The sequence below is a fragment of the Taurulus bubalis genome, assembly GCF_910589615.1.
Source record: "Taurulus bubalis genome assembly, chromosome: 6".
NCBI lineage: Eukaryota > Metazoa > Chordata > Actinopteri > Perciformes > Cottidae > Taurulus > Taurulus bubalis.
Window position 1 is genome coordinate 21741874 of NC_136594.1, and position 72089 is coordinate 21813962.

At 42.7% G+C, this 72089-nt stretch overlaps 5 protein-coding genes across 5 annotated transcripts in view; 1 reads left to right on the plus strand and 4 right to left on the minus strand.

The window, feature by feature from the left end:
* Positions 1-13862: 13862 nt before the first annotated feature.
* Positions 13863-14222, plus strand: LOC306737497 (snaclec agkisacutacin subunit B-like; the record flags this gene model as incomplete). Its single annotated transcript, XM_079219230.1, has 1 exon — positions 13863-14222. One exon carries the CDS (start codon positions 13863-13865, stop codon positions 14220-14222), a length of 360 nt encoding a protein of 119 aa, XP_079075356.1.
* A 1339-nt stretch (positions 14223-15561) lies between these two features.
* Positions 15562-22426, minus strand: LOC306737397 (mitochondrial glycine transporter B-like; the record flags this gene model as incomplete). The annotated part of the gene is made up of 8 exons (XM_079219128.1): positions 15562-16036; positions 16147-16310; positions 17051-17219; positions 19297-19476; positions 19578-19662; positions 20165-20289; positions 21130-21210; positions 22412-22426. The coding sequence occupies 8 exons, from the start codon at positions 22424-22426 to the stop codon at positions 15914-15916; spliced, it is 942 nt and encodes a 313-aa protein (XP_079075254.1). The 3' UTR covers positions 15562-15913.
* Positions 22427-24920: 2494 nt separating this feature from the next.
* Positions 24921-48481, minus strand: LOC306738451 (myosin-9-like). The gene is made up of 43 exons (XM_079220301.1): positions 48387-48481; positions 44613-44770; positions 44334-44474; positions 44046-44202; positions 43700-43727; positions 43218-43311; positions 42777-42797; positions 41623-41715; positions 41282-41345; positions 40817-40915; positions 40397-40540; positions 40121-40216; positions 39928-40004; positions 39471-39665; positions 38827-39000; positions 38438-38611; positions 37850-37964; positions 37282-37472; positions 36833-36954; positions 36528-36597; positions 36272-36432; positions 36034-36142; positions 35367-35498; positions 35006-35212; positions 34776-34913; positions 34525-34648; positions 33704-33875; positions 33366-33578; positions 33034-33178; positions 32307-32513; positions 32064-32168; positions 31733-31885; positions 31255-31503; positions 30625-30837; positions 30214-30426; positions 29920-30081; positions 29344-29472; positions 28676-28764; positions 28409-28532; positions 27933-28141; positions 27567-27675; positions 27232-27404; positions 24921-25959 (listed from the first exon to the last, which is right to left on the minus strand). The coding sequence occupies exons 2-43, from the start codon at positions 44763-44765 to the stop codon at positions 25851-25853; spliced, it is 5853 nt and encodes a 1950-aa protein (XP_079076427.1). The 5' UTR covers positions 44766-44770; positions 48387-48481; the 3' UTR covers positions 24921-25850.
* Positions 48482-58012: 9531 nt separating this feature from the next.
* Positions 58013-67612, minus strand: map2k7 (mitogen-activated protein kinase kinase 7; the record flags this gene model as incomplete). The annotated part of the gene is made up of 12 exons (XM_079219684.1): positions 58013-58156; positions 58264-58309; positions 58675-58817; positions 59371-59451; positions 59875-60054; positions 60144-60251; positions 60435-60554; positions 61289-61402; positions 62612-62678; positions 63222-63366; positions 65814-65861; positions 67489-67612. The coding sequence occupies 12 exons, from the start codon at positions 67610-67612 to the stop codon at positions 58013-58015; spliced, it is 1320 nt and encodes a 439-aa protein (XP_079075810.1).
* Positions 67613-69329: 1717 nt separating this feature from the next.
* The window catches only part of pkn1a (protein kinase N1a), a gene marked incomplete at its 5' end in the record, with an annotated part of 17541 nt that continues 14781 nt past the window's right edge, over positions 69330-72089 (minus strand). The window contains 3 exons of the mRNA XM_079219097.1: positions 69330-71006; positions 71134-71214; positions 71352-71459. Of these exons, the coding sequence (XP_079075223.1) occupies positions 70803-71006; positions 71134-71214; positions 71352-71459 (393 nt within the window). The 3' untranslated portion in view covers positions 69330-70802. The remainder of the gene's footprint in view (positions 71007-71133; positions 71215-71351; positions 71460-72089) is intronic.

Here is a 72089-nt window from a genome sequence, read left to right on the forward strand (position 1 = left end):
AAGAGTGCGCCCAGATCATCACCCTGTGGCAGGCGTTGGGAGAGTTTGACAAGAGGAAGACAAGTTACTCACCACGTCACAAAAACAGTCTAAGGCAGGGACGATTCAGGGCAACTAAAAAGATTGTTGCACCAGGTGTGGAGAGCACGAAAAGGTCCGTCTAAAATTATCATAATAACCAAAATAAAACATTATCATAAAAACATCATAATAACCAAAACTACTTTAGTCAAGTTTATTAAAGAATCTCCATTAGCTGACGCCTTGACACATACAATAGTAATCTAAACGATAAATAAATATTCATTTCAAAACATATTTTATTACTTTCACACATCACCCCTCTACGTTGATCAAAGGTTTTAAATTGCAACGAGGGACACTTGACTGTTCATTGAGGAGTTTTCAGGAAGGTTTTCCTGTGCTTGTACAGCACCTTGCTCCCTTCCCTCACAGCTCCTCCCACCGCTTTGGCGGCTGCAGTGATGGAGAGCGGCGACGCTGCCAGAGCCCCGCTCTCTCCACCACCTTCACCTTCTTCACAATCCTCCCTTTCCTGTCGTCGTCGTCGTCTTTCCCCATGATCCCGGCTCCTTCTGCGGCGCCTTTCCCCAAAGCGGTGACGCGTCACAGACTGGGGGGCAAAATGGCACGTCATATTACATGTATATTATCATTTTGTAATAATATAAATTATATTTAAAAGCAGATATTTAAAGAAAACATTTTAGTTAGATTTCAGATCATATTTGTGCTCTTAATTATTCGTTTATTTCATTGATATGACACAATATGATTATTATTGTTGTTTTTAGTAACAGCCTGTAAGACTTGTGTAACAATAACAGTAATCGACATACCTGCATGTGACGCAGCATTTTCAGATGACGACATTCCAACAGAGAAACTACAATAACGCCTTTTGGCTTGGTGGCTGTTTTTGTTGTTTTTTTGGTGAGCGAAAATACAGGAGACGTATTCCGTTTGTCTCCGCTGCGATTGAGACGTTTTCTTGCTTTTAACTCATTTAAGTCATTCAATTAGCACCGGACCGCAGAGAGCATCGGTGCAGCTGCAGTCCATGGAAGAGCAGAGAGGCGCTGTGCAGCCCAGATGTGATGACGACACCACAAAGGAAAAGTTAAAACTGTTATTAAAACGTCTCTCTACTAATGCAGCGACCAGCAGTACTAGTGTCACTGGTGTCATTGTAGAAATCACTCAACCAATGAGTTGCACTTAGAGATATTGACAATGATTTAGTATTGCAGTTCTCCACTGTGACCACTAGAGGGCAGTGAACACTCGCTGTCGTCTCAGGGCAGCGTTGACTCCACGTCGCGTCAGACGTAAGCTAATATTTTCAGTAAAAACAATTAAAAGAGACAGCTGTGCTTCTAATATCGACCTGCATTGAATCACACAGAGAAATATATCCCTTTAAATTCATCCTTCAAGCGAGCTCATCCGTGACACCAGTCATGTTGTTCTTCAGCCCTCCCCAAATAATTTGGCTTTAAAAAAAAAAATAAAGCGTATTTTTTATTTCTCACTCTGCCAAGTAACGTCTCTCTCAACGACTGCAGGATCATACCAAGGAGTTTAGCTCAAAGTAAATGATACAATGTAAGTGCAGGTAGTTACAGAATGTGGCTATCTGTAGTTGTTAACCTGCTTACCTGGATCTAGTCCTATAGTGTTTTTCTCTGTACATTGCAATCCTATAGTTTTCACTTCAAGTACATCTTGATTATCAAACACAAAAAGAAAATTGATTACAATTGTATTGACCCTTTCTGATTGACCTTTTGATTCTGTGTATTCCTGGTAGGACATGTTGAGGGAATTAAAAGCTAAAATAAGCTTGAGGGGAAAAGCCTGAAAAACATTGCCACCATTATATTGCTTTATAAATGCAGAGGTGCAAATTCAGTCTATTTGCGCATGCACAAAAAAAATCTAAATTAAATTATATTTCATTTAGATTATATATATATATTGAATATATATATTCATATTTATAAATGAACAAAAAAATGTCTAACGCGATGCCTGGATTAGTGGTCTTCACACGAACCCAAGGTCTCATACAGTCATTCGGATTTGCGCATGCACAAAAAAATATATATATATATTTTATAAATATATATATTTTATAAATATATATATATATATATTCATATTTATAAATGAACAAAAAAAATCCTAACGCCATGCCTGGATTAGTCGTCTATCACACGACCCACACAGGCCCCATACAGCCATTAGGAAGACTTCTCTTCCTAATGGAAAGTACTTTGGGCAGCCGTTGGCCGGGAGACTCCCGTTCGAGTCCATGTGGACTCTATTCTAAGGGATCTTACGTCTCAACACGACTAAAGCTGCCGGATTTGAACCCGGGACTCCAGTGTGAAAGACCCATGCACTAACCGTCAGACCACCGCGTTAGGCATTTAATGTACATGTCAATGTACATTAAAAACCGCCAACTGCGTTGACATGTAAAATTTATGTCTAACGCGGTGGTCTGGCGGTTAGTGCATCGGTCTCTCGCACCGGAGTCCCGGGTTCAAATCGACCCGCGAGTCGAGGTAATTCTTGGTTGCGAGAGCCAATCACCTTTCAGTCTGCAACCACAATTCAACCACAAATTGGCCAATCCACGTCGTCGACCTCACGGAGGCTCACGAAAATGGCCGAGTACTATTGTTTACGCCCAGTCGACGTTTTGCGAGGTCACGAGCGTCATGGAAATTTACGGACAATGACCAGAGGCCGACCGATTGCTTGTCATCTGTCCAAACAACATTTCGAAAGTAAGTGCATCCTTTATAGCTCTCGTCAATAGAAATTAATTGAGATACATTGCTATTTGAATGAATGACCCGCTAGCTAACGTGTCATAATGTGGTTTTAACGTCACCTGTCCTATCACTGTAACGTTATATTTCAGCTTGCTCGCCGGTAGCAACCCTTAGTTGGGCTTATGGTTACTGACATTTCATTCATGTCAAGTCAATGTAACGTTAACTAACAACGTTAACCAACTAACTACCCCCGTCTGTTGCTGACCGCAGCGAGCTAAACGGGTAGCTAACGTCACTTGGTGGATGGGGGTGCGGACTGGAGTGGTCCGCAGTTACACGGTTATTATAGTGTTTATTTCTATGTATTCATTCGTTTACAATAAAGTAATGTTACAGCATGACGAGACCTAAAATAACATGAAATAGTGTACTCGTCTGTGAGTCGTAAGTCTTACAATACTGTAACGTTACTGGACACCTGTTTGTAACTTACAGTTAGTTAACGAACGGAAAGTTACAAACACTTAACATTACTCACTTGAAAACTCCTTTGTCCCATGCAGTGAGGCAAAATAGCTAGGGAAATTTCATATAGTAGAGTAACGTTACTGTACTGAAGTATAATCTTCAGGTACTTGCATTATCCTTGAGTATTTATATTGTATTCTACTTTATACTTCTACCATCCAATTATTTTAATCTTGTATTTTATATTTTCCACAGTGATCTTCATTCTTGCACTGATTTGTTATTTCATTAAATTGTAATCACCTTCAGTTTGCAATGCCTACACTGCACACAGTAATGCATATGTAATAATAATCTAATGATCATTCTGCGTCCAAATGATTAATGAGTACTTTTACTTGTCATACTTTGAATATTACAAGGTGATCTTGACTGAATTTAAATTATAGTAATATACCCAGTTTCCTTAAGTAATGTTACCAAATATTGTGTCCATTTAATCAGTCACTGCTGTGTTATTTATCTCCGTTTCCTTTATATATTCTTTTTTTAATCTAGATGGAACCTCGCTTCAGGAGATGGCAGTATTTCCCTTACAGACACAAGTGAGGCCACAAAGGTGAAGGTGGCGAACAGTAAAAAGCCATGGATGCGACCCATGTCCCCAGATGCAGTGCTGGACAAGGCCAAAACAGCTTTAGTTCAGCAACATGGAGATTTAACAAACAGGAAACACCTGCTGGGGTTCTTCCAAATCCAGTTTGGTTCGTTTCGTGGGCAGACTTTCAAGTGGGTGGCTGAAAATGCCCTGGGATACGCTGTTTTCCTGGTGGCAGCAATGAAGAGGGACCCCAAAGGCGGCAACACGGACTCCCCGGCCACTCAGCTTCTGCTTTCCAGAGAAATCTTGGACTTTCAAGCTATCTCTTTTGAACCAAGTGTTCAATTTTCAGTCCCCTTGAGGCATCGTCTGCTGGGTTCTGCGCGGTAGGAATGTACCTTCACTGTGAGACGTGCGATGCTTCTCTAATGGTTGATATTTGTTTGCAACGAATGTCTGGAACCTTTTGTCCTCATTTTTTATGTACTTTAACACTGATGTACTGTCAGTCCAGAACTGTGACGTCTCTAGAGGCAGCTGTAGTTCTGCTTTTTAGCAGCTTGTCCATTTTAACAGCAAGAGCAGCAGCTGTCAGTTCCAAGCGAGGGATGGTCACCGGCTTGAGTGGAGACACCCTGGCTTTGCCAAGTACAAAAGCAATATGGACTCTGTTCTTGTTGTTTTGTAACCTAATGTGACAGTTCCATATGCACTTTCGCTGGCATCCGAGAAGTGATGCAACTGAGCAGAGGTTGTGTGTCCAAAACATTTAGGTTTGAAGCATCTGCTGATCCTAAAACTTTCCACTCTTTCCAGATCTTCCAACCATTTGTTCCATCTATGTTGAAAGGGTTGAGGTATTGAATCATCCCAACCACACTTCAACTGACACAGGTCCTGCAGAATCATCTTTGCTGGGATTGTGAATGGGGCTAAGAAACCCAAGGGATCGTAGACGGAACTGATCATAGATAACATCCCACGTCTTGTGTGTGGTTTTTCTTGGATGTTAAATTTGAACGTGAAGGTGTTCGTCTCGATGCACCATTGTAGCCCAAGAGCCCGTTCAACTGGCAACTTGTCTCTGTCTAGATCCAACTCCTTGAAGTTCTTGGATCTATGTTCTTCTGGGATTTTCAATAACACCTCACGACTGTTGCTGATCCATTTTGTGAGATTGAAACCCCCTAACCTGCAGATAGCTGTGATGTTCTTGACCATTAGACTAGCATCTTCTTTAGAAGGCAAGCTTTTCAACAGATCATCCACATAAAAACTTCTTGTGACTGCGTCAATTACCTCTGCTGGAAATCTGTGTTGATTGTCATCAGCAACTTTTCTAAGGGCATAACATGCACAACTAGGAGAAGATACTGCTCCAAATAGATGGACAGTCATACGATACTGTACAAGCTCTTGTTCCAAGTTTCCTTCTGGCCACAATAGAAACCTCAAGAAGTCGGAATGTTCCTCTGCTACCTTTACTTGATGGTACATTGCTTGAACGTCAGCCATGATCGCCACGGGCTCCTGTCTAAATCGTGTCAGAACTCCTAACAACGAGCTCGTCAGGTTGGGTCCTTGTAGAAGCTGGCTGTTCAGCGAGACTCCTTTAAATTCTGCTCCACAATCAAACACGACACGTAAGCTTCTTTTTTGTGGATGGTAAACACCATGGTGAGGGAGATACCACACCTTCCCATCAGTGCGTTCCAACTGATGCTCTGGCACCTTTTCAGCATACCCCTTGTCAATGACGTTCGTGAGGAAGTTAGAGTATTCTTTGTGGAAACTTTCATCCTTCAGCAGTCTTTTTTTGTAGTGAATTGACTCGCTGCTTAGCGACAGAAAAGTTGTTTGGCATGTGCACCTGGGGTGTCCTGAACGGCAACTTAATGTTGTATTGGCCATCTTTAAGTTGCACTGAACCTGCCACCATTTCCATAAACTTTCCTTCTTCTATTGACATCTCCTCTTTGTCATTAAAGGAATTCTCACAGAAGTCTTGATTGTACTGTTTCGTCAACAGTTCTTCCAATTTGTCAACAACAATTCGATTAACAGTAACAGCAGGGTAGCCACTTCCACACTGCTTTGCACCGTTTCCATGAAGAGGTCCATTAATCACCCAGCCCAATAGGGTTCTTACTGCATATGGTCCCTCTCCTCGACTGTTGATCACTTCCCATGGTTCAATTAACTTTGAGGCGTTTGTGCCAATCAACAACTCAACATCAGCATTAATACGAGGAATGTCTACACCTTTCAGGTAAGTCCACTTTGACAACTCTTCTTCAGAAATTATATTGTTTGTTGACACTGGCATTTTCTTCTGCGTGAACAGTTTAGGAAGCTCGAAGAACTGATTGTTGACAAGTCCAGAGACTTCCAAGCCTTCGACAATACAACTTGGAACAGTAGTACTGTGACCCATTGTGCGAAGACGAATCTTTGTTTTTCTTCCTTCGATGTTCAGCTTTTCTATTAGACGTTCCGAACAGAAAGTGTCAGTACTTCCTGGGTCCAGAAATGCATACGTTTGTATGATTCTGTTTCCCTTGGTACACTTAACATTGACAGGTAAGATTGAAAAGATGCCGTTACTGCCTCCGGCCCCTGTATGGCCACACGTTGAGACAGTCGTGCCACTCACCGACAGTTCCTTTGGCTTGTCTTCACTTTTGCTTCTTTCCTATTTGTCGATGTGCAGAGTGCTGGGATGGTTTTGGTTGCAAGTCACACAAGATAATCGGTTATTGCAACTATTGCTCATGTGTCCGGTGCGCATGCAACCGAAGCAAATCCTTTTCTTTTTCAGAAAGTCCAATTTCTCCCGATGTGTCCTTTTTCTTAATTGTAAACAGTGCTCCAATGCATGTCCACGCTTACAATACAAACAGCAAATGTTTGAAGCTATGGGTGACATACTTCCTGTTTGTGTTTGAATGCTTTTCCTTCCTTCACTCTTGGCTGGTTCAGTACCTATAAGAACAGTAGTTGCAAAGCTACTTCTTTTGAACTGTGCCTTTTGCTGCAACTTTGCCTTGTCTCTTTAGCGACACCACCTTGAGTGTCATGGATGTCGCCAAAGATCGGATCAGAAACAATTTTGACGTGATGCTCGATGAACTTAATAATGTCTTTAAAACCAGACCTGCGACCTTGGCTTTCGGAGATGTCACAAGCAGCCACTCTCCATGTCTCTCTGAGCTTGTAGGGAAGCTTCTGCATGATAGTCCTCAGGTTCGCTGGCATGTTAAGTTCATCTAGATAGTGCAAGTCCTCCATAGCGTTGCAACACTCTCGTAGAAACAATGCGTATGCCTGCAACCCCTTTACGTCCTCTGCTTTAACAGCAGGCCATCTAATGATCTTGTCCACATAGTCAGCTGTGATCTTTGATTCATTGCCAAAATGTGCCTGAAGGAGGTCTTTGGCCGCAGAGTAACCCCTTTCTGGAGCCATGTGCTGGCAGCTACGCACCAGGTCTTGAGGTTACCCCCCTAGTAAATTGTAATACAGACAGTTCCCTCTGTTAGTTTTAGCTTCCACACAGTGCTCAAATGCTCGCATGAACGATCGGAACTGAAGAGGATCTCCAACGAACGTAGGGATTTCTCTGCGTGGAAGCAACTGGGAGTTCTGTGTCTGCACAAGGAGTGTTGCTACATCATTCTGTCTTTGTAGCAGACTGTAGAGCTCTCCAGGTACTTGAGGATTGCCGTGAGGTGGTTTTGATAACCACCAGGGTCTGCGTCTGATTGACGTGATTTTATTTGATCGGATGTTTGCCACTTGTACTTTGTCTGAGTACCTGCTTTTTCATTTACAAATTCGTCCACTTCCACTGGTTTTACCATTGTTGGTTGAGTGTTACCCAATAATGAATATTGGTGCTGAAACGATTCAATTGGCTGCGGCTTGTATTGTTCAGCATGAGGATGGAGTGCTGTTCCCTTTTTGAAGTACGATTCCATTCCATCCGAGTGTGCACTTGAAGCATTGTCATGGTGGTTTGAGGCGTTCAACACTGCTAGCTTTGCTCCAACTGCTGCTACTTCAGTGTCAATTGCGAGCTGCTCCTTTTCCTTCCTCAGTTGCTCCTCTTGTTCCTCCAAAGCGTTTTTCTTATGTAGCGCTGCAGCGCTACCATCAGCGCAGCTTGTTCTGCCTCTGCTGCAAGCCGTGTAGCCGATGTCGTAGACTTGCTGCTTTTTGACATGTTACTTGATCGACCTGAGCGTTTGCTTGACGCATTGGATTGCACATTTGAAACACTGTCGTGAGGCTCCACATTAGCCCCATCATTGTGGACCTCTCCACTTTCGGAGTTGGGGCAACTTTCGTTGTCTAGCAACCATTTTGTTACATCTCCACTGAAGAGCTTGATACTGAGCATTTTTAGGTTATACCATGTTTGCTGCTTTGTCACCTCCTCTTTAGGGACTAACTGCAGCAAAGTTTCATGTTTCACCCTTGCTTCTCCACAGAAAGCATTGATTTGGTCAAATGTACATTTTACCTCTTTGACATAGCTTTTATCAACCATCAAACCCAAAAGTATTTCTCTACACCCATATGCTCTTTGAAACATTGTCTTTCTTTCTTTTTTTCAGATTTATAATCTTTTCCAAGAGTGCTTTTTCTGTTAATCTAACAGTCCGTTTTTTCACAGAAAGGTCCATTTGACTTGCATCAATCTGAGGCTCAGTCTCTGCTATGTCTCCTTCCATTGTTCGTGCTGCACAAGTCAGTTCTGAGTGTTCGCTCTGGCTCATACAGTCACCACCTGCTCACCTCTGCCGCTTCGCACTGTACCGCCGGCGCAGCTCCAACACAGCTCCGGCGCACCTCTGCCGCACCCAAAGAAGCGCCGCTCCCGATGTACCGCCGCGCCTCCTTTCCAAGCCGTAACTTCAGCGCCGCTCTAAAGCCACCGCTTGGCTCCGCTCCGATGCCGCTGCTGCACCACCGTAGCTTCAGCGCCGCTCTGATGCCGCTCGCGATGTCCAATCGCCCTGCGGTTGCCTCCAGCAAAGCCGACCCTGGCCCTGAGCACGTGACGTCGATCAGCTGTTGACCCCCGGGCGTAACCGATCAGCTGTCAAATTCAGCGATCAGTTGTTCCAATCAGCGATGTCAATCAGCTGTTCCGAAGCTCCATGTGCTTGCCATCGAAGCTTACTTGCTTGCTTAAGTCTCCACTGCCTCCCAATTAAGCTTAGTTTTTTTACTTAAATGTAGAACCCATGTGACCTATTCACCCTAGAGGCACTACTTGGCTGCTCATTGATTAATATTCCTGACGCGGTTTATTAATGAGGATGTCCAGTTGTGTCGTCCAACATGTTTATTCTTTGCAGAACATAAATCATAGTCTTTTTTGGAAGATCTTACCTGCATGTATTGAAATCATAAAATAAACCATAACATTTGTCTTACTCTGTACTCTCCAATATTCCAGTATTGTCATACAAAGTGTTCACACAAAACGTTCCAAGCGGTCAAAAAACTGTGTGCTTATCAAACGAGCAACCACCTGACCCTAATGCCACCCCTGATTATATAGGGCCGACTCAGTTAAAGTCGGCCTTACGCCACCCAGTGGTGGGAGGTTCAACATACATCAAGCAAAGCAAAATGGCTCGTACAATATATTTATGAAAAGGTCTTATCATCCTGTTAATACGTCCATGCCTGCATTTTTACATAACCATAACATTCTAGTTTGAGGGGGACAAAAACTTGCTTCAAAGTCAACTAACTAGCCTTTTCTAGTGCTTTGTTTGTCTAGAGTTTGTTTGTTTTGGAGATCTCCAAGATAATAAAAAAACTAAACTATTTTAACATTACATTTCATTTAAAATGATTAACTTTCGCTCCGAACCTGCTTTTCTAATGATGGCTCTAATTCAGTGATTCTCAACTGGTGGGACCCGTTTCCAGTGGGTCACGGGTCTTTGTCTGGGAAAAAATAAAATTATAAATATATACATATATATTTCTTTTTTCATCCTGTGGTTTTATTCTGAAGGGACTTTTTTATGCAGCGGAGTGTCGTTTTTTTTCCCCCGGCTCTGGTTTCAACTTGTTTTGCATGTTTTCAGCAGCGTGTGGTTGGGTCAAACCATCCTGATTGGGGGAGACTCTATGTTGTTTGGATAATTTAATTAAACAGCCTATTGAATATAAAATTCAGAACTGATGGCGCTGCCTGCATGACAGGAAAAAACTCAGGGTCCGTGAGGAGAATTGAGTGCTGCTTAATTTTCTGTAAAGCACAATGTTTTTCAGTATTTACCTACTGATGAGGTAATCACAAGAAAAGTTAATTTTGTATATGTGAATCCTTTTGAACTGCAATTTTTGTTTAATTTATTTTGAATTTGTGGAAAAGCTGCTCCCCAAGACAGTGACTTGTTCCATAGTAAAGTGTTTGTCATAGATCCAGTGAGTGTGTATTCTCAGTTAAAGTTAGGTCATTTGAATCTTTTTGAAACTACTTTTTAGGTGTTGGACTTTTTTGTTTGTGCATGAAAGCTGTTGAGTCTGTTTAAAAATGGCTGAAGATTCTGAATTGTTATGTGTGTTGTAATACCTTGTGTCCTGAAGATGCACTTTTTAGTTTTAATTCAAATGCAGCTAATTGAGTGTAAAAGGGAATAGTTCCCTCTCTAGCATCGCCACCAGCTGCTCCTTTTGGTTTATCTTTAAACTTGTTTTTGTGTTGGCATACATGTCCTGTACTATCTCAGGTTCAAACTGCACCATCTTTTCATTCAATACATTTGATAAGTTGAGAATGTTCCTCGATTTGGGTCGCGGCTTGTCATTCAGGGGTGATGGTGGGTCCCGGAGCCAGACCAGTTGAGAATCACTGCTCTAATTGACACGTTACACTTGGTATAATCATCTTCAGAATGTGAAAAGTTACAAATGTTTGTGAGATATATATTGATTCATTTATTCATTAATGGGTCAGTGCCTTCTGTCTGGAAGTATATTTCCCCTTTCCAAATGAGTTATGCAAATCATTTAAAAAAAAGATTCCTGCAGTACTCAGTAGATGTTACACATAAATAACAACAAGAGGGTAACATGACACTCCAACGCAACACTAACACAGGTTTTATTTATATTTAGTGACATGCTCTCTTAAAGTATAGTTATTTATTCATTATTGTTTACATTTTTTTCCTTTCTTTTTATGTTCTGCTGTTTCAAAGAGCAGCTGCTTGGTGCGTTGTGGGCCTTATGAGAGACGTACAGGTCTGTCTGTGGAAGAGTCTGTCCACTCTTTATTATGAGCTGCGACAGCAAATCTGGTGTTGTTTTGACAATATAAATTGTTATATTCTGTAGATATTCTGCATTTCATTATTCTTCTGTCTATTAGAGTTCAGGTTGTGCGAGGTCAGTTTAACAGATACTCTCTGTGAGAAGTTTCTGTGAGAAACGTTCCTCAAGGTTCCACGCTTTGCACTTCAACACTCACACAGGTTTATCAGTATATTGACATTATGGAAGCAGACTGGTCGTTCCAGTCTTGTGAGAAACGATGAGAACACGGGATTCTCCTCCTCTTGACAGGATAGAGCCAATCAGATGTTAGGACGAGGCGAGACGAACCTGTGACGATAACCTGTGTATGAAAGGCCCCACTTCCGTTTGGGGGGCAGTTGTTCTTGACCCAACCTGCGTGTTGACTGTACCACTCACTGCTTTTGCAATTGCAGCGCCTATTACTTTACCTGTGATCACTTAGTAAATAAATTTAGAGAACAAGAGAAGTTGTTGAATTGAATTCTTCCGGGAGCTACACCAGGCATCCAATAATTGACACACGCTATCATTTTTCATCTTGTGAGTCTTCATATGTCATCACAGCAAAATGTGGTGCTGGAGGACTAGGACTAGGGTTTGAGTACTCTACCAGGTGTTCATATATCTTACCAGGCTCACTGAGCAAGAAATTGAAAAAGTCTTATGCATCAAATTTGGTCAAAGTTGACTGACTTTTGCAGGGAAGAATGTGACATTTTTGTACCTGTGTCTGTCCAATAAAATGTCCTTTTTTTGTTTATTTCTAAACTGCATACAAATTATGACATTCCACTTTTAAAGTATTTATAGGTTGTTGTTGTTGTTTTAGTTCATGATGACAATTGGATTTTCTTTACAGTTCAAATAATTTACAACACAGTTATGATTAATAAGGTGTGTTATGTTATAACTTGTGTTTACATAAAGTGACACAGAGACACTGAAATGTAGAGAAAAACACTGCCGCCTTATGTCAATCAGTGACACTGTCTCGTCAGTCTTCGTGTTCTGCCAAACAGACAATGCCAGACACGGTAAACAATCGGATCTCCTCTCAGGGTTCATCAGAGGACAGGACATGAAGCTCTGCAGCCATCACTCTTGTTCGGAAGATTTTAGAAACTCCAAAACATGTCATTGTCTTTGATCTGTGGACCACAGTTTGGTGCCCACACCTTGGTTCTGACCGTGCTCTATGGATGGGGAAGTTGCTCAATCCGCCACTGAAACATTGCAACAACTATTAAATGTCTTGCCTATTGTGACAATCATGGTCCCCAGAGGATGAAACCAATGACGTTGTTCATCCCCTGACTTTTCCTCTTCATCAGGCCCACACTTTGATTTGTACAACACTTTGGTTTATGACCAAAATCCTGCAAAAACTACTATTTCGCGAACACACTAAAGTGAACATGGTGAACATTATAGCTGCTAACGTTAGCGTTTAGCTGAAAGGACTGCCGAGTACAGCTTCAAGTCTGCCAGCGTGGCTGGAGACTTTTTGTGTTGGTAATTTATAAATATTGTTTATGATGTTACAACATGTGACGCATCAGATTTAGTGACCAGATTAGGATTTTTTTTTTTTACAGTGATCACAATGTTGTGACTACAAACTGTGACGTCGGTCTGTCTGCAGGGTCTTTACGCCTCAGCATCACGCTTCTTTATCTAAATTTGATCCTTACATCAGAGAATCTGATGGCTCACACATGCTGTGCGATGTTGATCCAAGTCAAACAGCGTGACAGGATATCGTGACTTCAAGCAGGACTTGATTCCATCACCTGTTTTTCAAGGTCAAATGGAAATACATTTCCTATTAAGCAAAACGAGGAGGCTTCACAGACTTCAGTTGTTGAATTGCAAACCAGTATCCTGGTTAATTTGACTTCTGGCAGTCAACCATGGCAAAAGAAAGCCATTGTGTGGAGCGGCCCCCTTCAGAAGGAAAACTGCATTTTCCGTACATATTAAGCTTGGCAATTGTGTCACTTTGTAAAGCTTTCCTTTTTTTGTAGGGAAGAGGGTATTTAATTTGGTCGTTATTGATAAATGAACAGTTGAGAGGGACAGGAAACATGTGGTCTGCGACTCCACCCAGAGGCGACGAGGACAAGGCAGATATCAAGATTTAATTTTGCATATTTTACGCATGCAACCAACGAACGTTTAGCCAGAGCCGCATTCAACGACCCAAACCTGACGCACAGGCTTCTCCTTGAGCAGAAAACGCTACGCACTCATCTCTGTCATTACCTGTAAACTTCACCACCATGGAGATGGTGGTTTTGATAATGCTCTTTATTGCGAGTGTGTCTGCTAAGTATGGGAAGCATGTATATGTGACACAGCTCCTCTCGTGGCCTGATGCTCAAAAGTACTGCAGATCTCATCACACCGATCTGTCCCCCATGACTAGACCATGGGTTGAAGAGAGACTGAAAATTGCAATGGGGAACCAGCTTGCGATGTCCTGGTTCGGTCTCTACAAAAATGACACGCAGTGGAAGTGGTCAGGAGGAGGAATCGCATCAAACATACCGTGGGATACAGCCTCAAACGAACCAGACCCCGATGAAGATCAGTGGACTGGTTCTCTTTGTTGGCAAAAATGTAAAGATTGGGATGGATGGCACAATTTTCCATGGTCTTCTCTAATGCCCTTTTTCTGCTTCCACCTGACTGTGGTGGACGAGGAGAAGACCTGGGAGGAGGCTCTGGAGCACTGCAGAGAGAACCACGAGGACCTCACAAGTCTGGTCTCTGAGACCGAGCGCCTTCTGGCCCTGAGCGAGATCGAGCCCCGTCTCATCACTGACCGGGTGTGGATCGGCCTGCGTTACCTGGGGGACCGCTGGCTGTGGGTGAACGGGGACCCTCTGGAGTATGAGGCCTGGCACAAGAGGCCAGATCAGGACCACCAGTGTCCAATGTGGAACCGCTGTGGAGCTTTAAACAAAGAGGGGCTGTGGGAGAACCGGGACTGCCAGGAGAAACTCAACTTCATCTGCTATTAAATGTTATTCATGTCACATATGTTGTTAACGCCTCACTCAAGGTAACGTGTGATTCACATCTTTTTACAGGATAGAGTTTTCTTTCATTTCTGCCTTGTACAAATACTATTATTACCATTTGTACTATTATGACAAGGGCAAGTTGGTGTTTGATTTTAAGTCCATTTAGAAACTAAAGGGCACATGTATGTTAAGAGCCACAAACCTGTCAATGGCAAGCTTTTTTTTGTATATTTAAAATATTGTCAAATGTTGAATATTTGTGAGTGTTTATGTAAATGTTGGTTAATATAACAGTTGCTATCTGTAACATTAAAAAAAAGAAGTCAAAAAACATTTTTGAAAAAGAGGAACATTTATTGACATTAAAAACCAGCCAGGCACGACATCTGTCTGAGTAAACACACACACACAGATCGAATATCTATAAAAACAATGGCCATAAACTAAATAGTCACAACGGAGGATCAACAAAGACTACAGGAGTGGTGATTTCATGAAGATAATCAAAAGGTAAAACTTCCATGTGTGAATGAAGATACACAGAAAACACTAGTGACCTTTCTGTCATCTTATCGAGACTTCAATCTCCTCCACTAATGAGATCTTCCATTTGGCATTATTTCTATAAACACTATGGAAATATAATAATCATTTTCATATCAACAATAATAAATATTTATGGCAAAGGGGGACTGTACAATGAACATAAAAATAGGGCCTTCGTTTGTTACAACCAATAATTCTGTATCTAGTCAAATATTTACAAAGTCAAGGCGACGCCGGAAAATGTGCACATCTCTCCAGCAATGATTCTGTGTAACTTTTATAAACACAGATGCACAACGATTAAGCAATGCTTCACTCACAAAGTTTTGGAAATATGTTCACCGGAGGTGACTGACACTGAAACTAAATCTGAAGTAAAGTTAGCAATTTCCCCCTGTCATTCAATTATTAACTTAATGTGGAGGGAAAAGTGCAAAGTGCATTGCTGTTTTTATCTTAATTTTTTAAAATTCCAATTAAAAAAAACCTCATACGAATCCACAAAATCCTGATCTGACTGAAATCCCAGGTCTGAATGTTTGTCTGCTACTTCCCTTCAGCTCAGATGGACTATCAATACTTCTTTTTAAAAAAAAAAAAAAAAAAAAAAAAAAAATCACATCTGGGTTCACTATGCTGAGCCACAAAATGCATCACAGTTGTCTATGAACTTATTTAGCATAGTTGATGGGCAACATGGTTGTATGGCAACAAACGTCGTTATTGTAATTTTCTTCCCGTAATGCAGCGGTGTGAGCACTTGTGATTGTCTGAGCCTGCGTCAAATCAAATCTAAGTCTGCTTGTTAATTGGCAAGTAAGAAACATTGCGCAATCTAATGCAAGTTTCCAAAATATGGCAGAAGCCAGAGCTCTTCTCTCTGCAGTGCTTTGAGTTTTGGTTACCTCAGCAGATGGTACGCACACCAGCCAGCTTTCTGAGAGTCCCAGTTGTCTTGACAGCATTTTAAAAATACCTCGTCACAGCACAGTCACCGAGCCTTTTTCTTCTTAACATAAATAGCGAGAGGAGGAATGAGTAATTTCACTTCCCTTTTTCTTCGTTCGTTTCGGTAAGAAAATAATGTATGTTATTATCTCTCATATTTCATCCGGTTTCATGTGGCTAGTCAGTGATGATCTTCAGGATTTGAGGCCCATTCGAGCCATCAGCTGTTCGTAGACAGTCCAAGCCATAGCCGCCATCAGGGTGCGACGCAAAGACCTGGGGACAGCCCCGCGAAAAAACCCGGCCATGCCGTGCTCCTAGAGGGAGAGGACAGACCAGGAAAGATCAGTATGAGGCCGATGTAGTCACAAGAATGAGCAGTGTTTCTCCCTGAAAATGAAGTGCACATGCGGCGAGTAAAACCCACCGTGTAGATGTAGCGGATAGCGTCCGTGGTGCTCCAGTGGGACGGGCTGATTTGAATGTGGGTCTTCACCACGTCCGCTGGCTGTGTGGCCAGCGACGCCATGACGCCTGCCACCACCCCACAGCTGAAGTTCACCAGCGGGGCGTAGGGCGCCGATGTCACCTCTGAGAGACGAGAGACCGGGTACCAGGAGAAAAGTAGAAGAGCATGTTTCACGAAAGAGTTGTTGTACTCAAATGAACACAAACGGCGGTCAGGTTTCTGTCCAAATCAAACGCAAATATTTACAGAATGTCCAGAAATAAAGTGGCAAAATAAAGTGTAATAATGCGCGATCAATTAGGCACGTTGAGATAATCAGCTGGTGACGCCGTTTGTCCAGTTGGCTGCCATTAAACGATTATTACATGACGGCAGTCAAACCTCAAACAGTCGGAAAATTGTGTTGAAAATTATGGGAATATTGTATTAATTTCATGTATTTGAGAAAAGATGTGTTTATCCGTTTATTCTTCCATCTTCAGTGGCGAGTGACATTTAAGTTAATGTACATCATGATTGATTCACCTGTTTCTATTGCACTTGGTTGAATTTAGCTTTTAATCAATACACCAACTTTTCCAACTCAGCCAAGACATTTTGCAATTTTTCAGCTTTTTTGTAATTCTGGTATTTCCACTCAGATTTTTTTATTAATCAATTGAAAATGCGTTAAAAAGAACAGGTGCATGAAACCCCACGGTTGTCGTGTATAGAACCGTTTGAAGACATATATTCAAAAGCCCTAAACCAATCACGGACAACACTTAAGACGACCCGCTGCTCATCAGATCTCGATATAGAAAACAGCACTTCGAATTTGAATGACCTGCATTTTGATGAGCTGATGCCGTGCGGCTCTCACCTTGAGGCAGCGTCTTCTTGGCCTGGCTGTAGAACATGACGTAGATGCCAGAGAACGGGGCGTCTCGGAGCAGCGTGGCAGTCAGCCCTGAGAACAGAGCCCTGATTCCCTCCGTCTCATACACACTCCTCAGAGCTCCTGCCACACTCACATAGTTGTAACAGCCACTCTGAAACAACATGAAAAGCTTATTTTGCTAGGTCCTCCTTACACACAGAATTACAATAAACTTAAGGTAAAATAAAAATGTAATTAGAATTAAGAATACAAAAAAGAATTGCTATAAATGCTAATAGTATAAGAAAATATATAAAATAAAAGGCACACAATTATGATAACAGTATTGCACAATCAGTTTCACTGAGGGTATAAAGTTTGCTAGAAATATATCAAATGAATATGAATATGGGACACACTTGCAGACACTGTTGTAACTTGTTTGATTGCATGATTTACTTTTATTGTGAAGACCATGGAAACAGGAAGTGCTTTTACTTTGAAGACAGGAAGTAAAATGATACGTGCTTTTTGACGCTAACAATGATTGATGTTACGTGGATTATATACATGTCGGGTGCAAGAGCGCGTTATGAATTGCTTTAACAGTTGTAATACTGCAGTTCGAAAGTAAAGTGAGTCCGTTCATACCAGACATGTCTTGGTCCTCATTAGAAGCTCCACTTCATTACAGACACTAACTGTCTTGCTAGGTGTAATGATCATTTATCGGGCACAACGTCTCTTACTCAGAGATACAGATACATTCCCTGGAGATATGGCATATTCCTGTGTCAGACAAGAAGACTCCATACTCAAGAGTCACTAGTATAACTAGAAAATAAGACTCCTCTATTGGTGAGCCAATGGCCCCACAAAAAGTAGCTTCCATTCTTGTGGCTTGAGTGGTCATAAAATACCTTAGTTGGATCAATATTTTTAGAGTTACTGTCACCTATGCATTTGGAAAGGCCTATTTTTCTGGGAGGAAATCTCATCAGAAAACAAAGTGGCTCGTAACCAATGTTCCCTCTAATTTTTTACAGCACTGAGCAATTTTTTTTTTTCTGAGCGCACATTTCAGCACTGTGAGCAATTCGCAACCACGCGACCTGCCGAAAATGACCACAAGCCTGCGTTAGCCATAGGGGATTCAAAGAGATGACAGCAAATGCATCAATATGTATACAAGGTTGACATTTATTCAATATCCTTTATAATGGCTGGACTTTGGGAACATTTTAATGATGGTGTTTTACCAGTCAGTTTAGTTGAACTCAAAGGATCTTTGTTGAACTTCAATAAGGGGAGGTTATGACTAGTTCACTGGTTATGACTGATAATGATATATATACAAAAATAAAAGTATCAAAGTTGTTTTTACCTGTTATAACTATCAAGAGGAGAGAAAACAATAGTCATGTGTCAGCTACATTGAGGTCAATTAAACACACATCTATGCCAGCCTTGATCCCTCCTCATATGTATGGCTCATGGGATAGCGTGGTCGTCCTGTAACCACAAGGTAGCAGGTTCGATACCCGTCCTCCTCACAGTGTGCATGTTGAAATGTCCTTTAGCAAGACAGTGAACCCGCACTTGCTCCCCGGGCTCTTCACCACTGCACCTAGAATGCTAAGTATGGTTTTCATGTGATAACTTAATTAATAGGCCATATCCACACTACTGCGTTTCCATTTAAAAAGGCATATATTTTGATACATTTCAGAAAATGCTGTGTGCTTGTTCTAGACTCTTTCAACATAAAATATTTTGTTATTTACTAATTTCTCGCCACATATCAAGCAGACAGGTCAGCCAGCATCGTTGGCAGTGAAAGCAAATTAATACGTCCGCGCAGAATTAAACTCTGTATTTTTAGCCGTGACTTTTCTTTCTTTTGTATCATCCTTTGACAGTTTACTTAGGATGGGGTCTGAAAAATGTGCGCTGTCTGAAAAATCTATTGCGCGGCCACTTCGACTGGCCTGCGCGGCCGCGCACGCGCACAGCTTAGAGGGAACACTGCTCGTAACAAGATATTGGAAACTGGTTCAAAAACAGATGACAAAGACAAATTATTGACTTGAATTGTAAACTGCCTAGTTAACAATTCAGCAACATCAATTCAAATGTGACTTTGAGAAGATGTTCAGAGAAGCGTTAAAGTCCAATCATGCAGCACATCTCAGGTCAGAAGGGCTCAGAGGTCCGTCAGTGTAAAAAAATTGTATAAAGCGGCCGCTCACCTCAAAGCGTGTCTTGATGACAGTGAATGGCAGCATGCAGACACCAGCCACAGTTCTGGCACCCGCTCCGAGCAGAACAGCCTCGCCAGCGTTGGGTGCCCGCTCCAGAAAGTAGTGCTGCTTCAGGGAGTAGAAGGTGCTGAAGTAGATGCCCACGCCGGGGATGCAGCGCACAAATGACTGCCAGAGAGAAATAGCTTGTGTTCAACATTTACAACAGGATTTATAACTGCCGGAAGTCTTGTAAATGTTGAAAATGAAATGTACGGCCAGTTACTCACTGGTGTAACTCCCTTCCACAGACTGAAGAAATTCTCTGTCCTGATAACTTTGATTAAAATGGTAAACATCCCCGGCTTTGGTGCACTGCAGGAAGAAATTTAGGAATAGTTACAGACACATTCAAAAAGTGCAAACATGAAAACAAAAAAAGACATATGGGCACTCAAAAGGCAAAGATAAACAGTTTGGACCGTTAAAGATAAATTAACTAATGCCTCAACCTATTGAACGTAAAAACCCATTTTTAGCCGTTAACATTTCCTGTTCCCAGTGGGGCTAATTGCAATCTAGCGGCCTGACAGTATGATTACACAGTGCTGGTGTGACTAATTCCCCTATATGGGTCAGACCAGCAGATCCTGCCAGGCTGTGTTTGTGTCATTTTGTATCTGGAGAGCATGTTGTGAAAAAAGGTAGCGCAAAAGAAAGACAACACTAGGGACATGCTCAAGTACATGCGTCTGATGGCATGCAGCAGAATGTGTGGTGGACATTGAGTTTGCATGGTCATACACATGACACACACACACACACACACACACACACACACACACACACCCACCCACCCACCCACCCACCCACCCACCCCGTCTTGGCATTGTTCTGCAGGGTCTGCAGCCGTGTCTTGATCAGATCCAAAGGCTGGAAGAGCAGCGTAGAGCAGGTGCCGCTGAGAGAGCCACACATAAAGGCTTTGAGAGCTGGGTGAGCCTGAGGATGATGACAGAGAGAGACAGAAGGATGAAAAGAAAGAGAAGATGGAGGTATGCCAAAGAGACGAGGTCAGAGAAATCAGAGTTATGGAGAGAGAGAGAGAGAGAGAGAGAGAGAGAGAGAGAAAGAGAGAGAGAGAGAGAGAGAGAGAGAGAGGTGTTGGAGGATGACAGACAAGACAAAGAGAAACATAAAGGATTAGTCACAGTGTAAAAAGCATAATGTGAAAATGCGACATTCAACATCTTTCTCGCCCTTGGTCACCTCTCCTGGAATGCCACAGACTCTCTCGAAAGGGCATGGAAATATTATCCAAACAAATATTTGCATTATACAATACGGAGACAACATAAATGTACCCCCAAAATACAGATGATCTCATAAACATATAATGGACTTTAATTTTAATACAAATATGCTTGTATGACATTTCCATTACAAAAAACAAGCCTGTAGCACAGAGCAGAGGCCAGGTTCCACACAGTGGAGATGATGGAGATGTGCAGAGACAATCGCGCGCACACACGCACACGCACACACACACACACACGCACACACACACACAGGTTACATGCCTCATGGACAAACATGAGACACAAACATGGATGGACAGACAGACACTAAATTTAGCTGCATTTTAAGGTCAACACTTTTATGTAAATAGGGCAAAGATAATATTTATAATAAGGCCATAACAATAACTACAATTAAGACAAAATAAAATGTCTCCACCATACATAAGCTGTCTGCTATACACACACAACACACATTACTAGATTTAGCGTCTCCACACATGTGCCACTTTAATGCACACATTATTCACAAACACACTCCTACCTTCCCACCCAGTACTCTGCTTGGAGAATCCTCTTTTTTCTGCATTTTGCCCTCTTTCACCTCCCTCTCTCTGTGGTGCTGCTATTCCAAATAGCATATTATAAAATACGCGTCCATCTCTCTCACAAACCTTCCTTCCTTCCCTCCCTCTCTCCACTGCTGACCCACAATGGCTTTTTTCCTGCTTCTCTTCCTACCCCCACCCTAAGCACAGCCAAAGCAAACGCTTAATCCAGCCGGAGTTTTCCTATGGAATTCTATCTTTATCTTTCTGAGACACAACAACACATCTGTATTGCTCCCCTCCGCAAAGCTCACTGCTAAATTGCATCTTTGTCAAACAGCATGAGTCATGAAATGGCTCTGTGTGTGTGTGTGTGTGTGTGTGTGTGTCTGTGTGTGTGTGTGTGTGTTTAGAGAAAGAAAATAAAAAACAGATAACAGAGTCCATTTCATGTATTGTTTTGTTTGTGTTGTTTTATTTAATGCATCTTTATATATTAATGTCTGCATATTTTTAAGAAATAAGAGCGCATTGCTCTTTGAAAGGCTATTCTTGCATTATTATGCTATTATCCTCATACAAGTGTCATAGTGTGTTTCCTGTCATTCTCAAGCTACACTCAGTTATCTCTTGAGCACCAAAATTAGTAATTGTGAGAGGCATATTTTTTGAAAATATTGAAAAATAACAGGCATGGCTTTCCATGGGCAGGAGATAAGTCTTAAAAGATCAAGAATCATGCATTTATGGCATCCAATGTGGATCTGGAAAGGCAAGTCTCAAATACCAATATGAGCAACCTGCTGATGCGCTCTCCCTCTCTCTCTCTCTCTCTCTCTCTCTCTCTCTCTCTCTCTCTCTCTCTCTCTCTCTCTCTCTCTCCCCCTCTCTCTCTCTCTCTCTCTCTCTCTCTCCCCCTCTCTCTCCCCCTCTCTCTCCCCCTCTCTCTCTCCTCCTCTCCCCCTCTCCCTCTCTCCCTCTCTCCCTCCAATTGCTGTGCCATCAGGTTGGACTGGGTGTTTCTTTTCTATCATTAACCAACCACTGGTAGCTTGGTTGGACTGTCCAAAGGTTAACATGTGTATCTGCTAAATATTATTATAAAAGGTCACACACATCTTTTAAATTGGTTATATTTCAGCTGCTTTATTTGTACAGGAAAATATATACACACATATTTATATATGAAATATGTATTCACCCTCTAACTGACAGGTTGAGACCACTGACTGTATGATGACCTTAAACATGGCAGGAGACCCTGCAGGTGCAACTCACCGCTGCTAACTCCATCTTGGACCTGGATGCGGAGTCCAGCTTCTCCCCCGGTGCTGCCGTTTTGAAGCTGGTTAAGTTCAGCCAACGTTACTAAAAGAGGGGTGAAATCAGATGACAGCCGCCAGTCACATTTCAGAAACAATATGGTGGACTGCAAAGTCTCCACGAAGCCTGTACCGGCAAGCTAGCGTTGCTAACTAGCTGTCAGAGTGCCGGTATGTGCCGTTGGTATGACGTCAGCCTCTCATGACAGGCTAACGGTCACCAGCCGGACACGTCCGAGTCTGATGTAGCTGGTTACAACAGCGTGGGTTACTCTAAAGGCAAACCTGTCAGCTACGACATCCAGTTGTTTCCGTTTAAAGGCTTCCATTAGACAAAGACACTAACGTTACTTGACTAGCTAGCCACAGTAGCTCGCTAACCTAGCATGCTAGTTCCGCTCACCTGTCTCCGGTGCGTGTCAAGGGTTGATGGAGGTGATGGTCACGTCTGCTAACTTCAGGAGCGCCATGTTTAGTATGCACTATGGCAATCTGCGGAAGTTTCTCAGGAGTCTCGCGGCTGTAAATACTGTTTCCAGGCTGAACGCAGAACTTTGTCAACGTGCATCCAACAGCTAGCGTTAGCTAATGTCGGTGTTAGCTCACCCTAGTAGTGACCCTCGTGACGTCCCGTTGTTTCACGTGTCTCGTTGCTGCAATGTGTCGCTTTAACGGTGGTAATGCTCAGCCGCGGGTCCTAAAAGCTGTTGAACCTCATAAACGGCAGACAGTGACTGACGTTAGCGCTCCTTGCTGCTGCGTCTGACTGGCAGAGTTCACCTCCAGCGCAGCGTCGTGTCACCGAGTCACATCAGTTCACGTTGGTTGGTTTGGTCAGAGGGGGGAATGTGGTTAATGTGCGAGATCGGCATTGTAAGGCACTAATGTAAAATGTAAAGTACACGTTCTGCTTTTTGTTTAAATGTATGTTTTTTTTAAACAAGCAGATATGTAAACAGTGTAATTCATTGCATCTCTAAACTTTGCCTCAGGGTGTCGCTGTTGTACCGCGTATGAAAAGTACAGTGTATATCGTACTGTACATTAGCCAACATTTGTGTAGCTATTTACCTGCATTTAATGAAACTAGTAAACAGAATTATACTTTCTAAACTTCTAGACGCATCCTCACAATCTAACCAGCATATATCCTCCCGTAATACTACAAAGTCTTTCCCTCATGGCAGTAGCATCATTTTTAAAAGGGAGGTTATGAATATATTTGCTGTAGGACAGCTTTTTTAATTTATTTTTTCAAGCCATTATGTCTTTATTAAGTGCGCTTTGCTGCAGGGGTCATAGACCCCTGCAGCAAAGCGCACTTCTTGTTCTCCTGCGGGCTTAATAATAATAATAATAATAATAATAATAACTAGAGATCAAGGACAATAGGGGCTGGTATTCATATGTAATCACGTGATATGTTGCAGCAAAGTGCTGTCCTATTCATATTTACACCATCAAGCCCTCATAGCTAATGTTGGTGTGTGTGTGTATATATATATATATATATATAGCGACTCTTACAGCAGTAGTAGCCACACTTTCAAAATTTCTTGTGAAATTACAAATATTTAAGTACACGGAAACGTTCTCAGAAGTCTTGTGCTTCTTATGATTGCGTTATTTTTGCGATGGGATCCACGGTTGTCTGTCAAATACAATAGTTTGAAAGGTTGTTTTCTCATTAAATCCACAATCCAGTCTCCTGCTCTGTGACAGTGTCACAGCTGCTACCAATTAGCCAATCAATCAAGCTGCCAACATGGCAACCGGTGACACGCGGGACAGGGGGCTTTTATGTCTACCTGTCTGTCTCTCTGTCTTCCCTTTCAACATAAAAGCCCCATGATTTAAGTGCATCTTAACATAAAGCTAAAATGAGGATTATTGTATTAAATAGAAAATAAATGGACAATTGTACACAATATGTTGCAGCAAAGTGCTGTCCCATTCATATTTACACCATCAAGCCCTCACAGCTAATGTTGAGATATATATAGATATATATATCTATATATATATATATATATATATGATATATAGATAGATAGATAGATAGATAGATATACACACACACACACACAAATAATGTACCTCAATAACACATCTCACTACCGGTAATGTATATATATTGCGACGTCTTACGGCAGTAGTAGCCACACTTTCAAAATTTCTTGTGAAATTTTCTAGTTATTATTGCAATCATTCACCCTGGTTTACTTTGAGAAGAAATGTACAACACAGAGGGAATTTCTCCCTGATGACTTGCAATTAAGAGGGGCTTCTCTAATCTCATCATTCCTCCTGTGTATATGGCCCTCACAGCCATAAGGCGGAATGATAACCGTGTGTGTGTGCGTGTGCGCTTGCAAGTATTGTTTTTCGACAGACCTGAAAAACTAGAACTATTCGTTCAGCCAAAACCTTTTAGATTGACATAAATCACACAAGAGGCGAGGAAGTCAAAAGCATTTGATAATTTGTCAATTTATTGCATTTAAGGCATTTGTTGAAATATATATTAGCCTTACAATATTGGCATCAATATGACATGTCATTGGTGTCATAATACACTGTTAAGGTATCATACTAAATCTAAAATATGCATGGAAACATTCAGAGGCTAATGTGCTAAGAAACCCCCCTCTGCTGTGCAAAGCATAGCGCCAAACATAGTACAGTGAGAGCTACAACATGACCCACCACCAACTATTAATAAAGTGTAAAATCAGATAAATTATACATCAACCAAGCTATCATAGAGGATGGTACAACAATTATACCGACGTATTCACCAACATTGCTGTGCTTCGACTACACCATCTCTGATGAACTCAACATGTCCGTTTTGTCTGTGTTGGATTTGAGCAAAATTGGTTGAGGTAATAACATGAAATGATGACAGTGAGAGGACAAGCCTACAGTACAAATGCAGATTTATGCTGACAATAGCAAATGTGAACCATAGTTTGTAACTGCGTCAAAAACTCCCAAAAGACCCATATTGGTGTGCAAAACAAGCATAAAATGTCCAGTGTTTTTTTCCCAAAAATGGTACAGCAACTGCACATAAACCTCAAGCACAAATACAACTAAATTGCAATGGATTGTTACAAGTGCAATAATATACCCATTAAGTAGAAAAAGAGATAGTGAAAGCGGTGTTTTTCTAAGGCTTGACACATACGTTTCGGAGTTGAACGTTTTTTTTGGCCAAATATAAATGTTTTTTATGGAAAGGAACAATAAGGCTATCAGACGAATGTCAAGGGGAATACATGGCTAAATCCTCTAAAAAAAAAAAAGTCTTACTTGATAGCTTTCATGTTTTTTTAAACTATCTGCATGTTGACTGTGGTCATTGTATCATTTCCCTCTTGGCCCTCCTCCGTTCACTCAGGTGCAGGCTCAGGTGTTTCAATCTTCACATCCACATCCTCGTCGCTGTCCAGGCCAGAGCGATTTATGATACGTCGCATATTGAAAGGCACGTCCCCACGTCTTTAAAACAAATGAATAATGGATCAAACACAGTCAGGTGCTGCACAAATACTTAATACAAGTACAGAAGATGACAGTATTAATGAATATATTGAAAAATAAGAATGCATCCACAAAAGGCTTTATACAACTTCTTTCACATAAGAAGCAGTACTCTAAGACTTGTCAACGGACCTTACAGCAACTTAATGCAGCTTCGTTTCCGATTGCCCTCTTTTTTCCCCAGCATGCAATGCAGGCTTTCCATTTAACATTTGCAGTCTCAGCTATTCTGAATGCAAACTCACAAAAGGGATTGATATCAAAATTGTACAGCACAAACATAAATAGGAAGAGACGTTACATATGAATATATGCTGAAAGTGGGAAAATCTACAATTTAACATATTTCACCAAATGTATTAAACCCCACGAAGGACGTGCATTGGGGCTGAACTGCTGTAGGCAAAAAGCCCAAGATGTAACTCAGATAATGGGGATCTCATACACAAGCTGTGCATTCCAAATCCCACACCACCGTACTATTTAGTGTGCCAGAAAAAGATTTAGATATCCCAATACACAGTATGTTAAAACGCAGAACATTGAAAATACCAGGATGTTTGACTACATCAGGTTGCATTTTTCAGTATGCAAGCCAGCATGCTTTTCTAGCCGTTCTGACCCACAATCCTCTTCATAGCGGATATATTGAACAAGAGGGTCAGAGTGCAATAATATGAGGAAGTAGTGAGTCTCAAATTAATGCATACTGCATGCAACAGTACTGTACCGTAATACAATTATTTCTAAACATGTCAGAAACATTACAGAACATAATTCCACGGGATCCCAACTATCTATATTTGGAGATGTAGCAATGCTCAAAAACTTGAACAATGGATATAAATAAATAATTTAAATAATTGAATTAACTGGAAAGCAAAGACAAAATAAAACAATGATTCAGCAAACTATTGCACTCCATTAAAAAAAAAGAAAAGATGTACAATGTTAAAGGGCCTCCCAGGAAATTTGACAAAATGGGAAAAACAATATACACAAAATAGAGGGGGAGTTATCTCTATAGAAAGATATCTTTTTATATATGTGAACTGAAGCTATGATGGAATATTGATATTATTGGCAAGTTGAGAGGATGCATGTGTGCTGGGGGTAAGGGATGGGGCAATGGAACGAGTAAATGTTTAAATAATGAATGTATCGACACATACAATAATTCTCAATAAAAACATAAAATGTTAAATGCATGAATGTTAGAGGGACCTCTACCTGAGCTTGCTCTTCAGAGTGCTGACTTCCCGGTTCATACTGTCTGCCGATTCAGTGGCATCATCCAGCTCCCTCTGCAGCTTTCTACGCTGGGCGTTGGATCGCGTCACCTCCTCCTCTGCCTCCTCGAGCTGACGCTTCAGCTGACGCATTCGGCTGTTCGTCTTCTCCGCCTGCAGAGACAGGTTTGTAAGGAGTGCGCCAACAGAGGAACAAGATACAAGCAGATCCGCAAGTATTCAAGTCGGGAACAAACTACGCAACGAGACTCCTCCATCTTCCCTTCAACAATCTAAAAATGAGAGTGATTGGCTTGGATTAGTGATGAGGCTTACCTGGTCTTTGAATTGCTCCGTGTTGCGCCTCTCGTCATCCACCTGCAGCAGCACCTCTTTCAGCTTCTTCTCCGTGCGCCTGGTCAACCTGCAGGCCTGCTGGCGCTCCCTGAACCGAGTAGGAAAAGCAGTGCAGGGCTTTATTGATTTACTCACTAAATAAATAAATAAATAAATATATATATTCGTCTGTACTAAATCACAAGTACACAGACCTAATTACTGAAACTTTTAGGATCCAGAGATTTTTTTGTAACACCCAAAAACAATCTCTTGTCAAACATTTGGAGCTACTATCAAAAAGGCTCAATCAGAAATAGAGCGGTCATGACAATTGTTGCGGTCAGTCAGGAAACTTTCACTCACTTTGACTCGATGTCGAGCTGTTCCTCCAGCTGAGCGAGCTTGGCCTCCATGGTGGTGATGGTGGATTTATACTTGGACTTGATGGCTCCCTCGAGCTCCTGCAGCTTCAGTTTCAGCTCCTTATTCTGGCGATCCAGCTGGGAGCGAGCCCCCTCCAGCCGCTGGGACCCACTACGTTCTTCACCCAGCTCCATGGTCAGCTGCTCGGTCTAATGTCAGAAATATGCAGCGGAGAAGCATTGTCAAATACTCCAGTACCCCTGGGTATTCCTTTTTACGGAGGTATTTAGTAGCAGTGGGCTGCTGTGAAGCGCCCTAATAGAGCAACTTGGGGATCCATCTGCCAACCCTGTGACAACCAGCTCCAAGCCATGTGAACACAATCCTTCCTTTAACACTGAACACTAAATGTTTTCTTCTACTTGCAAATCAAAAGATAAAATCATCAACATATCTGCGATGCTGTGTGTCCGTACCTGCAGTGTGGATCGCTTCAGACGATCGTTGACCATCTCGGTGTTGAGCTGTTCTTCCTCCATTTCCTCCTCCAGCTGGAGGATACGAGACTCCAGCCTCCTCTTCTCATCCGCTAGCAGAGAACTGGAAACGTGTGAGGAAGAGAAGCGACAGTATGAATGAATAGACGGATTTCCTTCATTGTTGTAAAATTTAGATGCACGTTTATCTATATTTTTGGGTGCATTTTACTTGTTATTATTTTAAGACCATCTCTTGGTTCATACTTCTTGGTGTTGCTGCTGGCAATCTCTTCCTGGAGCTCGTCTCTCTCGCCCTGAACCTGTCTCTTGACTTTCTCTGCAGTCGCCAGATCCTGGAGGAAGCAGAAGACACAAATACTTGAAAGTCTAATACTGAAGATGCTGTTGGGACAGTTACCTGGAAGATATGTGGCAAGTCGAGCTAGTTTGACGACATACAATGGGCAACAAAAAACAAGTTAAGTCCTGTTACACTGAAAGTCAGTGTACTGAAGAGCGCACACACACAGTTTCTCTATAGATAGATTGAAATAAAATGTAAATATCGCATTCCTTTCTGCTGTCAATTCATAAGAGTCTAGTACGCAGGTTGGCCTTTTTATTAGACTTAACTTCAGTTTGCCAAAGTAAACATACTACACTCTAAAACATGGTTAGATTCACATAATTAGGACACTGGGCCCGTAATATAAAAAATATAACCAGGAGTAATAGCAACAACAATAATCATGTCATTATCACAATTGTATATATGGTCGATTAGATATTTAAGTTTTATTTTTGAATGTTTACCAATCCTATAATATACCATGTAATACACCTCATCTATAATATCTGGTTGAGTCTAAGAAACTGTCCAAACCAGGTACTTTTCCCACATTCAGTCAGGTGTCCTAGTATGACTGTCTTACCTCCTGGAAGTGCAGGGCCTCTGCCTCCATGGCCTTGAGCTTCCTCTCGGTCTCCTTGGCTCCGTTGACAACTTCATCTCTGGATAAACGCAGCTCTTCCAGCTCTCTCATCTGCTCTTTCATTAGAGCCTAGAGAGTAGACATGCAGACAGCAATCATTATGAAGGATTCACTCAGTGTGTGCCAGGACTGCCTACTCACATCCTACAATTCTTTTTTAAAGTCAAGTTACTGGTATGTCCCAACGTATAACTGAACTCTTAGGGTTAAAGCTAATATCTCATTCTGTGCATTTATTTAAAAAAAAAAAAAAAAAAAACGGTGGCCTATATTCTGTAAGATGATTTATTGGCAAATGTGTAAATAGCATCAGAAAACAATAATAACTTGCAGTAAATTGTATTCTAGTGTTAGTCTGTGTATATAAGACCTGTCAACTACTTTGGAAGTTAATTTGTCTTTGTGTCCGTTCATGTAAATTTCTCAGTCAAAGTAGCGATTACATTTTCGATCGGCGAAGCCGATCTCACTTCGGCAATACGTTTGTGTGTGCGAGCGCATGGAGGCCTCTGTTACCTGGAGTTTCTTCAGCTGTTTCAGGGCCTCATCGCGGCCCTTGTTGGCAGCATCGATGTGGACCTCGAGCTCTCCTAGGTCCAGCTCCAGTTTCTTCTTGGACGAGAGGGCCTGAGAACGCTGCTTGCGTTCATCTTCCAGCTCCACCTCCAGCTCACGCACCTGGAGGAGGAATTCGCGATTTTGTCAAAAAAAAAAAAAAAAATATATTCTTGCAAGCAAATGTATCCAGAAACTGAATTTGAGAGTTTAGAGAATGAGTTTAGAGAATGAGTTTAGAGAGTAGTTTCGTACCTGTTTAACCAGCTGTTTCCTCCTCTCCTCTCCTTGCTCATCTCTGGCCTGCAGGTCTCGGTCAAACTGGGCCTTCATGGCCTGCATGTTGACCTCCAGACGCAGTTTGGCGTCCTCTGTGGCCTGAAGCTCGTCCTCCAGCTCCTCCAGCTGAACTCTCATCTCCTCCAGCTGCTGATCCATGGCACGCTTCGACCTCTCCAGCTCGTGAACCTGCGGACAGGGAGGTTACATTCAGCGCTCAGTGAAGTGGGGCAATGCTGCCAATGATTATGAGCAACAATCTGCGCTCAATTTAACCATTGAGAGCAATGATACAATCTTTTTAGCTTTGAAAAAACAAAAAATGTTTTTAGCCCAAACCAATCATTCCAGCTTTCTGTGCACCAAAAGATGACTTTTTTCTCTTACGCTCTTGCCGACATCATCCTTGGAGGAGACCAAGTCTTCCATCTCAGCTTTGAGCATCTTATTGGCCCGGTCCAGATCGTTTTTAATGTCTGACATGGTCTCCAACTCGCGGGCCAGTGTCAGTGCTCGCGTTTCCTTCTCCCTGGCCTCGGCCTCAGCCTTGTCGCGCTCATCTGCGTACCGAGTAGAAATTGTTTTCTCTTCGGCGAGCATCTGGGGAGAAGAGACCAGGAGAGGTAGTTACAGCAAACTAAAAACACTGTTTTTAACTCAACAGTTCTGAATAAAGGTGACATATTGTAGTGAAGTGAACAGTGCATTCAAAACTATTGGAGATGAATGATCCAATGTTTTCAGATTTGTGTTTTCTATATAATCTGATGACACTTATTGTTGCGATTCGTTTTTGTATAATTGTATCCGTTGCTTGAGTTTTGCCTTTACTTTTTTGTCTGAAACTTTTTTAAAAAAACACAGACATCTTTTCAAAATAGGTTACAAAACATATGTGGTTAAATTAAATATAATCTCATCCTAACCTTCTCAACTGTCAAAAGTAAAATATGCAGCCTTTTGGTGAATGATTACACGTTTTTGCTCTGTGCACAAAATACACGGTTGACATGATACCTGGTCAAACTTCCTCTGCTTCTTCTCCAGGTTGGAGACGATCTGCCTCAGGTGGTCTTGGTCCACTATGAGGTCATCCAGCTCCTGCTGTAAACGGGTTTTTGTCTTGTCCAGTTTGTCGTAAGCTGCCATCTTCTCCTCAAGCTGCTGCAGCACGCCTTCCAGCTCCCTCTGGGATCGCTTGCGGCCCTCCTCTGCCCCCTCCAAGCACAAGGTCTCATTTTCCAGCTTCTTCTTCATGTCTGCCAGCTGAAGACGTGGAAGAAAAGAGAGGGCATCAGAAGGACAAGAAAGTTTGGGCACATTATGGATGATTGAATCAAGGCTACGTAAGGGATGATGTCCTTCTCCATCACGGATTTGAGGCTAGTCTGAAATAAACTATTGAATGATAAAGATTGGAGAACACAGTACGATGTGAAGCATAGATCAGGGCTTTGTTTAAGAGCACAGATAAAGCGCGACACTGTGCACCGACCTGGGTCTGCAGAGTGGTGATCTGCTTCTCCACGTTCTTCTTGCCCTCTTCCTCTTCTTCCAGCATCTCCCGCAGGTTGTTCTGTTCGTTCTCCAGCTGCCTCAGGCGGGTGGAGATGGAGAGCTTCTGACGAGTCTCCTCTTCGAGCAACTCCTGGAGGCAAGAGAAGGAAAAAGACAAACGTCAGAAAAATTTGCCTGTATTAGTTAACGTCATGGTAAATGTGCACTATTAAAAGACCAGAAGTTAAAAATGTGTGGATATTTTCTATAATTTCAGACATTGGGGATATAAAGATCCTTGGTTACACTGAATCTAAAAACATTTGTACCTGTACATCCTGCAGCTGAGACTCTGCAGCAGAAAGGTCTTTGCTGGATTTGATGTTCTTGCCTTCTGCTTCACTCAGGAGGCCGTTTACATTTTCTAGCTCCAACTAGACACCAGAGAGAGAAAATTAGTAACTTAAATTAGCCACTCAACCCATCCCAACAAAAATATCATCACACACCATCCTCCTTTCCACCACCTACTCTTCCCATTCACGCAGTCCTCCACCCTTTAAATACCGTACCTGCATCTTGGTCATCTTCTCGACCACGTCCTGCCTCTGTCGTTCACTTTCACTGTATTTGACCTGCAGTTCCTGGACCTGGGCTTCGGCTTTCTTGCGACGTTGTTCAGAGTCTCCTTTGCCTTGTGTCAGAGTCTGCATCTCGATCTGCAACTCGTTCCACTCGCTGTCCAGAGCCTGCTTGGCTTTCTCCACAGACGCCTTGTTCTGCAGGAGCAACACACATGACGCATGCAATGTTGTTATTCAGATGTTTGTCAACCATTGACCACCCAGTTCATTATTGCACCTGTTCTCCTGATTCTATCCCTACCAAAACAGTTTAAATCTGTCTTTCATTGCTTTATAAAGAACATATTATTAAAAGCTCCCTGCAGAGTGGTACTTTCTGATTACACACAGACCTTTTCCTTATAATCAACAGTGACTTGCAGAGAACTTCAAGTCTACTATTGTTTGATCTCACTGCCTTCTTTGACATTGTCGATTCTGACATTTTAAGTCAACAACTCCATCGCTGCGCCAAGAATTGGATCCAGGTCCAGTGTGCACAGTGGTTTCTATTTGGTCCTGTAGATGTTTTGTTTTTATTTGCCGTGTGGTTGGCTGTATGCATCTGTTGTTTAAGATACCCATGTTCTTATGGCTATGCCTAGACAGTATTTTTATATTTTGAGTTTACCTGTAATGAAATATGCTACATAAACAAGAATGCCATTGCCATTACCCTCTTGGCCTGTTCCAGCTGTTCATTGATCTCGTCAAACGCCTGGTTGTGTTTTTGTCTCATGTCAGCCATCTGCTGCTCGTGGACCTTGGCCTCTTCCTCCAGATTCTTCTTCAGATGGGTGACCTCCACCTCCCGCTTGGACCTGGACAGACCGAATGAGGAAGTGAATAAAGAAACAACGAGAAGTCAGGAGAGAATAGAAGCAAAACAAATAAAATGTATACAATTGCACAATCATGTTGCCCTCAGAGCCTTCCACATGACGATCTGTCCATCCAACACTTTCAAAACAACGACATACAACAATACTACGTAGTTTTGACCGTTACCTCAGCTCCTGCTGTGCTGCGGTTGAGTCCAACGTGTCCTCCAGTTCCGTCTTGAGGGCCTCCAGCTCCTCTCCCAGGTCCCTGCGGTGTTTCTCAGCCTTGGCTCTCGCCTGCCTCTCCAGCTCCAGATCCTCCTGCAGCTCGGAGATCTGAGCCTCCAGCTCTCTGATCTTCTTCTGGGCCGCGTTCTTGGCTGCAGCCTCCTCCTCGATCCTGAAGGTGAGATGACGAGGAGGGATGAGATTAACAAACAGGTACTCTGTTCTTGTAAGTGAGAACTAACAGTCCCACAGGCTGCATTTAAAGCTTAAAAAAATAAGTATTTATTCATCTTAAACCTGGACAGTGCAGCAAGGAGTTCCTCCTCCTTCTTAGCCAGCTGAGCTCGGAGTTCATCAATCTGAGCCTGCAGGTCTGCCATGTGGTCATTGAGCTCACTGGAGTCTCCCTCAAGCTTACGACGGTTCTTTTCCAACTCCTGACGCACTTTTTCCTCTTTCCTTAGACGATCTGTGGGCGAGAAGACAGAAACCCAAATTTGTTATTTACTTTTACTTCAAATAAATAGAAGCAAAAAAATACATTACAATGATTTTAAAAGTATAGACATGGAGGTTTAAGGAAAAGGACAAAAAAGTTACTTTTCATTCTCAATTAAATAGTTTTTGGTGTGACATCTGATTACAGGCTCTCACACGCGCACGACACCCAAACAATTAAAAGACTTGAAAAAAACACTATACAGTAACTGCATGTAGGTGAAGTAGGCTACCTCTGTGTAATGTTATAGTGCTTAAAAAAAACAATGCAGAGAGCATAACAGCCACAACTAGCATGGCTTTTGTTGGCACGCACACAGACTTCTTAAAAAAAATAAAAAAATAAAAAAAATAAAAATCATAAAACACCTTTAAATAGGCACTGCAATGCGCCACATTAAGAGAGCTCGATTGTGTTCACATATCTGGCATATTTGTTTGGGCGGCGAGAGGGAAACAGGGCCTGGAAAGTTTTTTTTAAAGTTGTATTCCCTCCGCCATAAAATGGGACTGTGATGTTAAGAGTAAGGAAAGAAAAAATATATATGTTAAATCAAGGAATAAAAATGAATCCCAAACAACGAATATAATTATGAAGCATATAGGAAACAGATACTTGCCCTCTAAATCTGTGATCATGGCTTCATGTTTATTCTTGAGTTTCTGCAGGCTCTTGGACTTCTCTTCCTCCTCAGTCAAGTTGGTGGTGAACTCAGTGATTCTCTCCTCCATCTGCTTCTTCTCCTGAGGTTATAAAAACATTTTAGAAAAAGAAGTTACTCATTGCCCCAGGTGTAATGGTTTTATTTATTTAGGCTGCATTTTCCTGGTAAAGGATGAATGTGGGCTACATCAACATGTCGTATGAGACCTTGTTGAGCTTGTTGTTCTGGTCGTCCAGCACCATGACGTCCTCCTCCATCTTCTTCAGCTTGGTGTCCGTGGTGAGCTTCTCCATCTGGAGTTTCTGTCTGGCTCCTTCCTCCTCATCCAGCTGCTGCTCCAGGTCCTGATGAACAACATAAACAATTTGCAATATTTAAGCTTTTTTCTTTCCCTCAATCACATCTCACATTCTGTATCCCGCAAGACTTCACTAACCGTGATGTTCTGCTGCATCTTTTTTCTCTCCGTTTGCAGCTGGGTGACCCTCTCTTCTTCCTCCTCCACGCGAGACTCCAGGTCATGCAAGATCTCCTCCAGCTCCTGCTTCCTGGTGGACAGACGGGATCTCATCTCCTCGGCCTCCGCACACAGCTCTGTCTCTGCCTGGAGCTGCTCCTGAAGAGCCATCTTCTCAGCATTCAGCTGGAAGCGGAAAGAAAAGACTTGATTACATCTCGGTGCTGCATCATTCTTAAATTAGAAGACTCATAACTTAATGACGATTTATGACTTTAACAATTAGGATAAGGCTGGCTACAGTTTAAGCTCCCTACGGGGTCTTTGTGGAGACTCCTACCTGTTGCTGCTTAGTCTCAAAATCTTGAAGCAGCTGCTGAGCCTGCAGTTGTCTCTCCTTCACTTTCTCCAGTTCCTCTTCTTTGGCCAGCATCTCCTCCTCCTGCCGAGTCACTTGCAGCAGAGGTTTCACCTGGAAGAAAGACAAAAACAAACACGACGTTATAAGAGCATATGGAGAGGTTTCTTCGGGGGGATGAAATGGCAATGAAACTGAAGACTGAGCATAAAAGAAAAGAAAAAAAAAAAAAAGTGTAAAAATAAACGTTCTTAGTTACTATTAGTGCAGCTACAGTACAATAAAAAGGTGAGTGATCAATAGATGCCTGATGGAGATGTGAATATCTCATAAACGTCAAAGTATGGAGACAAATCTAAGACTTCAGATTTGTATCTGCAGAGTTGCGTAATTGAGGGCTGGCAAATCAACATGGAACATGTCTGCTAAAAATCTTTTAGTTATTTTAAATGATTTTTCTTTAGTTTTTGTAAAAATGGCATCACAGCAGTCGCTGCCCAGCTTTGTCCGAGATTCATAATATTGCTATAACAAATTATCAGACGATTTAAAAGTCTTTATTCTTCTTAACCCCGACACCAGCTGGGTTCAACTAGCGCTGCTCTTTTACACGGTTGTCTCGTGACAAGCAGCCTCATTAATCTCTTACCTTGGTGAAAAGCCTCCACCACTGCCAGTTCTTGAGTTTCAGGTAAGCGACACAGTTCCTCTGGATAACTTTCATGGCCGTGAGCTGCTGCTGTCTCTTGGTAAAGGCTCTGAAGTAGAAAACAAAACAATATAAAATAACATATTTGCCATCTTGTCTAGAAGTGTGTTCTGTTCTATTTATTCAACTAAGCAAATATGTTTCTTGAGCAAATATGTTCAGTGTTGATCCTTCATACTTGCGGGCCACATATCCTCTGCACCAGGCCTGGAAGCTGATGATCACATCCGTGATCTTTATGTCTCTCTCCTCCTCCAGGTGAGCCAGGACTCCGGCTCTGAAGAACACTTTACTTTGACCGACGCGGAACAGGTTTGGGTCCAGCTCCAGAGCTTTGATCTGACATGAAGCAGACATGAAGAGATCTTCAATGTCAAGTCCTAAACCTTGAAACGCACAACAAAGAGCCATTTCTTCTGATTTAATGTTCTTACCATGAGCACACAGGCTTGCTTGCCGTCCATGAAGCCCTTTGGGATGGAATTTGGAGTGAGGATTTCATACCTGAGAGACAGACAAGCAGAATTAAATTACTCAAGTGGTTTGACTCTAAATGCGTTTTCTTTTTTCTCCCCCTTTAGACCTTTTGTAGTTATGGGAACATGCACTGTTGTGGATGTAGGTCTGTGAATGATGCTTCTTTTTTTAGTCTTTAGTCATGTTTGTCCTGGACTGGGTTTTTAATTGGGTGTGTAAAATATAGATTAAATGTTTGTCAGGTATGGGTTTTGTTTGTCACCTCTGTCTGAACTCCTGGAAGACGATACGGTTGGGGAAGCCCTGTCTGCAGATGCGAATCCCTTCTAGGACTCCATTACACCTCAGCTGGTCCAGAACCAGGTGAGGCTCTAGTTTACCAGCCTGAAGAAACATATTTAAAAAAATATATATTAGAAGTTTTCTTTTCTTCTCATCTGAATTGAGCGTCAAAGAAATAAAGGTGTCATACGTTGTACAAATCTGAGACATCACATAAACAAAACCGTTGTGTCCAAAACGCCATGTGTCAGGACTTTAATGAGTACTGGAGGATTCCCACATGTCAAGTGAAGCAGAAGGACTTTCCCCAGCATTAATATCTAGTTCTTGTCTTCTTCGGTGCAGTTGAATTAGCACCAGTATGCCAGAGCACATTAGCACTTCATTATATGAAATGTTCCTTCATGAGCGTCGTTCTTTGTTCTGTACCTTCTTCTCGTGGTTGGGGATGATGCAGCGGACGAAGTTGGGGTTGGTGTTCCTGAGCGTGGCCATGAGGTTGCTCAGCTGCTCCTTGTACAGCTGGCCCACGGTGCGGAACATTCCCTTACGGGTTCTAGACGCACCGTGAACCGAGTCAGACATTCCTGCCACCTTATCCAGGCCGACGATACGGTCCACTGCCAGGACACGGAGGAAAACAATGTCGTCAGTGTGTTTTAGGACGCTGAAATAAATTGATTATTTCTCAAACATACTTACTTCTTTTACATAAAGATAATAAAATACATACGACAAAATCCCAGGAGGAGCAAACACGTATTTGAAAACGTACTTCTACTATTGGTGCATCTCAGTATTTATATTTTTACTTTAATTGAGTATTATTTTAAAATCACAGATATAAACTAGGTCTTGTCCAATGCACACTTGAGGGTTGAGAAAAATGTAACTAAAAGAAAATTCCTGCACAATGTCAACACCAAGTATGTTGGAAAATCTTCAATGGCAACACATGTTAAGCACTACAAGATTTTGGATATATTCAGTTACTTACTGTCTTTCCACAGCTCAGCAGTGAACTTGTCTGTAGACTGGTTGAACAAAGAGGCCACACACTCATTCAGAGGGTCCATGTTCTTCATCAGCCACGCGTTTGCTTTGTAGTCCACCTGCACCAGAGGAGAGACGTGTTTATAATGAAGGGCTGCAACGTTTAGGTCACCAGACCATTGTTGTTACTTTGAGTTAAGGAGGCTTGATGCTCCGTTTTATTCTGAAGCACAGAACGGTTTTATGACATTGACTTCATTTACAAATTCAATGTCCATGCCGTGCAAATGGTGGCCCAACTTTGTGTACCCAGAATTGGAACAGAGAAATATGTTGTGGCCATCTAGTGGTTGAAAGCAACTACGAGAACAAGCAACATTTTCATTTGCTTTTACTTTACTTGAGTATTTTATACTCCGCTACAGAAAAATAAAAAGGGAAATAATGCACTCTTTACGCCAATACATATTATTATGATAGATGTAAATACTACTTCAACTGCAGATTAAGATTGTTCAAATAAATGTGATCATATGATAAAATGCCACTCCTTCACAAACTCAACGATATAAACCAAGTTATCATCACTGACCTTTCCAGCATAGTGTATAATGCAGAAATCAACGTCGTCCTTGAGTTTCTTGGGTTTCTGGAACTTGGGGTTTGTCCCCTGCTCCTGAACCACCTTCTCCACAAAGCTCTTGTCTGTGGCTTTAGGGAACCAGCACTCTTCATCCAGCAGAGCCAGAACGCCTGGAGGACCGGCCTGTGATGAACGGAGGCAAAAACAAACACACGTCAGTCAGTCTGCAGTTCAAATAATCACATGCCTCAGTTTGTGTTGCACAAATGTATTTTAGTCAGTGACTTGTGAAAAGGGCTTGCAACTGGTCCTTCATCTCAAGTGTTACTTCAGACTAAGAGAAGTACTGTCAGGGTTTGTCTGCACGAGTCTTGGGGAGGAATAATAAGACGTCTTACAGGTTTCTCAATGAGGTCGATGCAGGGCTGCAGGTCGAGGCCGAAGTCGATGAAGCTCCACTCGATGCCCTCCCTCTGGTACTCCTCCTGCTCCAGGACGAACATGGTGTGGTTGAAGAGCTGCTGCAGCTTCTCGTTGGTGTAGTTGATGCACAGCTGCTCAAATGAGTTCAACTGCAAGAGAGAATAAGGGAAAACATTATTCGAACGACCGATAATTAAAACTCTGCAACTTTCTTGAGAAGCCTTCGGCGTCTTGAGTGTGACGGGACTGCAGATTGTGTGTGTGTGTGTGTGTGTGTGTGTGTGTGTGTGTGTGTGTGTCCAGAGTCTTACAGGGACACTGTTAAAGACCAATCAACACAAGACAACCCCCCAGGTCTTTCTAGTCAGTCTGCCTGTTGCCCATTCATTTCTATGAGGAATTTGGGAAACTAGATGTATTGACTTCTGGTTGTGAATTGAACCCACATCTTTTAATCAAATTGAACTTTTACACCCCTCTATAGCATGCAGCTTTAAACAGACTCCTGTATTGCTGACGCAGACACAGAGTGGCTGAGCCCCATCAGAGTGATCCGTCTGATCACAGAACGAGAGTTACGATGCATAACTATCAATTTGTCAAGCCCTGAACCGCTCACCTCAAAGATCTCAAATCCAGCAATATCAAGGATGCCAATGAAGGAGGCTCCCTGTCTCTTGGTCTTGTCCAGGGCCTTATTGATCCTCATGACCAGCCAGCGGAACATCCTCTCATAAGAGGCTTTGGCCAGAGCCTCGATAGCAAACTCAGCCTGCTCCTGGGTCTGTGCCTTCTGGACGTAGTCCCTGCCAACCTGCAAAAACAAATACTCCAATGTCATCCTGCAATACTAAAGTCATCATTGCAAAAAAAGAAACCGGCAATTGACTAAAACTCCTTAATTTATTTGAGGAGTGAAGTGAGGAAAAAGGGTTAAAATGCCGACATTGCATCCTTAAACTGAGACAAAAAAGGTGGAAATTTGCATCAAGCGACCATAATCATTTGAAGAATATGGTTAACATTTCTATTATCAAATATCAAAGAAACAATCATGTATTCATTGGCATGCAGACCTTGATTCTGGGAGACAGGATGGCTCGTGTAAAGTCGGTCACGTTGATGCTCAGCAAGTGACACACTTTCTGGGCAGCTGGGGGGTGAAGGTGGATGTTTGATGAATTGGGAAGGTTTGAGATAATGAGACAGACAGCATGCGCAGATGGTATGATGATGATGATGACGGTGTGTCTGTGTAAACGAGCGTACCAGTGTCGTCGGGCATGGAGGCCTGGTCAGAGTGACGCTCCTTCTTGAAGCTCATGTTCCCCAACTGCAGCACGGCCGACATCACCTTCAACAGACCTGACAGAGACAGAAGAGGTCACTGTGTGCTGCATGATGAAGATACGCGTCACCGTACCACACGTGTGTCCTCGTGCAGGAGATAAACAAACCCCACAGGGAACATTTGATTGATAATGAAAATAAATCCTTGGTCACAGCCCTATAAACAAGTTTAACAAAAACAAGATGATCAGGTACCAATTCTCTCCTCCTCTGGGATGCTCATGATCTGAAAGGCTTCCATAGTTTCAGTGAACAACTCTGTGTCCTGCTGGCCAGGTAACGTCACGTTTCCATTGGACAGGAAGCGGTACTTGCTGTAATCCTCCAGACACAACTCGGCTAGAAGTTGAAAAGGGGGAGAGAACCAGTTGTGAAGAAATTACCATTTTAAGGTGAAAGAAATCATACAACTTCTGCCCCGTTGTATCGTCGACCCCAATAGCTGAACTGAGAAATGGAAAGCTCAGTTTTCAATATTGGTCGACTAAATCAGCTACTTTCCGTGTATCTCTCCAAGTTGTGTAATAAATGTATTGGCTCTTGAGAGTTTAGTAAACATCAATAAATGTAGCCCAGTGGACAGATTCACGTTGTAAAAATAATAAAATGTCTCACAGCGTAGCTTTTCCCCCGCTCCAGTCAGCATGTAGTAAAAGATGTGGAAGCTCCTCTCATCTTTAGCTTGTCGGACGGCCCGAGACTTCTCCAGCAGATCTGGTTACATTTCAGTCAAAGACAAACATGCAAACGGAGCAGGACAACAGCGTCTTTAAATGGAGCACAACTGGATTAATGCACATGTTTGTTTGTTTGTTTTTAACCTTGTGGCTGTTTGAGGATTCACACGGGATAAGTCTGCATTATCCCTTGGAAATTATGTCATATATAATATTGTAAATACTATTATATTTAGGTCGATACAATACTCAAAGAACTCTTGCTCTGGTGCAAAAGGGTCTCCATGCCGTGTAGAGAGATGAGCCTGCTGAACTTTCAACTATAATCATAAATTCCTCCATAATTCGCGGCCAGGAACGAGGACAAGAGAAAAACAAACTACAGATTTTGTAAAAAGGATACAAGTTTCGATGTTGGCTCCAACGATGTAGCCGTTGACATCAAAGTTGATCCTGATGAATTTTCCCTAGAAGAGAAAACAAATCAAATCTGACACTTGCATCATGTTTTTCACAGTCAGCTTCTAACTCTGAGGGACGAGCTCTACAGGAACACAAAAGAATCTGACAAAGTTTCAAAGATTTGTGTATATTTTGTCTGTGCTCTCCTCACTGGTTTGAAGTGGGCAGGGTGTTTAACTCAAACCCAACAATATCTAATGCTGATTTAGATTGGTGCTTTTTAGACATGAACGTTATTGAGAAAAAAAAAAAAGTTTTCAGAGGCTCGAGTCATCTTCTTACAAATCTTGAAGAGTTGTCGTTCTTGACGGTCTTCGCGTTACCGAAGGCCTCCAGGATGGGGTTTGCTTGCAGCAGCTGTTTCTCTAGTTCCCCCTGAAAGAAAGGTCAGTGTCTCAGAAACTATAGACAACAGTAACTTATTTATCTCGACTCTAAGCTGCATATTAGTCAGGCAAGCGCAGCTTGAAAATCGTGCATTTACTTGCAGCCTGCATGTCTTCTAAAAAAACAAAACAATTCAGGTCGCGTTTTAAAAAGAGCTACCTCCGGGGATGTTATCATTGCCAAATAAACCACCCACACACACACACAAATACTGAATCCTGCACATTCCAACACACATACCAGCAAGCCCACTCAAACAAAAAAACCATCCCTCTCCATGCAAGCACAAACAAGCCGGTTAGCCAAGATCCCCCAAAAGAGATGCAGGAGTGCACCAAAACAGCTCAAACAACTTGCATGGGAACAAACTACTACACAAGGGATAAAATCCAGCCTGACCAGACTGAGAATAATACTGGTACATTGTCAGACAATACGGCTTTAAAATTACAGGCACACACAGGTGTATTTCAGCATTTGGGACAAACATCAGATAAGGTTACTGCGTGTCCACACCAGACTATAATGGATGGAAAACTTTTACAACAAACTTTTGATCTCATACCTAAAGCTTATGAGGGGTTCGTTGAGAATATTGATACCACTTTCATATCCGTACACTAAATATGAAGCGAAAGCCAACAGCTGGTTAGCCTAGCTTAGCATAAAGCCTGAAAACAGGGGAGAATTGCTAGCCTGCTTCTTTCCAACGGTAACGGCACAAAACCCAAAGTGTTAAATGTCAGGTTGTGATTTAGGGCCTAGCCGTTTCAATGCTGTAAGCTAAGCTAAGCAACTGCAGAAATGTCCCACGTACCTGCCCAGGAATTATGGTACATTACATATATTTAAAAAAGTAATGGTTATTTGTGCATTGTCGTGTTGAAAGCAATAGTTTGTTTCTTTATGGAGTGCAGTAGTCCATTTCAAGTAATATTTGAATGCTTTTCCTCCAAAACCAAGATAAAGACAATACAACGTTTCCTGTTAGTAGAGAAGTGCATAAAGAGTCAGACACCATGCGTATGGAGTCAGAGAGATGAACTCACATGTGATAAAACTGCATTGCCCTGTGGAAGAGGTGAAAAAGGACAGAGTTCAACACATTTGATACCATTCAGCACAAACATTACATATCTGCAGAGGAAACCTGCAGTCGCCTGATGTACCATGAAGAAGTGCTATATCAAACATTTCTTGTGAAACAACTTACATATAAATAAAGAATACAAGCAGACACATTCACGTGTTTCATTTTTACACCGAGAGGGGAGGCAGGCACGTCAAGGCCTGAAAGAGGAATGCACAATAGTCGCTAGACGCATCTCTTCAGGTGGACTGCTTCATAGAGATGGACCCACACGGATATCAGGGGAAGAACAGGGAGGAGAGGAAAAGGAAAGGGGGTTTCCATCCAGGTCTTTTAAAACCGTCAGATGAACCTTCAGGAGAGAATCCGGCAACAAAAAAGGAAAACAGTTCTTACTGACCTGTTCTTTCTTGGACTTGAAAGATGAGGCAACGTGGGCAAGATACTGAATGACTTTCTTGGTATTTTCAGTTTTCCCTGCTCCTGATTCCCCGCTGCAGAGAAAGATTTTAAACACACACAATATGTAGCAAACAGAGAAGTCAGACACATTACACGTTATATTTCTCATCACCTGCACAAATATAAAATTAAATAACTGCTTCCAATGTCAAGAAAGAACTATGAACTATACACGGGGGAGGGAATCAGCCAGTACCCATAAAAGACTGATAACGTCAACAGCTACAATTAAATGATAACATGGCAAATTTAATCTGCTGATAATCATATGTGATGAAAAGAAACTAAACTAATTAAGAAAAATTTCGCTCAATTACACTGAGTTTGAGTCGTAAAGGAAAACAAAATTCAAGTTTGAGCCTACAACCAACAGACATCTGTATGAATCCGTGCCAAAAGGGAATAAAAGGATTAACCTACGTGCAGAGGATGGACTGGTCCTCACGATCTGAGAGGAACAGACAGAGGAAAAGTCATGACATTACAGACAAAACACAGGCAGCTGAATAATACGACACACGACTGTTTAACTCTGCAGTTTCTGTGTCGTGTGAGCCATGCTGGGCTGAAATGATTGGTTGATGAATACATTAATGAATAGATTCTCTGGATCCAGCTACACAAATGTGAAGATTAGTTTTCTTTGTTTACGTCATTGTGAATTAAACATCTTTGTGTTTTCGCCTGAAGACCAAAGAGGCACTGTGGGCTTCTTTACACTGAAGCGGACACACTGATTTTCTCTGAACAAATGCAACTGTGGTACCCTGCATCATGCTCCTGTAGGCCGTGTCTGTGATAGCGTAGATGTGAGGGGGCATCTCGTGTCTCTTCTTGCCCTTGTACATGTTCACTATGTCCTCGGAGTAGATGGGCAGGTACTTGTACGGGTTGACCACCACACAGAAGAGACCAGAGTACGTCTGGGTAACACAGAAGAGAGTTGCTGTCAGAGGAGTGTTAATGCAACCAGCCACTTGAATACACATCTGCCATTAAGAAGAGACCGGCTACATGAGAATATACACAAACATGCGTGTCCACCCAAACTCACATAAATGAGTCCGGAGTAGTATCTCTCCTTGAGGTTGTGCAGCACAGAGGCCTCGTTCAGGCAGGTGAGCTCCGCCATGTCCTCCACCTTGCTGAACTTGGGTGGGTTCATCTTCTGGATGTCATCCTTGCTTACCTTCACCTGAGATTTACAGAGACAAGAAACCCATCAGAAGGACATCCTGAACCAGACTACAATGGCAGAAACCCGCTTGTTAGAAGTACATTTTGATATGAAAATACGGGTTATCTGCCAGACGGACAAATTCTCCACTTTCACCTTCTTGCCAGAGTCGCTCAGCTCCACCACACACTCCTCTCCCTGCTCCTCCTTGACAGAGCCGGCCTCGAAGCCCAGCTTCTCGGAGGGGACCCACACCAGCTTCTTGGTGGCCCAGTCGGCCCCATACTGGAACTTGTCTGCGTCCACCATGGTAGCTTTAGGAGAGAGCAAGACAACATTTTACACTAACATGAAGCCATTGTTGTGCAGTCTGACCTGAGGAAGAGAGCTAGAATCTTATGCCACAGCCATTTCAGATTCTCTACCATTTTGTATTCTTTGTTCAACAGATTATTTGCTACATCACCAACAAATTTAAATTAATTAATGCATAAAAACATGGAAATGACTCAATCAACCAGCATTGTGATGTAGGATGTTGGTCACGGGGGTTCTGCAATATGTCAGCATAGCCAGAAGGTGTGTGTCAAAGTAATTAAGTGCCAGTTTCAAAATGTGGCACTGACAATCAAGACGAAGCGGAAAGAGGAAATGCCCCACCGTACTTTGTAGAAATAAGTTGGCAATATTCTTATGGGCGTGGCCAACAAGCCTCAACATGATCTGCTTAAAGAGTTGAATTTTGTTTTTCCGAAAAAGTTTTAATCAACAAAATGGTGCAAAAGCATCATGATAAATTCACACGGTCATAACTTAGTCATCATTGGTTCAGCGTTGCACAAACAGTTTTTATTATTGGTCTTTAGACTTTCACTAAAAGAGGTGCGTGAGCCGACGTGAACGCTTCCAGGCAGTGAAATGATTGGCTCCGTCACAAGGTAACAGGAGGTTTGGGCACATTACAACCACAGCAGCTGTCTTCTTCATGCTGCGCTGTATTATTACAATGATGCAACGTTTTTCACCCATGAACTATAATCCTAACTGTGCACCCAAGTGCTTTGAAACAGACAAATGTAGAGGGGATGGTAAAAAGTCACTGTAGCATTAGCAATCCAAATATTTAATTAAATACAAAGCCGTTTATTTTTCTCAAAATAGCTCATCACCTGAGCTCTATAGTGCGACTCTCACGCTGCACATTTCTACCCGTCCGTCGTCTATTACCTGTCTGACCCACATTCCTTCCTCACCAGCTCATTAAACACAGAATTCCACAAATTCTCGACTCCTTTCCCACAACTCTAGACTTTCCGCTACAGGTAAAAATACATGTGCAGCCATTACATATTCGGCATCAGGATAGTGAGGCTGGCTCTCAGCATTCAAAGCCTCCAGCAGCGGGAGTTGTGGAAAGGTGCTGGTGGAGTTCATGGAGGGATGCTTTGCAGGCAAGAGAAGCAAGCGAGGAATGTCAGGAGCAAGTCTGGACACAGACACACTTGTTTTTCTTCACCGACCACACCCTGGAGACAACTCATCAAAAAATTTAGATAAAGTCCATTACCTCCATTCTGCCTTCAGAAATGTGTAACTAACTTCTTATTTACGAGATAATCCCCTTGAATCATCTTATTTTTAAAAAGGGGGGGGTGGGGGGGGGTTCTACAAAACATTAGGTTTCATCAAATACATGGGCTAAAGTGGCTTGCATAGACATGCAAGCCACTTTAGCCCAAAAAAAAGAAATTGTATAATCTGTCCACCCTTAGACCTTGTAGACCCTCGGTTTGGATAAGCAAACCCTCCATTATTTTTAAAGCCGAAAAAATTTGCAACACTACAATTCCCCAGCGGGTTAAAACCAAGTAAAGACTTTTCACTTGTCAATCAAAAGCTGATATTATTCCTACAACTATAAATGTTTATATATGAATATTTGTACAGCAGCAGCAGTTTAGAGCAGCGGCCTCCTCAAGTAGAGGATGGATGATGACAAAAACAGCTGAGCATGTGTGTGTATACGTGTGTGTGTTTATATAGAGCGAGGGATAAAGGGATCAGTGCGCAAGGTGTCATCAGTGTCTCTCTTAAGTTCATTATGTGCTCAGACTCTTGAACGTCAGTGGGGGAGGAGGACAAGGAAGTGAACCAGGTCCTGAAAGCATCATCAATACTGAAAACACAAAACCATTAGCACATGAAGCCCACACAGAAGACTCGTGACATTCACATGCATGTGGTTTCACCGTTAAAGCCCTCATGGACCAACTTCCTCAGGAAGTTGCACAAGCTCTGCCTCTGCACACTGTGGTTAAAGATGACGAGACGAATTGCTTCAATCTTCACGTCCACGCTTCTGTGTCGATTCTTGTCATTCAGAGTATCCACTGCATCCCTGACCTCGGGATGAGGAGGTCAGTCTTTGCGTCTGACTGGGAGGGTTTCCTGCAAAGACACTAAACCATGTCTGGAGACAGGGTCACCACTCCTATTGTCTGCGTGGGCCCCGTTTAATCTGCCTCTCCTGTACTCTTATCGTGCACTTTCTCAACAGCGTCTCCAGTCTCGGACTCTCTCCTGTTCTTGGCTGCCAGTCAATCCCTGCTTTATCCGGGCTTCCATGGCGCTCACCCAACAGAAGAGCGCACAAGCCCGGCCATCTGCAGCCCGGCTGCTGCTCCCAGGCCGATGGGGTGACAGCGTTGAGGCACTGACACATTAGGGGATTAGTCAAAGTGAGCGAGGAACTGGTTCTTAAATGGACAGGTAGCAGCTCTGTGTGCGAGCCGAAGCTGTGAAACAGGTGGGGACGTTTTCAGCGCAACAAGATGTCAGTATTGGGTTTTTATCTATAAAAAAATAAAAAAAATACGACGAGAGCAGAAGTAGGGCATTGCGGCCGAGCCATCTCATTTCCGGGCTGAACGAAAAGGGGAAGCCTACATTTTTTTAATCTGCAAACTGTTTTTACAAATCATGAGTAGGAATATGCCCCCATCTGAAGGAGCCTTGTCAGACATAACTCATCACCATCAACACAAAGCCAAGTCCTCTTTTGGGACTGCATGTCAAATTTGTAACCCGAGGGGACACACACAGCAGCATGGTGTGTGTGTGTGTGTGTGCACAAAAAAGAGAAGATCAGATCATCTCAGAGCTCACCTGACAAAAAGTGCACTGCAGAATCCAAACTAGATAAACATGACAGACGAAAGCTCAAGCCTAAACACAGAATACCGAAGATGAAAACATGAATTTTCATACAAAATCCTGTTTTTCCAGTAGAGTTGGATCGGGACACTGCTCACATGATTATTATTATTTCCAAACAATTAGACCACTCCTACAATTTAAGGTTAAAAAGGCGCGTGTTTATACAGGTCAAACAAACACAGCAGCATTTATTTCAACCTTACCTTTACAACTAAACGGACTTCAGCAACCCGTTTGATTGGAAAGCGAGGTTGACATTGTATATTCCCTATGAAAACATTACCGTTTGATGTTATTGCTCACACTGGGGCTTGTTCGCGCTTGTGAGCATCAGAAAGAGAAGCTTTGTCAGCTGTGGGTTCATGACACAACAGCCTTGACTCAGCAAAAGCACCACAGATAGGTTGGGCATTGGGCTATTAAACCCAAGATACAAATAAATCAATTTCAACAGACAAGGTGATAACGGAGCATGCGCAGGTTAAAATAAGTCCTCCGTGTCGCCTGATGAAAACACCTGGGCATTTTGAGCAAAACGAATATATAGTTCTAGTAGTTTTTCTCACACTTTAAATCTATTTCCCCCGCTTCACATAAAACTGCCCATGCTGCTCAAAATGTTAGTGCGCACCAGCTCATAAGAAGTCCCACCTGCTGAAGAAGACAGTTAACACCACCCAGCCCTCCATTATATTATCAATAATGAGAACACACCTGTTTTTCAATGGCAGGCACTGAGTGTGAGCTCGGGTCGTCTGTTCCTGTCGTTGAGTTTTCAGCAGCAAAGTCCCACTGGTCGACACTTTCTCCACTAAAAAGCAGACGCCTGTCTCTCAGTGTCCTGACGCGTCTCTCGTGTGGTCCCGCTGCTCGGGCGTGGCTTTGCGTGAACGCGCTGCACCTTTAATCGCCCCGTTTGAGTTTCCGCAGGTAAGTTAACACGCTCCGCCCCGCAGTCTGTGATGCGTTCATGAGCTCGATGTGAAACCCCGGAGGTATGAGTTGTCGCTGTGGATCAAAAAGTAGATGCATGGTTTTCTGGGCTCAGGTGCCACTTTGCAAACTAAACGGCTCGAGAGGCGCAAAGTAAATATGGGGTAAAGTTGTGCATTTGATTTATTTGGATACATTTATGAAATAGAAAAGCTGTATCAGCTCGGGCTTCATCACAGGAAACGTTCTCCTCACGTCGTGAGATGTGTCCTGGATGTGCTGAAGGCAGCACGGGGTTAATTATTGTACAATATGCAGAGGAAATGAATACGTTCAGTATTGCAACTGAAACAAGTGGTCAACTAATCCAGCGACAATTATGATAATCGCTTAATCATTTAAGTAATTTATAAACCAAAAATGACTCAAACAATCAAATAAGTATCTGAAGACTGAACTCTGGAGACAGAACTCTGGAGACTGGCTCTTTGGACGTGCATAGGACATTTTTTCAGTTATTTTATTTTTCAGTATTTTTTCAATATATGCATATAGCTTTTCAAATATTTCTAATTATACTATTTTTGCTCTCCGATATATCTGGAAACCTGGTGTGAAGTTTTGTTATTGTCTGTTATTCAACAGTTTAAATTAAATATTGAAAAGGGCAAAGTTGAACATCAGAAGGCTTGTGGCAGTGAACATTTGTATTTGAAATGGCAGTCGTGGATCCCATCTCGGGCCAGAACCCCTCATCTGGTCTCTAGTTATCAGACATATCAGTGTAACTACAATTTAGAGATGTATATTTATATATGTACAACGAAACCAGCAACAGAAAAAGAGGCTGCCTTTGTAAGCCTGAACATTGTGTACATTCAACCAACTCATTTTGTTTTTAATGCAATATAATTCCCCAGTTTGGGGTATTTGTGTTTGTGTTTGTGTTACTGCAGTATATTCATTTATTATGTAAATGTTCCATTTTGTAACCATATTATGGACTGGAATGGTACAAGTGGTTTTATGCCCACAATGCATTGCAACTTATTTCAAATGAAAGTACATGTGAAGAATTCTATGTGGTTTTGGCTAACTTAGGGGTGTGTGTGTGTGTGTGTGTGTGTGTGTAGGAATGCAGAGCCCTGTCTGTACCTGCAACAGGAGCAGGGGTGTGGTACTGCTGGAAATATGACACAAACCAGACAACTGGCTGTAGAGAGGAAACAAATGTAAAGAGGGCAAACCGACTTGAAGGAGTGTATAAATATCTTTATGTCTTAATGGTTTTAGAGACAAGGCAGTGGGTCCAATGTCAGTGAAATGCAATGCAGCTCACAGTCGTCATCCACAAGAAGTCTTTGCACTTCTGGTATTTTGTTCTCTCTGTAAAAACTAAATTAAAAACGTAACTTAGATAACATTAACAAAGAAAAGGACATAATCTTACCACAACATAACCCAAACAAGGGGGAATATCTACCTGCACTTTGTCTCCCATCCACCAATGAGCCTTTGGTTTAATTTCCTACCATATATGGTCAGAGCGAGGAGCCAGAGAGAGTAAGATCTGCAGAAAGAGCAGAGAGGTGGAGGGAGGCGTGGTCTATTGTTGTGTTTTTGCAGTGTGGGTGTAAAGTTTCTTCTCAAACCCGGTCTTTACCCCGAGCCTCGGGCCGTCTGCTGTTTCAGATGTGTCACACATCAAAGATAAGCTGATAAAAATGTAGGCGCAGCATGTGGCAGCATGAATGAGACCGAGCAAGGGTGCACACACACACACACACACACACACACACACACACACACACACACACACACACACACACACACACACACACACACACACAACCGCTTGGAAGTATTGTTTTGAGACAGAATGGGAACCCTTTAACTGTTCATTGTTCAGCCTCTGTCCATCCTGCTTCAGATACAAACGCCTCCTGCCTCTTCTATATTTGATGTACAGGCAGTACAAGTGTTTCTGAATATTTAAAAATGTCACTGACAAATTTTCCTATTCAGTTCTTTACCTAAATTCCCCTCAGCACTTACCACTGAGGAAGAGCTTTGTGACCATTCTGCAAATGCAAATTCAGTGTTCGTCTTTCTGCAGTTATCGTGCTGCATTGTGGTCTACCGTTCAAACAGAGTGTCTATCCGTCATCCTGTAGGTTCATTTCTGCAGCCACAGGGCACAGTCTTTTCGTACACTGCCTCTATAGAAGGCAGCTTCCTGCTGCTCACTTCAGGACTGGGAAACTGTCACACACACACACGCACACACCTCATAATGGCCTCCGTGTCGGATGATAATACTGTTCTGTATAATACACACACTAAGAGTGTGGATACCATTAAAACAAGTGCTTCTGGTTAATTCAAACATGTTTCATCTGTTGTTGAGTAAGCTTTCGACAAGGAGAAGCAACAGAGTCGAGTCATGTCAAGTTGAGTCATGCTGGTAATTGTGGTGAATTTCACAGGGGGGGGTGGGGGGGGGGGGAGATGCCGTAACAGGAAGTAAGGTGGTGGACTGTAGTCAGAGGACTGCATGATAGTTTATTCTGACATGTTTGAGCACATCGGCCTGCTTGTGTTCGGTGTATAGAAGACAGATGTGACCGACAGTGAGTTCACGTTATTTTTTTTTAGAGGAACGGGACAACAAACGTACAACTCCAGTCCATCGATCACACCTGCTGCCCCACTAATAAACCTCAGGGTTGATTTGAAACAGTGTCAGAAGATGTCTCACTATTTTCCTCTGCGTGTGTGTGTGCGATACATGGCACCTACAGCACCCTGGCGCCATCAGTCTGTATGAATAGGGCACCCTGCAGTGGACGAAGCTGTCAATTACAAACTGAAGCGTGGCCCACATTTGGAGCATTTTTTAACTGCATGTTCATTTTAGTAAAGCCAGTAATGACATTTGTTTATCGAAGCCCGGTAGAAAATAAAAACAGGAAATTCCACTTTTATTGAGTCTGAGAATATTGAATATAGTCAATTTACATCCGTTTATTTGTAACGAGGAGTGCTATACCGCCTGTAAAACACGTAATGTAATGCAAATCAATAAATCAGAATTGTCCTTTATATCTGTACACACATGTTTACTGCTTCACAACGTAATGAAACCCTCTTTCTGGAAAAGAAAGAAAAGAAAGCCACCATGACACAAACTTTTTATGAGCTTTTATTTATTTGATTTTTAAGTGTTTTATTATTTTTTTTCTCCAAAAAAATCCTGAGGTATTCACAATATAATGGCATTTATTCTGTTTGAAATGAGGCTGGGGGAAGGAGGGGGATAGAATACATCCAAAACACAAAACAAAAAAGAGGAAACAAAACAAAAGCCGTGTCGATTGATACGACTGTCGAGACAATAAATCCGTGATGTCGTACATACAAGAAGCTTTTGAACTGCGACAGCGGAGACGACAGTCAATCCTTCCCCCACCCTGCAAACTAGCAAAATCATGCAATCTAGATTGCATTTAGAAACAGAAAACAAGCAACAAACCTCAATGATGTTTCAAAGCAGGCGTGTCCCACCTCGCTAACAGAGTGCAGGTTAAAAACGAGCCAATCCGTCCACTATCATAGTAGTTATCATCAGCTGGAATACCTTCAGCTAAAAAAACAAACAAATCTAGTCTGCTTTGTAGCTGGCATTCAGATTAAAAACCATACACGATTCAAACAATACAAGCTTTAACTGTGAGTTTGAGCAAAGCACTATCATGCCGTGGCTACAGTAAACCATGAGCAGTTTGTTTGTTGGGGCCTTCTGAGGGTAAACAGTAAGCAAAATAAGTCGGACAGACACAGTAAAGCCAGAAACAGTGCACCTTACTGTGCTGTAGGTTTCTATTTCGATCTGTTACTTTATAGACTGTACGTTAGTGTGATGGCTGGATACAATATTTAGCTTTCTGTACACAATGTAAAACGCCAATGAGAGGCTACTCCTCTATGTCGAGTCCTGTTTGCCCTCCACACAAAAGCAATTCACATGAAACCAAAATAAAACAAACCAAAAAAAACATACAAATGACCAATAAATAAATATCAGTGAAAAAAATACACTGTTGAATCATTTTTCTTGCTCTGTGTCACAGATCTATGATTGATAAAATAACTGCTGTGACTTCAAGGAAATAAGGAAAACACCCGATATTCTCCTCTCTGCACAACAATCCCAAATCTGCAACGCAAAACAAAACTAAAACTAAATAAAACCCATCACAAGTGCAACATCAGACATTTCAGCATTAGGAAAGAAAATAACTCTGGTATTTGACCAATCAGCTCCCTAATACAGCATCAGACAAACCAGAAAGAATTTAAAAAAATAGAATAATACTCATGAAATAGAATACAAAAACAGAATCAAAAAGCATTGGGCAGGGATGAGAAAAAAAGAAATTAAATAACAGCACATACTTTTTGACCCAAACTGGGGTAACATGAAATAAATTCGATCATGATATCTGATCAAAGGAAAACAACATATAATAATAAAAAAATACTATTAGACTTTCAGTTCAGAGGTTATCTTTTTGTGACGGTGTAAATAAGGTGGACAGACACTAAAGCCGTTGCTCCACCTCGCCAGTAAAAAAAACCTCAGAAAGACGGACAACAATGTCCAGATCTCAGCACTGTCTGGGATCACCATTTATTTCTTTGTTCAATTTGGTGTCATCTTTGCCCTGAATAATAATAATAACAATAAAAATAATGAAGACAGTAATCAGAGTAATCATAATAAAAAAACAATGGACAAAAATAAAAGCTAATAATAATAATCACCATCAATAAAGACTTTTGGTAGACGAATAAACAACACACACACACACACACACACACACGCACCCACACAGTCGGCTATTATTGATACAGATCCTCCCCCACGACGAGTGATGGGTCCAAAGTGAAGAAAACAAATATATATTGCAAAGTTGACAGAACATAACATATATATTTTTTTTTTTAAAAAGGCAAAAAAGTGTGTCTTTTCCTAAGTACACAATAATTCAACATTTTCAAAACGAAAACAAACATACAGACTATGTGTGTAAAACTTATAAATAAGGATAAAGTTCTGTGCATCCCCGCCCGACCCACCGTTGTCTTGGAAGAAAACAACAAACGGAAAAAAATAAACAATGGCAGTTTCAACGGTGACAAATAACATGCAATTCATATACTTTACAGCATTTATCTGTATCTCCCCAAAACTACAAACCCCGCGTCCCTCCCCGAACCCCAATACAATCCTTAAATATTTGTCAGCTCATTCAAAACATATCTCTTGCTCTCTCTCTTCTCTGTGAACTATCTGAAGGCGGTGATGTTTAATCACACGGGGAGTCGGGGGCTTGAAAAGAAAAACACTGACTCCAGTTTGTCTGGACAGGAGGCGTTTCTTTTTTTTAACCCCCATCGAAGCAAGCTGACGTAGTTTGAATGACTGCATAGTGAAGATGATATTTGGTTTACTTACAGATGGGTTTACGACACACACACACACACACACACACACACACACACACACCCCCACCCCCCTCGGTTGATGTTTTTTACACCCAAGGCAAGCTAATGCTCACATAAAGCCACTATTGGCAGGAGCATTGCTGCGTCGAACGTGATACATTTGGTGCGTGTGTTGGTTAGTAATCAGATGTTTTGTTTCCACACACGGGGAGCGTGGCACCGTCACTAAATCAGGCATTTTGATGGAAAAGGACACGAGCAGCACGGCCGAGCGTGTGTGTGTGTGTGCATGCTCGTAAAAAGCACATCAGCTTCAGAACAAAGACCCTCGACAGCGGGAGACTGGGACCAGCTGCGTGTTCAGATACCAGTGAGCCGAGACCGAGCGCTGTAGTGGGAGTGAGCTAACGGAGCCACATCTGCCTGAACCAAGAAGAGACACGGGAGCCGTCTTTGGACTGGACTCAGGTTTTCTGATGTCTGGAAGGTGGCTCACGCTCAACCGGGGTAAGCAGGGGATCTGCTCTTTCCCGAGTTGGAAAAGTAGGCCTGAGGATCATCAAGGTGATTTATAAGGGAAAATGTATAGAGCAAGACCAATAAATTGACCAGGCAGACGCTGGCTTGTTGCAAATACAGCAGTATCGGTGTAAACGTCGGCCGAAAAGTAACAAGACACTGCAGTACAGAAACATGAAAGTAGTTAATTTTAACTGCAGGATGTCCCACCCGGTGTGTTATTTGTCTGACTTGTTTTGTAAAGACCTATTAGAACTATTAGCCTTACTTACTCTCCTCCAGCTGTGTGGTGATTACTGTGATCAGGAGCTCTTTCTCATGGCTGGATTGGGAAACGAAGCCAGTTGCTGAGCAGCTGTGTGACGCCATGCCGCCCGTGTTCAGCGGCTCACAGAGAGCCGGGCGGAGGTGGATTTACTTCTTGATTCAGGCCGAGCTCATTCACCGAGTAGAGGCATGAGCCAGCTGGTTTTATTGCTCCTCCCCGCGTTAGTGCACCAGTCTCCCACTGTCCAGTATATGACACACACATATATATCTGAGAGTAATCAATTATAAAAGGTCAATAACAATAGTCATAACAATAAAAACAACGCTCTTTCGTATTTCTGTTGAGTTGTGGACACCTTTGGTGTTGACTGTCCAGGTTGTCAAGCTTGCAGGCGACCTGTGGACAGATGGAGGGACGACTGGTTGAGTCAAAAAGCATCCGGACAGACAGACTCCCCTCCGATCTCACGACGCTGTACAGTTTAGTGTGACGTCAGGATATATAAACTATGAACTACTTCCAGCACATAGAGCGATATAGTTGGTGTTAGTTGGTACTTTTACTCCCCGCTCTCTCTCTTCTAATCCATCTCTCACTTGCTTTAGCTCTCTTCAGACTTGCTCTGTATTTGGTAACAATTGTTTACATTGCATTATTTAACTTATTTGGCTTTAAAGAAAAAAAAAAAAAAAAAGAATAAAGTATTTGTCCTTTGGGGAAAAGAAGTGACAGCAGCGTCTAAAGCAATGCAAAGTAGCAGCAGTAGCAATGTAAATAAATAACATTGTTCAAACAGGAACAGTAAACAAAGACAACGCGCTAACTCACTCGCTAAAATCATAATTGGTAGGTTGGTGCAACACCACGAAAGCTTTTTACAAATATCCAGCTGGCCTCAGCGCTCGTGCTTCACAGTCCTGTGAAACTCTGGCTGCCTTCCCCGTTTCCTCTCTCCTCGTTCACACAGTCGCGTCCTGTCGCCAAACTCTGGTTTGTCTCAGACTTTTCCTTAACTTCCAATCCCACTTTCTTTACCCTCCCTGTCTTCCTTCCCGCCTCTATCTCTCTCTGACATTTCATTTCCATCTTGACAACCTTCCTGAATCTCTCGCTCTCCTGACACTTAACGGTTTCCCTCTCTCTCCGTCGTTGTCATTTCTCCGTTCCCTCCGTGTCTAGCAGTGATTTGGTTTGGTGCGTGACGGGGCTGTGGCCCGTCGAGAGAGAGGCAGCGGGCCTCTGCTCACGCCGCTTACCTCCACGTCGCAGTTTCAAAGCACATGGCCAGTTCCGGTGTGCCCGGTTTATGAAGCCAGGGGTCTCAAAGTCACATGACCTGTTTTCTCCGAGTTCTTTGCACAACGCTAACGCTCCTACGTCCTCACAGGTGGGAGAGCAAACTGTCGCACTGAACTCTAATAAAATAAATAATCAATAAAACCGTCTCTGCTTAAGGTCAACTTTTCTTTTTGGGGTCTGAAAGACATTTGCATTTAAATGCTTCTGGTCTTAGATCATGGTAGGTAGATCACGATTTCATGATTAAATCAGAACGATTGATATTTGTTCAAATTTCAGTAAGTGTGAAAATGTTCTGCTTTTCTTTGTCTTAAAAGATAGCAGGTTTTTTAAAAGGATAATAACCCATGGACTCTGGAATTTTTTTTCCAAATGAATGATTAATTACAAAAACATTTAGGAGATGATTAGCGATTGGGGGAGGGGATTGCAATTGTTACTTGCAGCCCTGGAAAAAGTAAATAATTACTTTACAATAGGCCGAATAGACTATAAAGAGTAAAAACGTAAGACAACAGACTGACGCGTGCGGCCAGATCTGACGTAGTAGTTTGAGACCCCGGCTCTAAAAACACCAACACGTGCTTTAAGACCGCTCCTCGATGTCTGAAGCGAGTCTAAATTCTTGGCCTCCGCCGACAACAACCTAAACTTTGGTCTGTAACGCCGTGGAGCACTAATCACACTCAACAGCAGAGGCAGACAGAGAGTAAAGAAAAGCTCCACAGGTAGTAAGATCTACTCCATGTATATTCTTTGTACAAGATTAGTTCTGTCTTCTCAATGAAAAAAAAACACTGCTCCCATTTTTACCTGCAGCCTGGCTCTCGTTTCTCACACTATTAACGGCTTCTCCAGCTCCCAAATGCTCATCAACAAGAGTACGACTCCCTTCTTCTACTTGCTCCGCTTTTCTCTCCCACACTGCTAGAAAGAGTCTCCTCCTTTCTAACACATCGTTATTCTCTTCCTAGTATCCCTCCATCTCTTTTAGTACATCTACGTCTGAACACAAAAACAAAACCATGAACGAAGCTAGAATGCAACACTAATTTTTTTGTAAGTCTTTTTCATCGTGTTTTTCCCAATTGTGCAGCTGCTAAATACAATGATGGTATTCTAAAGCTATTTCAGTTAAAAGTTAATGAGAGTTACTACCCTTGCATGTTAAAAATGAAGCACAGCCAATAGATTAATACATAACGGTGTGTGTGTAACGGGTGTAGTGTGACGGTGAATAAACTACGAGGAACGATACACTTATTAAAACCAACCAGTGACTGTGTCTTGATATTTATCCATACACACGCGCACAAAAACACACACACACACGTATTCAGCCTGAGAATGTGTGATAGGAGAAACACCTGAAGAAGCATAATTGTTGTGTCCTCCTCAACGTTTATGCTAAAGTAGTTGTTCCAGTGTGTAGCGACTACGCTGTCGACTAATCCAACGGCTTGGATCAATGCTTGAGACGGACAAACTAGACGGGTGACAAACTAGTGACGAGGTGACAGAAATGTGGAAACGCATACGAGATACACACACAGTTTGTGACGTGAAGCTACACCCCCCCCCTCCCTCCCTCGTCTGTCTGTCCAGATTCAACACACTGATTAACGGAACCAGTGCCATCCATCTATCAGTTCTCTCCTCTGTGGGCTCTTCAGGTTCTCCGGTGGACAGATGGGCAGGCGGGCTGGGGCGAACGCTCGGCTTAGCTGCCGACGCTAGGCTAGACTAGGACAGACTGACAAAGCCTGGCAAAGACTAGCGTCTGGCTAAGCTAGCGGCGGGTTGCGCTAGGCTACCTACTGAAGAGCGAGTGGAGCTGGTGCTGATGGCTGTAACACTGGCTGCTGCGAGGCGACTCGGTGCGCTCCATCACCGCCTGGAACCAACCGGCCACGTCCACGTCCAGCACCTCGTACCGGCGGATGAAACTATGCTCCTGGACGAGGGAGACAGACACGGAGGCGGTTTAGTCACATTTCTCCTTCGGGTAATTCTGGTGAATCTCATCGGATCGTTTGTTGCTCAGTATAACTGGTTTCTTACCAGCAGCTGGTGGTATTTTGGCCTTTTTCTGTGATCCTTTGTGAGGCTGTGAATATTAAACGATACATTTTAGGGCAAGGCAACTTTGTTTATAAAACATTTCTTGACAGGTTAATTCAATGTGATTTACATTAAAGTGCAGACAGCAACAGTGACTCAAGACTAAAATACATCAAATCAATAAAAAATACCCACCATCCAAGAGGCATTGACCAACATGCACACACATAGTAGCTTATCATGAGATTGAAGAAATATGTTTAATCTTGAATTTTGACAGATCTCAGGTCATCATGGAGTTAGTTCCAGAGAAGAAGTCTAAAGTAGCTCAAAGCACCGAGATCTTTTTCTATATGGAGTCCGAATACCCCCACCTGATGACCTGAGGAGCTCTGACTGATTCGTACTCACCAGTCTTTGACGAAGGACTGGAAGTCGAGGGAGAAGCCCATGCCGAGAGGCAGCAGAGGAGGATCTTCCTGCAGCACTTTGGTCAGAACCTCAAAGTCTGTCTTGCAGTTCTTGTAGGGAAACTGTCCTGTGGCCAGCTCCACCTAGAGGACACAAGGAGCCATTAACGTCCAGCGTCATCGACAGCAAAGCAGCTTCTTCCTGTATGCTTATAACGAACAGTGCATAAGGCCACGTCTCTCCCACAGATGTATTTAATACAGAACAATAGTAATAATAACAGATAATTAGCTCTTTTTTTTACGTTTATAACCATTTATGTTCAGTGCATGTTCTGTATTTCTCTTCTCAAACTTGAGAGGCTGCTGATCTCAGGTCTGCTGTGGCTCTGTGTCATCAGATTAGCACTCATGTCTCTCTTCACAGCTTTGAAGTAACTAGATGAAGCTCCGACTGCAAATTCAAATGAGGCAAAACCTCCCTGGCCTCAAAAACAATGCTTTGTCATTGTGAACGCTGGTCTGAGGTCAGTGCATCAGAGCACCACGCTGACTCCGTTTACACTGTGCGCGTCAGACAGCAACCTAATATCACACACACCAACTGTTCAGCTGCTGCTTCTGTATCTTACGGCGCATCCACGTGATATTGACGTTCATGCAAGTACACTTTCTTCACGGTCATAAAATGTTTTACCAGAGAGATGCCAAGGCTCCACACGTCTGCTCGGATGTCATAGTCCGGTTTGGTGGGATCTGGAGGGTCTATTCTCTCAGGCTGCAAGAAGACGAGATCAGGCAACACTCGGTTACGGTGATCTGTGTGTGTGTGTTTTTACAGGGTTCATACACATTTTGACCAATGGATTTCCATGACTTTAAACCAAATTTCCATGACCAAACATTTAAACTAACTGAGAATTCCAAAGCATACAGTAAACATTAAACAACACAAATAAATAAGACAGTAGTTTGATGAAAGAATAAACATTTATAGATAGAGCGTATCCCTGCTTACATTTTGACCGTCTTTCTGCTAAAAGCATATTAATTATTTAAAACTCAGCGTAAATGAACGACATGAACATAACAAATTTCCAGGACTTTTCCAAAACTTTTAGGATTTGGGGACTTTTCCAGGTTTTTCATGACCGTAAGAACCCTGTATTTGGGATTTGCGTTTTTTATGTCTTTCACTCACCGCCATGTAGGCAGCACAGCCGGCGCTGCGGGTCTTGGCCTTGGAGTCGACGAGGCGTCCGCTGATGCCGAAGTCGCACAGTTTGATCTGACCTTTCTCGTCCAGGAGGATGTTGGAGGGTTTGACGTCCCGGTGGATGACACCGTGTTTCTCTTTCAGGTACAGCAGCGCCTTCACTATCTGGAGCGGAGACACAACACACGATAAAAATATGGAGAACAAAAAACAGTCAAGTGAGCAGTGTCGCATTTTGTGTTTCAGCCACTTACTGCCACTGTCATCTTTCCAAGGATTCGCTCTGGGATGGGCCCCTGGATTCTCTTCTTCAGCTTCTCCGCACACGTTCCCATCAGCTCCATGGCGATGAAGACATCCGTCTGCACACGTATACAACACACATACACATCCAGCTTTTAGCGGTTCAGTTCGGGAGGCCCCACAGGGGAGTTTACTGACATGTAAGAGTAAAGGCAGTCCCATTGCATTGCGCAACACTAAACCCAAGGCTGGCTGCAGTTTGTTTAAAAAAGTGCTTGTGTATGTATTTTGGGGACACCCACGCTGGTAACTATGGCGCCGTAGCACTGGATGATGTACGGGCAGTCATGACTCTTCAGCACCACGTCCAGGTCCATCAGGATCCTTTTGTTCTCGTCCTTGTTTCCAGTGCGGCGCATTTGCTGGTGAGAGAAACAAGCAATTAGAAAATCACAAAACAAAGACTCCTCGGGTGAGCCGACTGACTGCCTAGTTGTTAAACAACTCGGACGGCTACAATTAAGTCATCTCCTAAATAGGAGGGTCGTTATGTGGGGTTATTACTGCCACTGTGTTGGTAAATTATTCACAATTAGAGCACAACAGAAAATCAGAGCGCTAAGCCGTGGTTAGCGTCGAGCTCCTGCTGTTTGTTTTATATAAATAACTACAATAGGTACACAATGCTCATTAAGGAGAGTTGTGGCCCTCCAAATGATCTACCTGTCAAAGACAACTTAAATACACTCCTTACACACTATAGCAGCTTACAAGGAATGTCAAGATGGGTTCAATTCATTTAAATAAAGCCATCTAGGTCTTCCCAAACCAAATGTTGTGAAAGACACAGTTCTGTACAGAGCCCATCAAACACAATACTAAAAGGAGGAGCTTCAAACTGAAAGCGACATTATTTAGGTACTATGGTTTAATGTAGATTGTTTTCATCATTGTTGAGGCCTGTCTTTTATCTCTGGGTTATGTATCCACTGGGTTATACCCATGTGGATCCTACAAACAACAAACGTATCACATGGGTACAAAACATTTTGGTCCCATTGAGTCTAAAGCTAAGCTGTGCATTTGTTCTCTTTGCTTCTCATCTCAGATGTTAGTGGGTATGTCAGAGGAAAGGACGTGCTGATAAACTTCTTACTTTGACAGCGATGACATGGCCGGTCTTCTTGAATCGCACTTTGAAGACCTGCCCACAGGTCCCGCTGCCGATCTCCCCCTCACTGATCAGGTCCGTCACCTCCGCTGGATACCGCTGTGGACGACAACACAAGACTTTGGATCATGCTGAATATATCTTTTTTTCTGGTTTCTATGCAAACACTCCGGGCTGAAAATAGATGAGGCCAGTTCAGATTTTCTGCTTCGTGAGGCAACAGTAAACCCCTCTGGCTCATTCAGTAATAAATGTTTTGACGAGTAATTAAGCTGCTGCCCCATTGGCCACGTCTCAGAATACCAGCAACACAGTGGGACGATGCTTTGTATAAATTAAATCATCGTGCGACTGAGATGCTGCGAGTGGCGTCTCATCGAGCGCCTGATGCAGCGAACCCTCTGGGCTAATGAGAGGAAGTAAAAACAATCAGCGATGATGAGTCACACTGTTTTCTCAACCATCTTCAAACCCTGATTGGCATGGACTGTGGTACTGGGCCTGAAGGCTGGAGGGAGAAAAACTAAATGGTTCAACCCATAGTTAAGCACTATTTTATCTTGGCAGATGAAAACAACACATCTCACTGTTTCAGTGTTTATAATGTTCTGGTCGTTGTCAAAGAGAGAATAATGTTGTTGTCCTTGACAGATTCTTTGCTCTCCTCAAAGACCCTTCAAGATGTGTGCTTTTAGAGGGTTTTAACCTTGACAGGGTTTAACAATACACACTATCTGCTTGTTAATCATAGTGAAAAAGATTATTTCTGAACACTGAGGAGAACACACTGTTTAAAAAATCCCTCTGGAAAGAAACTTTTTCCAACTGTCAACAAGTTTCTTTCCCTCGTCCATCGGCTCCTGATGAAAATATGAATCTTTCCACACAACTCAAAAATATAAAAGTTATTTCCTACAAGGCACTGTAGTTTCTAGCAAACAGGTGTAGTGTAGCGCGTATATTTGTTGGGGACTATTTTCAGCTGTGGATTAATACACACTTAACTCTGTTGGGAGCATTTACAGCAGCAGAGTAGCAGAGTATGTGGGACTGATTCAAAATAAACTACAGTGCCCGTGTTCGTCGTCATGAAGGAACACGTCACCCTGTGCAACAACGCGGCACATGTACGCGTCTTTCATAGATGTTGGACAACAACAGAGATAAATGGCACGGAGGAATACGATTCATCAGACTGGCAAATATCAAATATCCCCTGCCTCATGACCTCTCATGTAATGCAGCACATGGCACTCGCATTTCCAGGCGAGAGAAACTCGACATGCGTCGTCACGTGTCACATCTCACCTGACCGTCGATCTTCAGATAACCCGTCTGTTTCATGATCTCCTGCAGTTTCTGGTCGATCTCTGCACTGTGGACACGAAACACAATCACACACAATGTGAGGGAGCGGAACGATACGCAAAGTAAGTTTCAGTGTGACACACACACCCACCCCTCTCCAGAGTTTGTGTGTTGCTGTGTCTTGGTTCATGTTTATGGCAGAGCCTTTTGTGTGTGTGTGTGTGTATATGTATATGTATATATATATATATATATATAAGATCACTGTGACTGTATTGTCTCTCCATGTTTACATTCATACTTAAACGTTGCTTTATTTACATTTTTCAAATCACATAGTTGTAATTTACTCATTTAGAGTCACAATACTAATTATATTCATTCATTCTACTTAAAAACAAAAAAGTTATTAATTCTAAATGAAAAATCCATTGAATATTCTTTTAAAAAAAAAAATTCCCCTTATCTCACAACAGCAGTAAGTCATTTAATTCTATCCTGTATAGCTATTTTCAACCAAAGGAGGCGTTTACTTAAACCACAAACACAATATGTGAACACGGTTCCTCAGTGATGACGCTCAGATGAACATCCGCACGGGTCCACATACTTCTCTAAGCTCTTCTGCAGGGCGTACGGAGGCGTGGGCAGGGTGAGCATGTGTCGCGGGCGGCTGGGGTAAGGGTGGTGCTGAGGCGAGCTCTCTGAAGACGATGATCGGCTGCCTCCATCGTTGGCCAGTGGCAGCTGGAGGGCTGTGGGGGACATCGCACATTAGAAACAGAGCGGAGAACAGAACGAATGGCAGAGTACGTTTGTCGCCCGAGACCAGCATGCCAGAAGGTGTAAGATGACTGGTTTTATTCATGCATTCACTGACTCCACCGTTTAGTGGCTTAAAGCTGTTGTGCACCAAAAGGGGATCATGTGTTATTATTTGTGCTTTATTACATTTGTTCGACACATCTCAATGTGCTCTTTGAGTGAGTGAGCTTTCTGAAATCTTCACACTTTGTGTCTCATGAGTAAAAGATTTGTTGTAAAATACCAGACTGAATATGATTTAGACTGAATTTGAGTTCCGATGAGACACCAAGAGAAACTGGCCTCGAAGAGTTCTTCCACTACAGCCCCGCTATCTACACCCTGCATAGAATATCACAGCCGTATGAACTTGCTTTTGTTTTTTGCCGATGTCCCGACCTGACAATAAAACAAACAGGACGGTTGTCTCAAAGCAGAAGCGACACCGTTCTCAGGCAGCGAGGGATGGCACAGGGTGAGGTAAAGTAGACGACCACAGACTGTCTTTAGAGGAGAACTAAGGTTTATGAATACACGGGTTGTCTTTCCTTAGCTGCGGCCAATGGTTTTATTATTTATGATAGCATTGTACACATGCAGATTGTAACCATTGGTCAAAGCTGGATCAGGAAGCCAATCTGTGAAATGTAATCGGTTTGGGTATTAATTCTGCAATTTACGTTTGGCTAAGCTGGCTATTTCTTTTTCATCTAGATCATAATTTAACTTCTTGTATTTTCTTCTTTGCGGTGTTCCCGTGCTCCCAGATGTCAGAGATTTATTTCGCCAAGTACAATGTTATCAGAACCAACGGCTGCAACAATGAAAATAAAACCCAAGTTGTACAAATGTAGCCAACATTATCCACACAGAGCCACTCGGCCTAATTGATATTGCAACATGGCTTTAAAACCCTGGTCAACACTGACAGTTGTAGGTCCCGTTCTACGTGCGTAGACTGAGAAGTCTAAATCATGCATTCAAGGACATGTTAAAACTCAGCCGACCTTGTAATAATCAGGTGTACGTGCAAGCAAGCACCGGCTCGTTTTCAAATGGAGAACAATTTCAGGTCGACAATCTAAAGTAGTATTGGCGCCGAGCTGGCGCGCAACCAAAATGCTCAGAAAATGAACGCTACGTGTGAGAGGAGTTTAAATACCTACTTATTAACAATTTTCAGCAGTTTGGAAAACACGTAGAGGACAATGCGGCTGTTATCATTAACATTATTATAGTTTTTTTTGGTCGCAGAAGGCTGGCAGCTCTTCTGAGTCACCTGTGGACGGATCAGCCTGCAAGGGGAGATTCAGTTAGTGGAGGGGAGGAGGGGTTAGTGTGGAGAGGAAGAACGACTCAGGCAGTCTTTGGCACAGGCCGCATCTCCAGAGTTCGGCTGGCTCCAGACGGACGACGGACGTGAGGACAGACGGGCATACGGAGAGACACACAAACACATAGATTCTTGCAGGCACCGCCTCCAGCTCACACAGTGCTGCTGCAAAAGGAAGGAGTAGGGGGGGATGCCAGACGACGGATAACAGCCAAACAACATCAAACGGAGAGAAAAGGAGAAATTCGGCCAAAACTGCATAGCACAGACTAAGTCGGACAGTCGGTCAGTCAGACTCGGACAGGAAGCCCTCAGTCGCCACATGAAAGAAAAGGAGGGAGAAAGAGCGACCGGAGTGTTCACGGCACTCCTGCAGACGGACCAGTGGGGATGCTGGATTAGAGGCCGTGTCGGACAAAACGCAACCCAAAACATCGTGTCGTGCAGTAAAAGCGTGCATGCACCGTGACGCTCTGCCTCCAGCAAAACAAAGGTTAATCATCAGACACACGTCCACACGCACACACACTGTGAACATCAACGCACACCAACACTGCCCTGCCACTGGCACCGACACACACACTGACAAGAGAGGTGTCAGAGTGGAAAGATGGAGAGAGGACGTGACTTGAGGGGAGGATGGACATGACAGATGGGCTTAAATATCAGGACTGGTTTCACAGACGTGGGTTTAACTTCTACATCAGTGGGGGTTCTCACGTATCAGATAATGGTGTGAGATTAAGAATAAGAAACCAAGTTGTAAGTAATGTTTATGCTGTCATGTTCAAGGTTGTGGTTAATACACTTTTTTTTTAAGACTATTAATTAGACTGGATGTAAGAAACATGCATAAAAGTCTTAAAAAGACAAACGTGAGCAAATAAAGGAAACCCAACTCTTGAAAATGTAGGGAACTGGCTGGGTTTATCTTTGATGGGATTCAAAAAATAAGATATACAGAGATAAGGGAGGTGCAGAAACGAGGGACAGGTTTTGGGAGGTGGGTTTAGGGAGGGAGAAAGAGAGGTGCAGTGGCAGAGAGAGCGATGGATTCAATGATACCTGCACGCTGGGAAGGGGCTGGAGCAGGACTGAGCTGGATCACGATGACTAGACGGAGGGAAAAAGATATACACACACACACACACGCATATTACTGCACTGTTCTGCTGAGAGGACCACACACACACACACACACACACACACACATATACACGCACGCTCCATCATATAACAAATAGGGAAGAAAAAAATAAAAACACTTTCTTCTTTATCAGTCCCTTTTTCTCATCACACAGAAATAAAACACTGGTATATGAGTGGTGCACATTAGAGGATAAGTGCCTTCTCTATTCTATCTTTTTCTCATCGTCAATAAATCCTTTGAAAAGACCAAAATCAACAAAGCGCTAGTGCGTCTTTCAAATACTTCCCACAACCACGTCTGCGGCATGAAGCCCCATGCCCACTGGTTGCGAGTGAAGTGGTGAATCCTTAAAAGCAGGTCACAAACATATTGTTGTAATTAAGAAAATGATGCTCAGTTATTTCCTCAAACAGCAGTGCACTGGAGCTTTTAGTGAACGTTACTCAAACAGAAGCACCTATTTTTTTGCAGATTAATGCACATTTGGCGCCCTAATGAGTATTTGTAGCCGCCGTATGGTGCACATCAGCTGAAATAGACTGCAGTGCCCATGTTTACTGTAATGAATAGATGAGGACTATTCCCACGATTAGTTGACAATGACCAAAATACAGAATAGAACCACCCTTTCCTTTTTTCGTTATTTTGCCCTAAACAGAAAAGGGAAAGAAGCTGGTTTGGGGTGCACGTCTTTCAAACTCTCCTGCGATGGGATAATAATAAGTGATGCTGTGCAGGAAAGAATGATCCCTGACCGGTCAGTGACTGAAGAGGGCTGTGTTCGTGTGGTGGGAAGATGATAACGAGCAGTCTGTCTGTTTTATTCATACATGTCAGGCAGCAGGGAGGCTGCAGACCCTCAAGCTGGACTAGTCAGACTGGAGAGACTTGTCTCCTCCAGACGGTTCAAGGGCCCAAAGTCACACCATCTTATTACAACACGCACTTCACAATAACTGAACCACGACACTAAGTGAGCAGCAGGCTGGAATCGAACCACCGACTGGGAAGTGGTCGTTCGTGTAGCAACGTAACCAACGCGTTTGTTGAACGTTAACCGGATCCAACAGCTCCCACGAGCCAGCGGCTGTTTTCTCAAGGGTCAAAGCTGGTAGTAGGAGGGGAAATACATGACTTTGCCGCAGGAGTCACGCGCAACCCCGCTGCTCAATAGTGAGGTGAACCTGCACACGAGCCGTGGATAAATGTCCCCTCCGAGGGGGCTCGCGAGCAGCCGGACTGCCGGGGCCTGAAGCTGGCTATCAGTCCGGCTGCTAGCGCGTTAGCTCGTTTGACAGGACGGAGACACGGAGCAGGTTTCGGGACGCGAATGCCCGCGAGACACCTCATGACAGCACGTCATTTTTATTTTATCCGTTTCGCTTTACTCCCTCTGGAGAAGACACCGCTCGTTAAGTCGGTAATGTGACGGTGAAACGGGAGCGAGTGAGCGGAGTCGGTGTTTGTTTATGTAGCTAGCCTGTTAGCACGTCGGAGCTAGCAGCCCCTCCTCTCCCTCCGCCTCTCCGATCTTTCCCCCCGCTATTCTGCCCGTTACCGTCTCCCCGGTAACCCCCGGTGGACACTCACTGGGCCTCGGGCGTGTTCGCTGCGGACTCATGTCGATGTTGAGGTCGATTCTCCGGCGAGAGTCTTCATTTTCCAGCTTTAGTTTCTCCTCGATCCGCGACAGCCTCTGCTCCAGCGACGACATCTTGAAAAATGGAGCACTATGTAGCTCCCAGCAGAGCTCTCGACTCCCCTCTGTGGCGGGATGGACCAGCGGCTCGCGCTGAGGCTGGCGGCACGTGACCGCGTTAAACCCAAAACAACAGACCTCAACGGTTATTCCTGATGACATACAGGTGGGGTTATTATTGAGCCAGAGTCTGCAGATGATCATTAAAAAGGTCCAGGCAGATTCAGCTTTAGTTGTGGACTAAATACTCTCAACTCTACTTACTCAGTCGTTCTGGAGCTTTCAACCGTGTCACTGTCCTCATCATGCAATAGTTTGCTCAGTCCAAACAATAAACGACATGCAACACGCAAAAGTCGATCTCAACTAATTTTATTGTATTATATATGTTGAGTATTTTCCATACTTTATAGTTTTGTTTACTCTGTAAATTGCTTCCCGCTGCCACAAACAAATCCCCCCCAATACAGCATATATCCATCTATCTATAGCCAACTCAAGGTCCACCTACTTGCTTGTTCTGGGGCTTTCAAACTACATCACATGGTCTTCCTCATCATGAGATTAAGAGCAGATGTGGTAGGCTCAGTTTTCATGGATTGCAGATGACAAAACTTAAAATCATGTGAAGTGTAAACATTGCCGGTTTAGTGGCAACTGAGCCAATCCCATTTGCTGAAGAAGAGCATGCGTTTCGGTTGAAAGCTCCAGGATAATGCGAGTAAGTAAACCTTGAGTTGAGTTTGTTTGTTGACCTCAGGAGAGTACTTTGATATGATGCATTGCACCATGGGAAAGTAAATGGGTGTCCAATAAAGCTGAAACAATGACAATCATTGATGAAAAATTAATCAATTGATGATTAATTAGCCAAAAACGCTCTGGTTCCAGCCTCTAAAATGTGACAATTTGCTGCCTCTCTGTTATATATTATAGACCTGTGCTGAAGACATTTTGACAAAGCACAGATGTAAATAATCAAATAAAAGGCTGAATTCCATTTAGCTGCTTCAGTTTCGGGGTCCTGGTATTGTGCATGTCACACATGTGAATATCATCTTTTAATATTCTCACAGTAGAGCGTCATTTTATAATTTTTCCTCCCCTGAGAAGTTTTAGAAACGTTTTCTCAGAAATATGTCTTTTGCTGGTGGGAGCAGACATTTATAAAAGGGATATATACAGAGGGTCTCTTGTTTTTTTCACAATTTTTTTTTTTTTTATACCTTTCAACTAAAATAAAATGAGACTCTCCTTCCTCCGTGTCCTGTAATTATGAATGACATAACCATACAAAGTGTACACACACACCTGTACACTATCATTGACAGAACATGCTAACACCAATGCTCGGGTCGCAAAGGCTTAATAACGTTAAGGAAGTTCAACGTGGACAGAACTAGGCTGTGATCGTTTAATAAGACCTTTACAAAGATGCTGGTACTTTTGGGAATTTGCACCTGATGTCCTTTATAGATTTTTAAGATGCTTTATGTTGTATTATGTGCCGTCATACACGGTTTATGGCGTTCTCTTGATTGTTATTCCACACAATTAAAAAAAAGATAAGAACGAAATCATCACAATGTTGAATTATTGCAGACCATTTTTTTTGGACTTCCCTTTCTGGTATCCGAAATCCGTTTCTTTGGTTTGAATGAACGCTCCCAAACACTTGACAACAGACAGAATATTCACTCCAGGTTTTCTTTATAAAATAAGTCATCTCCTCACAGGGTTTTGTATTGTCATACACAAGATAAGTAAAATCCACACCATCATACAAACAGCTTGACGACAAACCTCTCCTCTACTCACAGATGGTAAAGTGGGACAGAAGTTTATGGAGCACCCGGTTTCAAATGATATTGTCCATTTAGAAATGTATTGCCAACAGAACTTGGATCTAAAGTTGCCCTCACTGCAGCAAGCTGCGTTTGTGGCTCCAAAATAACTACGATATCGATCTGTTTCGGCAGAAACAAAGATGAATTCATCTCTGTGATGGAAACTGTTGGTGGCTTAAGTCCTTAAAACAGACACTAAAACAACCGTTGGAGACAGTGTTTGTTGGGTTTAAAGTCAGATAAAAAATGATCTTGGAGGGAAATTACTTAATGTTCACAAAACGTTCCAAGCACGACGACAACTGGATGAACACGTTTCAAACAGACATCGTAATGTTACTCGTACAGCAATTCTTTAGTGTTTTTGTTTTCCCCCCCCCAATTATAAAAAGAGTGAAATACCGTAACTTGCTTGCCACGTAGCTTTTATGCTGATAGTTGTGATTCTGTGTTGGCTACACCTGTTTTATATCAAACTGTGTGTAACGTCCAGATATCCAATTCAAACGTCCGTGGTGGGTATCGAATAATGCACCGAGGAAGCGACCGTCATAAAATATGACTCCTTTACAAATCGCTTTTGTAACGCTTGTGGCACAAATTAAAATCCGAGCAGCGCACATTTTTAAAAAGTAGTTGGTAGAGGTCCAAAGATAAGTAAGAAAGTGTTTTTTTTTTTACCCCATAGGTAACTATTAATTCGCCTGGCAACAGTCAGCATGACTGACAGTGGTCATAATCAACACAGGCTGCTGGAAAAGGTGAGAGTACAAATTCACTTTAAATGTGACGTCACCGTTTCCACTCTCACGAGCCGATCCTCTGGTTTTCCTGCATCGTCCTGCTGCTGTATACAAAGGGCCACACGATGAAAACAAAATTCTTTTCTCTGGATCAAATACAAATGTAAGGCATTAGTACGAGTGGCCTTGAAACAACCCCCACCCCCCTCATAAAAACTAAACATTTAACATCTCCTCCTCACAGCTGCTCATGATTACACCGACACATAAGACGATGGGAGGAGGCATTTTAAAGGCTAATGTTTGTAAAGATACACAAGTCACTGGTGTGTTGTACAATGAATGGGGGGGCGCCTTTGTTTGTCCAACATTTCACCCCGTCGGCTATCTGTCCGTGCTTTTATTTTCTCAGTCCTCCATCTTTAAAACCTAGCAGACACACAAACACACACACCCCAGAGACCGACTGCCTCCGGCTTCTCTGCATTCATTCACAGTGTAAAATCGACGGCAGACACTCAGTCAGCGGACATTCGGTTGAGACCATCGATGAAAACCGCCGCGAGGCCTTTCAAAAGCGGAACGTTCCTCTCGGGTCCGTGAGCCCCCGGCCCACTAGCAGAGGTCAGAGACGTAGTCAAAGTCCCGGAAGCTGTCCTGGTCTTTGCGGGAGAGCACGCGGGGCTCACGTGGCGGCGTGAGCGCCGCCGCTTCGGTGGTGAACTCCTCGTCGAAGTTGCTGACGTCTTCCTTGCCGACAATGGAGGGGACGAAGGGAGGGGGCGCCTTCCTTTGCAGCAACGCCTCCCAGTCCACGTTCTGGAGGAGACGGATAAATAATGAGAAGTAAAGCTTAGTAAACACCGTCTTTCACCTCATCCACACTACACATACTCCTCCCCACCCGTATATGTATTTAAAAAAAAGCACAAAACAGTGTACTTACTCTGAAAAATGGCTGCTTTTTCACTTCTTCTGCATCCTTTTCACCAGATCCCAGTCTTCTCTCTGGGTTCCTCCTCAACAGCTGCTCATGAAAACACACACACGCGTTGATAATTAATAATAATAAATGTTTCGTGTGTACGCAGTGTTCATGGGTGATGAATTTAGCAAGAGGAGGTGACATTGTGTCTTTGGGTATTCATGTGCGAGTATTCTTACCCTCCTCATGATGCCGATGGCCTCTGTGGACAGGAAGCGTGGATAGCGGACTTCATCATTCACAATGCTGTCAAACACCTCCTCTTCATCATCTCCTGGGAATGGAGACTAACAAACAAACAAACACACCAGAGTCAACATGTTGTTATTGATTGTTAACATCCAGATCTCTTTGCAAAAAGGAGTAGGAATATAAATAAACTATGACTGAAGAAATTCAGTGCACTTTGCAATAAGATTAATTCTTATATTTACAGATTTTCAGGTCGTATCTACTTGTTCATTCATCAATGTACTTTTACTCTTGCCTAGTGTTGAGTATGATATATATGGTATTTCCAGCAGGGATACTCAACCTGCTTTGCCCAGAGGCCACTTTTGCAAAATGACAGGAGGCCACTTAATAAATATTAACATGAATAATATTATCAGATATAATGAATACTCTTTCTTCTTTGAAATTATTTATATTCATTAACTGACTTAACTTGGCACATGATTGACACAATCAGATATTCTACTGTATTTACTAACAGCTGCAAGTGCATTTTAGGTGTAAATGGTTTGGTTACATCTAAAAAAGGTTTAAAAACCATTAACCCTCCAGTTACTTAAATGTTGGAATGATTCATAAAACCAGGCGGAGGTTTTGGGGAATCCTGCTCTTTCTTTTAGGCTCTTTGGCACCTTATTTACATTAAAAGTTCAAAACAAATTACCGTTTTAAATCAATTTATT

Bases quoted from the DNA above. Each gene is read 5' to 3' on its own strand.
- LOC306738451 (XM_079220301.1), bottom strand. From the start codon at position 44,765: ATGGTGGACGCAGACAAGTTCCAGTATGGGGCCGACTGGGCCACCAAG. The intron at 41,346-41,622 runs GTAAGAAGATGA...TTTCTCTTCTAG, and splicing joins ACGACAACTCTTCAAGATTT to GGAAAATTCATCAGGATCAA. The intron at 36,143-36,271 runs GTATGAAGGATC...TTTCTACTTCAG, and splicing joins AGAGGATATGTGGCCCGCAA to AGCCTTTACCAAGAGACAGC.